This window comes from Euprymna scolopes, chromosome 46 (genome assembly GCF_053919585.1).
Source record: "Euprymna scolopes isolate OS-2025 chromosome 46, ASM5391958v1, whole genome shotgun sequence".
Classification (NCBI taxonomy): Eukaryota; Metazoa; Mollusca; class Cephalopoda; order Sepiida; family Sepiolidae; genus Euprymna; species Euprymna scolopes.
Window position 1 is genome coordinate 66,833,147 of NC_136527.1, and position 60,742 is coordinate 66,893,888.

The 60,742-nt window shown below is 32.2% G+C and overlaps 2 protein-coding genes across 2 annotated transcripts; both read left to right on the forward strand.

Moving 5' to 3' along the window:
• Window positions 1-22,256: 22,256 nt before the first annotated feature.
• On the forward strand, window positions 22,257-42,050 carry LOC145270978 (uncharacterized). Its single transcript, XM_080126514.1, has 2 exons — window positions 22,257-22,344; window positions 38,091-42,050. Exon 2 carries the CDS (start codon window positions 38,290-38,292, stop codon window positions 39,196-39,198), a length of 909 nt encoding a protein of 302 aa, XP_079982640.1. The 5' UTR covers window positions 22,257-22,344; window positions 38,091-38,289; the 3' UTR covers window positions 39,199-42,050.
• A 15,220-nt stretch (window positions 42,051-57,270) lies between these two features.
• LOC145270149 (uncharacterized) lies at window positions 57,271-58,970 on the forward strand. The gene is made up of 2 exons (XM_080125759.1): window positions 57,271-57,469; window positions 57,977-58,970. Exons 1-2 carry the CDS (start codon window positions 57,271-57,273, stop codon window positions 58,951-58,953), a joined length of 1,176 nt encoding a protein of 391 aa, XP_079981885.1. The 3' UTR covers window positions 58,954-58,970.
• The last annotated feature ends 1,772 nt before the right edge of the window (window positions 58,971-60,742 follow it).

Sequence of the window (60,742 nt, forward strand, 5' to 3'; positions counted from 1 at the left end):
CAACAACAATGATAGTTGTGATAGGCAACAGATTGGAACGACCGCATTTCTCATTCAGTGTAATATGTAAGCAATGAACTTTTGAATACAAGAATTTCTGCATTTTTCACAAGAATTTTTCCCTTTCTGTTTTTTTTTTTTTTATTGGAAATTGACATTTTCCAGACATTCCCCCACTATTTCTGTCACTCCAACCAACATATATTTTTAGATAACCGTTCCTTTATGTGAAACTGTATTTCTCTTGCACTTAGTTCATTTTGTATATCTACCTGTTTTAGAAATTCTTTGTCATGAGTGCTATTTTTTATACAAATACTGGAGATCTTTGTATTTGTTTCTATTCATATCGTACATAAGGCCTTCTTATGTTGTTATCCTCTCGGCTCTGTTAAGACTAGCATTATTAGAAACACTTATGTCTACTAGTGTTTCTACTTTCTCCCATATTACTATATTTTTCTCAATTGCTTTCATTTCTAGGTGTGTTGCTTATTTTTTAATCTCTCTCTAACATTAAACAGAACAAGATCATTTTAATCGTCCCTTTAAATATAACTAGTTTAACTTCTCTTACACTTTACATTGTATATTTACCTGTTAGTTTTTATTCTATCATGAATTACCACTAGCAGGATAAAATATATGTTGCTCTAAACCTTAGTTGGAGTATGGCTTTTCCCACAGTGAGTTCTAATGTGCTTCACTAAATTTGATTTAACAGAACAAGAATATTCACATGTTTTACAAGAATATGGCTTTTCCCCAGTGTGAGTTCTAATATGTGTCACTAAATTAGATTTTCTAGAACAAGAATATTTACACACTTCACAAGAATATGGCTTTTCCCCAGTGTGAGTTCTCATATGTGTAACTAATTTATATTTAACAGAACAACAATATCCGCATATTTCACAAGAATATGGCTTTTCCCCAGTGTGGGTTCTCATGTGATTAATTAAACTTGATTTGACAGAAAAGGAGAATTCACACACTTCACAAGAATATGGCTTATCGCCAGTGTGAGTTCTCATATGCGTAACTATATTCGCTTTAGTAGAAGAAGAATATTCACATATATCACAAGAATATGGCTTATTACCAGAGTGGGTTCTCATGTGCTCTACTAGAGTTGATTTGAAAGAAGAAGAATATCCACATTCTTTACAGGAATATGGCTTATCACCAGTGTGAGTTCTCATATGCGTAAATAGTGAAGATTTCTGTGTACAAGAATATCCACATATTTTACAAGAATATGGCTTTTCCCCAGTGTGAATTCGCATATGTGTGATTAAAGCACTCTTTTGAGTAGTTGAATATTCACATATTTTACAAGAATATGGCTTTTCTCCAGTGTGTGTTCTCATATGCTTAACTAAACTTGATTTCTGAGAACAAGAATATTCACATATGTTACAAGTATATGGCTTAACACCAGTGTGAGTACTCATATGTGAAACTAAATTTGATTTCTGAATTGAAGAATAATCACACACTTTACAAGAATATGGCTTTTCCCCAGAATGAGTTTTATAATGCCTTAATAGATTTGATTGAACAGAACAAGAATATCCACATTCGTTACAGGAATATGGCTTATCACCAGTGTGTGTTCTCATATGTGTAAATAGTGACGCCTTCTGAGTACAAGAATATCCACATATTTCACAAGAATATGGCTTCTCTCTATTGTGAGTTCTCATATGTGTAACTAAATTTGATTTCTGAGAACTAGAATATTCACATTTTTCACAAGAATATAACGTTTCTCCATCATGTGATGCCATGCTATTCACTAAATTTCATTTAAATAAATAAAAATATTGATGTACGCTTCTGGGATATTATTTTTAATCACCGTGAGCTTATGTTTTTAAAACAAGAATATTAATATATCCACCATGAGTTTTATATGCATTATGTTTTTAGCACAAGAATATCAATATATTACAAGAATGTGATTTTCATCCACTGTGTAGCATACGTTTCACTAAACTTGATTTCTTCAAACAAAGTTATCAAAAATGCTGCAAAGTATATCACATTTCATCCAGTCTTTCACTAGTGACAATAACCGCATGTCATGTAATTTTTTTTTTCATTTTAATTATAACTATATGGTTTGCAAGTCTGCAGCATTTATCTGGTTTGATTTCTGATAGGCTTTTGTCACACATATTACATCATGCAAAAATGTCCACACACGTCATAAGAATATTTTCGTTTCAAATCCTGATACTTTGCAGAAATGTAACATTTTCCAGTGTATTTAATTTAATGTAGATACATTTTATATAAATATTGTCTTCAAGATCTGACTTTTTCCACGATTTTGAACTTGAGATAAATTTTGTTTTTTTCACATAAAATGTGACTTTATTTATAGTAAATCCTAAAGAAATTAATGATCCATTCAAATTCAGCAAAAGAGTCCAGGTTGGAAAATCTGCAAATAAATAAATAAATAAATAAAATTGAATTTTGTAACTGTTTCCATCCCATTCTGTTTATTCTTGTCATTATTATTGCGTTATCAACCTTTTATTAATTCATTCTTAAATGTCGGATGAGATATATTATTAAAATAATTGTTTTATGCGACAGTAGACGATGAAGATGTTAATTATACCATAATCTAGTGTGAAGTCAACGTGACTATTTTTATTTTAATCATGGACAGAAATAAAAGAAACGTATAATATATATATATATATATATATATATATATATATATATATATATGTTTCATGATTTTCTTGGGGGTACAAAACTTTATTAAGGCAATGCAATCATGAAGGGAAGACGTATTTCTTCAGAATTCATTTTATATTAAAAAAAAGACCAAGGAGAAAAGGAAAATGGATAGCGACTAAAAATAAAGGAAGAAAAAAAAATCAAAGCGTGTCAGTTGACATGTTTCGCCCTCACTTATCAAAATTGGAATCGAGGGATTTATCTTTTAGTAATGTTTTCCTTAATAAGTGTGTATATATATGTGTATATATATGTGTGTGTATATATATGTGTATATATATGTGTGTGTATATATATATGTGTGTGTATATATATATATATATGTGTATATATATGTGTGTATATATATATATATGTGTGTGTGTGTATATATATATGTATACATATATATGTGTGTGTGTTATATATATGTATATATATATATATATATGTGTGCATATATATGTATATATATATATATATATATATATATATATATATATATCAATGTTTCTTGTCATTGCTTACAGTAATCACTGTGTAAGTGACAACTCTTGCCAACCAGGATATTTGATATGAACGACAAAGTCAACTTTTACTCTAAGCTACAATAAAAAGCACAGAAATTGAAAGAAACTAATTCTATAAAAATTGTTGACCTGATACTAAAATGTTGGCATGATCGCTAACCAACTTAACCACATCTGTCTTAATATTTTATGGTCATTCAGTGACCTTGACTGCCACAAGGCACCAAAACAATTGAACTTTCTGATAATGTTATGGTTCATACAAAGTTCCACTTCTGTGAACAACCAACCCATCTACAAAAGACTGTATTCCCAGTATGACTATTGAACTAGAATATAAAACAAAGAAAGTTCATGGTGTCAGTTTAACTAATACAAATACCCAACTCAAGAAACCACTCAATCAGTAAAATGGCTTCATAACATTTATTAGCATTCAATTGCTGATATGAAACGAATAGTGTCAGTTATAGATCCAATTAGGTTCCACATTATCAATCATACTCCAACCTCTGGGCTATCGTAAAAAATATTGCATCTTTGTGTTTTACAAGTATTTTAATTGGATGTGCTTAGACAAATTTCAAGCACTACTTTCTCCCATATTACTATCTATCTCTCAATATAAATAGGCCCAACTAACTCGACAAGCAGTAAAATTCCAACCCCATACTAGATATCCCTAGATACCAGAATTTATTCTACTTTAATAGTTTCTTCCCTTGCTCGACTTTGGAATTCCCTCCATGTTCCTTACTTCCCTGACTGTACTGACACGCAGAAGTTCAAGTGTAATGTTAACAGACATCTCACTGCTCAACTCCTTACATAGTGTAACTGTAGACGTGGTCTTAAACAGTAGCCCATTACAACTGGCTGACACTGCGGCTCGTTTGAAGTGTAAAACAGTAAAACAAATCATGCACGGGAATCATCAAAAAAACAATCTACACCACACAAGACCAGGAGCAGCCATACCACCACTGTAAACTGTTACAGATGCAGTCACAGGTATCATATACAGAGAGACTATCAGAGATTGGGAACCTATTGCTACTGATGCTGAAAGGTTGGACACTGGATGAAATGCTGTCCAAGAAATGAACAAATAAGTGAGGTATTAGCGCCAGCTTACTCCACTCCCAAAATGTAAAAGTGGCGCTCCCAGAGACCATAGTGTTCCTTGATAGAATGTGATCTTAATCAACAAAGGATGCTTGCAGAAAATAGTTTGTGTGAATCAACGTCAATCCTGAAAAAGCAGAATGATGGGCATCATGATGCTTGGAGGTATTGGATTATGTAGTGGACTTCCGGTCAGCACTCAAATTGTGGATAACTTGGCCAAGACTAATAATCCAATATGGCGCTACGAACAGGATAGACAGAGCTTCTCCCATTGTTGTGATTCCCAATTCTCTTAGCATGGCTCGATCCATTACTTGAAGGTTTTCTTTCCTCAGTTTTTCCTTCACAAAAGTTGCAGCGTAGCTCTTGGCAGAATCGGCAGCAATGCCTGCTTTGAGGAAATAGTCTTCCCAATCTTCTGTCTCGAATCCTCTTTCATGAGAGGTAACTATATATGGCACAATGGGAGATTGCATTGTGCACACATGGGCCAGTCTATTCTTTGGATTATGATTGGCTCAATCACCTGATTGAATATGCTCGTACATAAATACAAGCCCTCAGTCCAGCTCAATCTGGTGTCAGTCTTGTGCATAAGCTGGACCCTTGGTAAGTGTTGCTGTTATTATTATTATTATTGTTATTATTATTATTATTGTTGTTGTTGTTGTGTGTTATTGACTAACACAGTTCTTTTGATTATTCTACAGGAGGTACGTTCAATGCATGCTGTGGCAGAGGAGTGATAACTATTTTCACCAATGAAAGCAACATGCTAGTTGTGCATGGTAGACCACTCGGGTTTGATCTGTTCTTATGGATCAAAGAATTAGGAAGCATCAACGTTGGAACAATAGTTGCAATTTGGATCAGCAAGAGGAAAGTCCCAACATGTGCAGCTATCTCCATCAGTTAACCTGATACAACTGCTATATTTGACCATCAGAGACGGGTGTAGACTGTGGCATGGAAATAGCAGATTACTGTGTACCCGAAGGACTTCAAAATAGAGTCATTGAATACCTGATTAGAGAATGATCGGGAACTCCAAGCATGAATGGACAAGGGAAAGAGATACTTTCTGGTATGTCTTGTGTTTGAATTGAACGTGGTTCCTATTATTATGTAGGCCATCGTCAGCTGGGTGCTATCACAGGGTGAAGCTGTGGATCGTAAAACATCAGCCTACATTAACAATATCTTTGTTGATGTAGATGTACCTACGTATCAGATCCAGGTATATCGGAAGGCTGGGGAAAGACATATTCACTTTATGGCTGGCAGTCTCAATAGAGCACTCTGTCCTATGGTGAGAGAGAGAAAACCTGGTTCCACGATAAACTGTATTCTCCTTGTGCAGAAAACTTGTTGAGCACATCCAGGTATGTGCATGACTGCATGTGGCATGTGCAGTGATCAAGAGGAGAGCTACTTTGAAAACGAGCAGTTGGGATGACAACTTGACAGATTCCTTACTGCATATGGTGTGAGAGTGTGAATTCAGCAAAGCAGTATTATCCAGCTTGACTGTGCATGTACGACCAATAACTGAATGAATGGGCCGATGCCAGCATCTCATTGCTTGTGCCAATTTGCAACATGGTCAATCAATTCATGTGCATGCCACAGTGATGGTTCACTACTAGGGGAAAGATGGGGAAATCAAGCCTTTGATTGGTGCAGTACATATAGTTGAGCTAGATGTGGCCTGGATTGTACACAGCAGAAGAGTTTTCTCTGACATGAAAAAAGCAGAAGTCAAGTTGGCTATAAGAATGTCTATCTATAGATTCAGTGCCAGTCAACTGGGAGAAATGAGAATTAGAGGTGAACAGTGATTAGGAACAGATGGGGATGGACATTATTCACTTTTCCTGAATATTACAGGTTGTGGTCTGTCATGGTTTTCAGTGTGAAGGCAGTCAGCATGGCAGGATTAAGCAATCATGATTCATGATGAACTGGAAGTATTTATTCATGAACATTGCTCACCACAGGAACTACACAGCCTTCCACTGCTAGAAATTAAGGAAATTCCCCCCAAAATTGGACTGTAAATCTGAGATTTAGTTGTGCATATGTCCCAGCATGGTATGGCATAGCCAAGTGGTGCCGCTGTATTATGAAGTGAATTGTGGCTAGGATGTGCTGTTCCATACCAGAAGCTGTCTACTTGGATAATGTGACCCAAAGAACAGAGACTCTGCCACTACCAACCCCGCCCCTTAACCGCCCCCCTTCTCCAGGTAAACAGAATTTTTGTGAAATGCTAAACAGTATTGTACTCGGTAAATGTCAGCGCCTTATGGAAAAACAGTTAATTAAACTACAGAAGCACCTGTCAAACTACACAAGATCTATAACTGAATAGCCCCCAAAAATGAACGAAAAACATAAAAATATATTTTTGTAAACCGCTTGTGAAAACTTACTTTTCTTTTAGATCAGATATAAGCAGTAAAAACTGCATAACGTACACACACACACACACACACACACACACACACACACACACACACACACACACACAAATGAACCACATTTTTTATTTTGAAAACTTTCTTATTTCAAATGTCTGCTAAAGATTCCTCCGTGATGTGATAAGCCACTTCATTATAAGAAAACACGACTGAAGGTGATGAAATGGCACAAAATAATCCCAGGGTTCAGGGGTTCATACCATGCAAACAGTAAATTTTTGACAGGTTTGATTATCAGACCCGTTGTCAGCGACCTCAAATACCTCTAAAAACCACATTAGAGTGACCGGTGTTCTGTTGTAACATAAAGAAGCATTTATCTGAAATCATCATTTATTGGACTTATTTAGGTAAATGATGATGTAACAGGCACGAATTGTATCACGCTTTAATAATAAAGTTATTATTTAGAAAGCTATTCTTAATAATACAGGAGGGTGTTTTATAACTATTTTATACTTTCACAAAACAATTCAATAGTAAAAAAAAGAGATATAGTAAAACTTGAATCTAAATTGCAAATAGCAGTTAAAAATAGCGCAATAAAATAAGTGCATCAGCACTCGCTGTTATAACGACGATGCAATAAAAATGTGATAAATAGGAGATAAATTATTTGATGTTTTCTAAAAATTATTTTTTTTTACAGCTCGATGAGCCATTTCGAATTAAAATCTGTTAAATATTACGCATGTAAGCTGAAGAAGAAAAAAAAAACAATTTTGGGAGTTTTATTTTAAATTGGGAGATCCATACTATCGTAATCACTGTAATGTGCATCCAGGAGACAAGCGCCCACGTGTTTGTGTGGGTGTGTAAGAGAGACGGACGAAAAGGAAAGACTTACCTCGGGGCCGGCTCGGCGTCGCCGACCGAAAATAGAGAAAGAAAGATCAAGATGGCGGCCGCCGTCTTTTGTAAAGGATGATATCTCGCAAAGTCACATGAATTCTCGCAATATGCAAATTTAGCCGGCCTGCAACGGCCATAAAAGCGGGTGATTGAAAGACGTTGGGAGGGCGATGATTGACTTGGTCGGGAATCATGTTGCTGTTGCTTCTCGTGCCGTGTGGGTGTGAGCATATCTTACCGTCGTTGGGACCGTTCTAAGTAACCGATTGTTGGGTCCGTTCTGAGTAACCATTCGCATCCGTCTAGGTACCTTGCTAGTTGGATTCCATGCAGAACTGGTGTTTACTGGTTATTGAATTGCTTTACGTTGCTGCAACATTATACATCTACAGAGGGCGCAGTACTTTTAAAGGATTTTCCTTATACATCTACAGAGGGCGCAGTAATTTTATAGGACTTTCCTTATACATTTTCTACAATCACGTCTGTAGCAATGCGTAATGAAACACTTTTATTAAATTACAAAAAAGGTACTCATGCAGAGATATCCATGCTGAAATAATAACATTATTTAAAAAGCCATTCTTAACATGGGGAGGGGAGGGTGTTTTGTACCTATTCTGTACTTTAACCTTACAATTGAATAAAAAAACATATCATAAAACAGGTTTGCATTACTGTACACATAGATTCGAAAAAGTTATCAAAAAACTAATATATAACAAATAAATGTTATCAAAGGCAAGATAAGTTACTTTTCTACCTAACTGGATATGTTTTCAGTGTTTTTATCTAATGTAACATGTTTATTTAGCTCGAAAAACATACTGTGTTTACCGATGTATTGGAAAATTCAAAATGGCACTCGACTCTCTCTTTAACACGGTAAGTTGGGGAAAAGGTGCTATAAATATAAAACTAGACAAAATACTGTTAGAAACTCGCTCAATATATGTTACCGTGACATAGGTTGACATATATTCGGTTGGTTTTTAATAGTATTTTGTCTAGTTTATTATTTATAACACCTTTTCCCAAACTTACAGTGTTAAAGAGAAAGGCAGACGCCATTTTGAATTTTCCAATACATCGGTAAACACTGTATGTTTTTCGAGCTGAATAAACATGTTACATTAAATAAAAACACGAAAAATATATCCAGTTTGGAAGAAAAGTAACTTATCTTACCTTTGATAACATTTATTTGTTATATATTTGTTTTTTGTCAACTTTTTCGAATCTATGTGTACACTACAACCCCCATAAAACTTTAATTAGACGTGAAAATACGATTTATAAAATAGCGCGGATCACTCTCTGCATTAGCACAAAAAATGTTAATGTTTTAAAGTTAATGAATGCAATTTTCTTAATTGTAAAAAGAAAAAAAAACTTACCTTTCATTTCAGGAATTACGAAAAAAAATCAGGATGGATTCGTTTTTCTTTTGTGTTCAAACAGAAAATTTATTCTGTTTGTTAGGATTTATAAATTGATACAAATTCTGTTTCGTGTGTCCAATTCATTAAGAAATAAAATTTATGAAAATAAAAGAATCAAAATTAAAAAATGAGAACACGAATTTAACGTGAAATTATTTAAAGAGAGATCAAGTGATAAACAACAATGAATTAAGTCATCATAACACGGTGTAATCATTATTTCGTTCCTTATGTAAAAATGTCCGTTTATTAGTTAAGCGTGGAGAATTATTTTCCAATCAAGTTTTGATAATATTTGTCAATGCTGAAGGCTTGTTAGGATTTCTTTTATACATTTACCTTTTGTGTCTCCAATTCATAAAAAAAGTAAAAAAAAAAAAAAAAATATGGGTTCTTTTGCAGTTTAGATAAACTAAAATATGAGGAAAATACTGGGACTTCACCGTCTGTAAGAACGTAATTTGATTGGCTATTGAAATTAAAGTAAAATAATTTCTTTTTAAATTAAATTATTGCTAAAGAATTTTATTATTGTTTAATTAATTAGTAATTATTAATAATTTATTTATTATTATCAAAAATACAATTATTGTAAAAAAAAAAAAAGTATTTAAAAAAAAAAAAGAAAAAAAGAGCGGACGTACACGAGTGAGGCCGAGGCCCCCTAGCGAAATACGCATCGGCTTTATTTATGCAGGGAGCTTTTGTTAATTTGCAAAGAAAGGAAAGAATTTTGACGTGGGTGGCCTTGTTTTTTTTTTTGTTTTTTTTTTTAACTTTTATTTTGGCTCGAACTTTGCGCTTTTTAGATTATTTTAGTATTTTTTTTTTTATTTTTTTTTTTTGTCGGAGCTTATAGTTATGCGTGATTAACAGGAAAATTGGTGCAAGTCCAGATTAGCACTTACGGCGTACGAGATCACTAATAGAAATGAAACATGAAAAGCTAAAAAATATTAGATAATTTGGAAAAATTTTAGAGCATGTTCATGAAAAATATGGTAATTAAAAAAAATTCCAAATAAGCTTTGAAAAAAAAAAACGCGTTTTGAACAATTGAAATCTATTTTTATTTTTAAATAAAAAATGATTATTAAAACAAAAACAGTTGTTTTCTCTTTGATTAGGTTTCTTTTATTCAAGAAAATTAAAGGCACTCATGGAGGCACAAAACACCCTCCCGTCCCCATGTTAAGAATGGCTTTCTAAATAATATATTATTATTTCAAATTAATAAAAGCTCCCTGCATAAATAAAGCCGATGCGTATTTCGCTAGGGGGCCTCACTCGTGTACGTCCGCTCTTTTTTTCTTTTTTTTTTTTAAATACTTTTTTTTTTTACAATAATTGTATTTTTGATAATAATAAATAATAATAAGGGGAATCTATCACCATACTTTCCCTTAAACACGTCCGTTGGACTTTTATTAAGCAGAATACTTAATAGGTTTTTTTTTTTTTTAATGGAGAGTAGAAAACGCATTGTAGATGCGTTATCGGCAGCTCCTGTTACTCTCGCTTCTTCTTATTTGTCCCTCAGTCCTCACTTTTTAATGAGTGATTTTTCTGACAAAGGGAGAAGAAAAAGCTGTTTTCTAGGTTGGCAGTATTTTGCGCGAACAGTTGGCAGAGATGGCAGAAATTTTCTGTTTCTATGTCTATCCTTGTAGCCATGCCACTAGCAAGGGTGCTGGAGGTAAACGTTTTGTCTGGGCTGACGTTATCCGCCTGATAGTCAGGGACCCGAACCTTGGATTAACCACCAAGGAGGATGTCCTATCAGCAGGTGCAAAGTACTGGAGCTGCTGTATTGCCATTTGGTGAATGGATTCTGGACCATGCAGTAGCTTCTGGTTGTGCCTCTCGATGCCATACTAGTGGGTAATTGTTACGGCTTTACCTTATCATTAGCTACAAATAAATAAAAAAAAAATCTTCGTTTCTTTTTCTCTCTTAGTTTTCCCTCTCTGTCCTGCTCTAAGTAAATCTGACGACCTAGTCCACAAATTCCAAAAATTCATCATGACAAGTTTCAAGAAAAAATACACGATTCTCCAACTTCCAACGTAGACCCCTACTACCATGTCTCCTTCTCCAACATCATGGGTCTACGTTCTAACCTTCCAGAGGTTGAAACCCAATTACAGGAGACTAAACCAGACCTTTTATTTTTAAGCGAAACTATCATTGGACAGGCTATTTCCCTAGAAGAGTTCGCAATTAAAAGATACTCTAACTTAACTTCTAAATCTGACCCCCAAGATCGCCATGGGCATGGAATATGTGCCTATATTAGGGATAACTTTCCATGTGGTAGGGACATCTCCCGGGAAGATCCTAACTTACCCTATATGTGCTTCCGGGTTGCTTTAGCTCACACTACGGCATTTATATTTACTCTCTATCGCCCCCATAACAGCGGAGTTACTATCTTTCAAAGCATATCTAAGAAAATTGACCAAGTCTTATCTGCTTATCCTTCAGCTAACATTCACGTATGTGGTGACTTCAATGTTCAAAATGTTGAATGGTTGACCCACTCAAACAAGACCGATGATGAGGGAAGGTTCTGTCATGATTTCTCCATTGCCTATGACCTCACTCAGATTGTTCAGGAACCCACCCGTGTGCCCGACAATGATGGCCAGTATGCGAGCCTACTAGACCTTTTTCTCACAACTTGCCCTGAACTATGTTCAGTTTCTGTTCTGTCACTTCTTGGATCTTCCGACCACTCTGTTGTATCAATTAAGATAAAAATGAAATGTAATAAGTCCCCAGACGTACCTCTCCATCGTACAGTATATCGATACACTAAGGCTGACTGGGATAGCTTCCGTACATTTATATCTAATCTACCTCTGCATTCCATGTTTAAAAAGGATGTGTCCTCTATAGTATTAGACCTGACGGAATGGTAGGTATTGACCGTTTCATACCCTCGAAGAAGTTCCAGCAAAAACCTAACAGCCAGCCGTTCTAGGGATTTTTCATCTTCTATTATATTATAATAGAAGATGAAAAATCCCTAGAACGTATTGCGTACAACATCGGAGATGATGTGTATTTTGCTATGGGGACCTCACTCGTATGTCAGCCAAAAAAGTCATATGAAAGAAAAGCAATTTGATTGGTCATTGAAATTTTCACATTTTACTTTATTTTACAATTAGTCTGGGTACTCGGCGTTACCCAGGTGTTTGGAGGTGTGTGTTTAACCCCCCAAAATAAGTGATAGTAGGCAGGCAGGCTTGAACCCGTATTTCGAAGAAGGAAAAGAACGTGCATAAAAATGTGACATCATTGCTGTTGTGCTCAACGCCAAACTGAAAGTGGCGAAGGTTTAAATTAAGACTAGTACATTGAAAAGAGGCGATGACTTTCAAAAATTCGGCGAAAGAAGCGACCACTCCTTGGAGAAAAGTGCCCAGTTGACGGTGAAGAAATTAATATTTTTAGCCAATTTTTTCGGTATTTGTTCTCCGAAACGTCGAGCTTCAAAACAATACCGATTTTGTGAAAATCTGTTTCCTCTGTCAAAAGTTTTAGGCATACATACATACATACATACATACATACATTTAAACACACAGGTGAGATTTAGATTATAGAATAGCCTGGGTGCCCGGCGTTGCCCTGGTATTTGAGCAAAAAAACAAAAAGTGGAAGTAAGCAGGCAAGCTCGAAGGAGGAAAAGAATGTGAAAAAAACTGACATGTTTGCTGTTGCGTCCATCGCCAAACCGAAAGTAACATAGGTTTAAATTAAGGCTAGACAATCGAAAAGAGGTGATGACTTTCAAAACTATCGGCTAAAAAAGAGACCCCCCCTTTGTAGAAAAGTGCCCGGTTGAGGGTAAAGAAATTAATGTTTTTGGCCATTTTTTTTATATTTGTCGTTCAAAGGGATGATACAAATCTCGTAAAAATCTGTTGCCTATATCTGTTGATCTATACATACATACATACATACATACATACATACATACATACATGATGATTGCAACGTCTTGTCAGACGAGTGCCACTTCCTCATTTACTAAAAGTCCATGAGCCTGAAGATGACCCGTTTTTTTTTTTGTTTTTTTTCCTGCCAGCGAATTCATACGCTCAAACAGACATGACATTGAAGATGGTTCTTGGCACACACACACACACACACACACACACACACACACACACACACACACACACACACACACACACACACACACACACACACACATATATATATACATATACAAACATACATTAACATACATACCCATAAACATACACACACACGCACACATCCACCCATCCATCCATACATCCATACATACATACATAAATACATACACAATACATATAACACATACATAAAAACATATACAAACATATATACACACATGCACACATATACATACATATCAGTGGCGACTCTAGCCTATTATTGCTTGTCGTGCCCCCCCCCTGCCCTTTGTCGACTTTAGTTCCCAATCCGGGGTCCGTGGACCCAAATAAGTAATCATAGTTGCTATTGCGTGATTCTCCATTGCATAGCACAGATTGACTAACGTACCTTGCATGGTGTTTGTTTTTGTTTTTTTATGAACAATCAAGATACTATATAATTTGTGGTCTTGTTGATACAGTAGATAAGATATTTTTTCCCTTTCAAAAGTATAGAAGAAAAGAGATATTCATTACTATGAGTAGAAAAATATGTTTATTAGAATAAAGAAATTGATGACAATGACAACTAACCAGGTTAGCAATAGATACAAAGAATTCGTAAATAAAGCCCGTGGTAAAATTGAATGTAGTGAAGCGACTGAAATATTTCGGCAACTGAAGTAATGTTCTCCAAAAACGGCGATTAAATTTTCCCATAGAATAAAAGGTAATATTGATGAATAAAGTTGCGTTTAAATAGCTGTGAAATGATGGATGCAGCAAGAAAAGTTACATACAGGGTTTTTATGAAAAAAAATTACAAAGTATTTACGTATCACTACGGAATTCTACGAAGGTTTATTGGATTGACGGGTTTCTTAGTATTAATATAAAATGACTTAAAACCCGTATTTTTCGTAGATTTCTATGATTCAAAATTCACGAAAAAAAAATTCCTCAAAAAAATAAATTCACTCTTATTCAAAACCTGTTCTTTATTAATTAATGAAACAATAACTTCATCACTGATATTTATTTACAATCTGATATACACGCGTGGTTATGTTTACACAGAACTATTCGTGCTACTACATATTGCAACAGTAGTAGTAATCGTTCTTCATGTGTTTATGCGTATGTATGTGTCTAGAGATCTCTCTCCCCCCTCTCTCTCTCTCGGTCCCTCATCCTCTTCCTAAAACAGACATCAGCAGGCTCGATCGTGCTAAATATTTTAGGCACTATAAGTGGGCTTCACTTTGCGGGTGATTACAGAAAAATCTGGATTTCTCTAACATTATGATTATTACGAGTAAAGGTTTGGCTTGGCACGAATTACGGACGTTCAACGTCATAGCCGCTGTTATGGAGTTTTCAATGAATCTGGCGGTGGCCGGACAAAGACAACCCGTTCAAAACAGCATCCTTGTATTATTCCCAGATATATTTATGAATTTTTTGCTACTTAGTTATCGAAACTTGAATAGATATGTAATTTAATTGAGATCAGACTAAGTATGTTTGCGTGAAATTAATGGATGATTTTTTAATCCATTTTGAATAACATTAACTGAATTATTGGTCGTGCCGGGCACGAGTGGCACTAGTCCCATCTCCGCCCCTGATACATATGCATACACATATATACAAACATATATAAATACATACACACATATACATATTCACATGCATATACGTACACATGTATGCACATATACATACATACATACACACACATAAAGTTTCCTACATATACGTACACATACATATATATGCACTTATACGCATACATATATATGCATATATACATGTACATATATACACACACATATATATATATACGTATATACATACAAACACATAAACATATATACACAAAAAATGAATAAAAATGCGCAAACAGTTTGGCAGAGATGGCGGAAATTTTCTGTTTCTATGTCTATCCTTGTAGCCATGTCACTAGTAAGGGTGCTGAAGGTAAACGTTTATCTGGGCTGACGTTATCCGCCTGATAGTCAGGGACCCGAACCTTAGATTAACCACTGAGGAGGCTGTCCTATCAGCAGGTGCAAAGTACTGGGGCTGCTGTATTGCCATTTGGTGAATGGATTCTGGACCATGCAGTAGCTTTTGGTGCGGGCCTCTCGATGCCATATTAGTGGGTAATTGTTACGCCTTTACCTTATCATGTTCTACAAAAAAAAAGAAATTTTTCGTTTCTTTTTTCTCTTAGTTTTCCCTCTCTTTTTCCCGCTCTAAGTAAATCTGACGACCTAGTTCACAAATTCCAAAATTCCATCATGAAAAGTTTCAAGAAAAAGTACACGATTAAACCCCGTTTTCCAACTTCCAACGTAGGCCCCTACCACGATGTCTCCTTCTCCAACATCAGGGGTCTATGTTCTAACCTTCCAGAGGTTGAAACCCAATTACAGGAGACTAAACCAGACTTTTTGTTTTTAAGCGAACCTGGCATTGGACAGGCTATTTCCCTAGAAGAGTTCGTAATTAAAAGATACTCTAACTTAACTTCTAAATCTGACCCCCAAGATCGCCATGGGCATGGAATATGTGCCTATATTAAAGATGGCTTTCCATGTGGTAGGGACATCTCCAGAGAAGATCCTAACTTACCCTATATGTGCTTCTGGGTTTCATTAGCTCACACTACTGCATTTATATTTACTCTCTATTGCCCCCACAACAGCGAAGTTACTATCTTTAAAAGCACATCTGAGAAAATTGACCAAGTCCTTTCTGCTTATCCTTCAGCTAACGTATGTGGCGACTTCAATGTTCACAATGTGGAATGGTTGACCCACTCAAACAAGACCGATGATGAGGGGAGGTTCTATCATGATTTCTCCATTGCTTATGACCTCACTCAGATTGTTCACAAACCCACCCGTATGCCCGACAATGACGGCCAGTATGCGAGTCTCCTAGACCTTTTTCTCACAACTTGCCCTGAACTATGTTCAGTTTCTGTTCTGTCTCCTCTTTGATCTTCCGACCACTCTGTTGTATCAATTATGATAAAAATGAAATGTAATAACTCCCCAGACGTACCTCTCCATCGTACAGTATATCGATACACTAAGGCTGACTGGGATAGCTTCCGTACATTTATATCGGATCTACCTCTGCGTTCCATGTTTAAAAAGGATGTGCCCTCTATATTATCAGACCTGACGGAATGGTTAATTGTAGGTATAGACCGTGTCATACCCTCGAAAAAGTTCCAGCAAAAACCTAACAGTCAGCCATGGTTCTCTCAAGAATATGCTGCTGCCATTGCACACAGAAATCACTTTTTCTACTGCTTCCAATGTAATAAATGTATGGACACTAAGGCCGCTTTCAGGACTGCTAGCAACCATTGTAAGAAAGTAATAAAGAACGCAAGAGAGTTTTATGCTCAGTCCGTCAAGTACAAAGTAGCTGAGCAGCGACTTGGTTCCCATCAGTTTTGGCAAATAGCAAGCAGAATTCTGAACAGAAGCGTGTGCTCTATCCCAACTATCACCAATGGACCTGAGGTAATCTCGTCAGCATCAGACAAAGCCAAATTCTTTGCCAAGAACTTTGCAGCTAATTCTACTCTTTGTGACCAAGGCCGCCAACTCCCAATATTTCCTCCTGTATCAGAAAACACGCTATGTGATATACATGTACGTGATATTGCCAAGCTAATCAAAAACCTTGATTCCAGTAAAGGAACCGGCCCTGATGGTATTCAAATTATAGTACTAAAATAACTTCAACCAGAACTAGCGCCCATACTTACAAAACTGTTTAAACGTTGTCTTAAGGAGAATAGCTTCCCATCACCCTGGAAAATCTCATCAGTATGCCCTGTATTTAAGAATTCAGGTGACCGCTCATCCCGCTCTTAGTACAGGCCAATAAGTCTCCTGTGCGTCATGAGTAAGTCTCTAGAAGCTGTGTTGAATACAGAAGTAATCAACCATCTCAACAAAAATAACCTTCTTAGTGACACTCAATATGGTTTCCGTTCTGCTAGATCTACAACAGATGTGCTTACAGTTATATCTCATAGGATTAGCAAATCTCTCGACGGATGCAACCTTTCTAGGGCAATTGCTCTTGACATATCTAAAGCCTTTGATAGGGTATGGCATAAAGGTTTACTTACCAAGATCTCTAGCTATGGTATAGCTGAAAATGTCTTCTCAATTATTAAATCATTTCTTTCTGATAGGTTCATAAGAGTAATAGTTGAGGGGCAAAATTCAGAAGCTCACAGTATTAATACTGGAGTCCCTCATGGGTCCATCCTGGGCCCAACTCTTTTCCTGATCTACATTAATGATCTTCCAAATCACATCCTTACATCATTTGTAGGCACTTATGCTGATGACACTACCATTTATGGTAGCACATCTAAGACAGTAAACGACCAAGTTCTCTCCAATTCTCTCTCCTCTGATCTTGAGCACGTAGTACAATGGGGAAAGGAGTGGCTGGTTACTTTTAATGCATCTAAAACCAAGCTTCTATCTTTACATCATCAACATTCTGATCCACATCTGGCATCAACTGAAATGAATGGCTCTCATCTTCAGGAGGCCTCAAGTTTTGACAAGCTTCTGGGCTTGACCGTTACTCCTGATCTTAAATGGAACACATACATCAAATCTGTTGCCAAGGCTGCTGGAAAAATGGTAGGATCTTTCTATCAATCCAGTAGATATTTCACTACTGATGCAATTCTCTATCTATATAAGAGCCAGGTACGACCTAAGATGGAATACTGTTGCCACATCTGGGCAGGAGCTGCTAGAAAGGACTTGTCCTGCCTTGATAGAGTTCAAAATAGACTTCGTAGCCTCGTAGGAGATGTCCTTTTCTCTTCCCTGCAACCTCTATCTCACAGAAGAGATGTTGCGAGTTTGTCTCTGATGTATCGTTATTTTCATGGAAAGTGTTCGACTGAGCTTCAGATTATGGTGCCCCATCACCAAAATTTCACAAGAAACACTCGTCTAGCTGAAAACACTATCAATAATTTCCCCCACTCTTTATCTGTGCCTAAACCTAAACGTAGATTCCATGAACAAAGCTTCTCTCTTAGAACTGCACGCCTGTGGAATTGTCTTCCGTTTTCCTGCTTTCTACAATGTGGTTGTCTTCAAGTCTAACATAAACAAGTTCTTGATGAGCCATTCCATATAAGTTAACAAATTTACCGAATTTCTATTACTAATGATTACTATATTGTCCAATTTCTACTGTACACTCTTTAACACTTGTCCTCGAGTTGCATCTTGACCTTGATAATGTGGTGATGCCTGTGTAAGAAAAACAAAAAAACATACATATATACATTCATATACAAATAGATATACATACACATACATACACTAGTACAATTATTAATATACATACATGATCATTATGATGATTGCAACGTCTTGTCAGACGAGTGCCACTCCCTGAGACATTTAAAATCCATGAGCCCAAATGTCTGAGGGAGTATCTATACAAATATGATGTTACAGAGTCTTAGCTTTGTACGACAGCTAAGTCTTTCTCTCGGTTAAAAATGTTGAGATCCAGCAACAAGCAAGAGCAAGATAGCCAGCAACAAATTAAGCTGCAGACCAGCTTAATGCGGGTACTGGTCTTCCGCTTTATGGTTTTTTAAATCAGAGATTTGCTTCTCCTAGAAAGGTTGCCTTCAATACGGCTTACAGGAGCCCTCTCTACCCCAATACACACATACACACACACACAAATATACACGGTGCTAGTTGGCCATTGACCCAGAAAAAGAGTTCATTCGCCCTTTGGAAGGTCTTGTTTTTAATCCTTCAGGGAGACTAGCCGCCTTCCTCACCAAACAAGTCTGGTAGGGGAACCAGTTTAGTCGCCGGTGACCTTACCATGAGGCAGGTAGTACTGGGTTACATGGTACCAGTAGCATATGACATGACCTGACATATATACATAAATACATACATACATACATACATACATACATACACATATGCAGGCAATCTCCAAAAATACCGTTAGGGCTTACAACATGGCCGCCAGAAGAGTCACGTGATCCGGTTGATCCAAAACATGAATCGCCGTATTACGAAACCGGAAAACGCAAATTTAAAGCAAACTTTGACAAGCAAGCATAATAATTAAGTACAAAAACAGTTTTTCAATATCATAATAATAAATAATTTATTTAAAACGGTCATTTAATTTTTTGTTGATGAAATATACTTCCAAAATAAACTATTACAGTCGTTTAAAACATAATAGAAGTATTATTTTGTATTTTTTAAAAACAATGTTTGCAAAATGTCTACGCACGTTCGTAGACATTTTGCAAACATTGTTTTTAAAAAATAAAAAATAATACTTCTATTATGTTTTAAACGACTGTAATAGTTTATTTTGGAAGTATATTTCATAAAGAAAATTGACAACCCACTTTAAAAACAGAAATTACGAGTTTTATATATTTTATTCGCAGTTTTTTGTTGGGTGTGTCAAAAATTCCGCCTAAAATTCTGATACACCTAGTCGACCACTTGTTTGTTCTGAATAAAATACTTTTTATAAACACTGTTTTAACTAAAAACAACCTAAGATTGTTTCTCAAAGTTTGCCTATTTTTATAACAACATTATATCAACAAAAAATTAAATACAAACAAATTTTGATTGTTTGTCAAAGTTTGCCTTCAAGGCTGCGTTTTCCATTTGCACGATTCATGTTTTGGATCAACCGGATCACGTGACTCTTCTGGCGGCCATGTTGTAAGCCCTAACGGTATTTTTCGAGATTACACATATGCATATATAGAATGATGGCAGATCATTTATTACATACTCGTAATTTCTCTTTTAAAAGTGGGTTGTTTATTTTCTTTATGGGATATGCTTCCAAAATAAACTATTAAAGTTGTATAAAAAGTAAGAGAAATATTATTTTTCATTTTTTAAAAACAGTTATGAAATTAATTGAATTTTACAAGTTCAGTATTTTTCAATTTTTAAACTTTAAAAATCTATCGAAATTTTTCTTTTGGTTCAATTTTTACGATATTTTCAGGGTCAATATAAAATTTTATGCTCTTTCCAAATTTTAACAAAAAAACGTTTGTCTAACATATTATATTTGTTTAATATAATATGTTAGACAAACGTTTTTTTGTTAAAATTTTGCAATGTCTATTAAAAATTAAATAATTAATTTATGTACCAAAGTTTTATATATCACAAACTGAACATGAAAGATCAATAAATAAAATATTCTAATTTAAAACAACAAAAAAGAAGTGGTTTTTGCAAATTTACTAGTAAAGTCCAAAGTGTAAAACCTTTTTTTTTTTAACAACGTTGATTTTTTTTTTTTTTTTTTTTTTTTTTTTTTGTTTAAATGAAAGCTCATGTTATGCTTATATTGTCAAGTAAATACCGGACACTGACGGCAATTTTTTCTATTTCATTTAATGTTTTTTTTTTTTTTTAGATATTTAAAAAAAATCCAGTCGAGAAAGTAGAAATAAGATATAATGATCAAAACTCGTGTATTTCAATACGAGAATTAAAAAAAAATATTGGTCGGCTGGTTTTACGGGAAAAACGTTTAAGTGAATGTGTGTGCTTTTTTTTTTTTTTAATCTATGGCGGCACAAAACTACTAATTATGATTAACAGCACGCAATAAAAAAGAGACATTAATTATGTCCCTTTGACGAATCCGTATTTGATAAATTGCAATTTAGAGCAGCAGCGCTTTATGGTGAAAAACGCGTTACGAAAATGCGATTTTCTACAACCCTCGTTTTAAAAAATCCTTTTATTTAAAAAAAAAAAAATACATGGAATATAAAATATAAATATGAACAGATCTTATAAATGAAGAATTGAACCAGCCATTGCTTAGTTTTTTGGGGTTTTTTTTTTACAGGTAAGTGATTTTTTGGCATTTATATATACTTAATAAATTTTGATACCATTTAAAATTTGTTAAATTTCGTGAAATCTTTTTTTAAGAAAACCGATGAAAAATTATATTGTATTTTTTCGATTACACCTTTCATTATTTTAAAATTTGGTCTTTCCTCATTTTATTGAAAAAATACTTACAGTTTGAAATTACATTTTCATATTGATTATAATCTTCGAAACAGAGACAGTCTAATATAATCAGATGTTTATTCAAGTTTTCAATGGCGGCTTCTGATACTCCTCGTCCCCGTGAAGTAGAAGTACCAATTTTTCTAAATAAAATATTTGGTTTATAATTTGATAATACAAAAAGTGTTTTCTTTTTGTTTGTTTGTTTCATAATAACACAAGAAATGTTAAAAACTAAAGTATTTTTTTAATAAAAAATATTGCTTCGTTTTTCGTGTCTTCCGTTCAGTTTCGTTACATAATCAACCGTATCCACTTCTGGTGGCTTGATTTTTTTTCCGAGCAGTCTTGGACATTACTTAGAAATATAAAAATTTATTTTCTTCTGGGAGGTGGGAGATTCGTTTTAAAACTATATCTATCTCAGTATTTTCTTTAAATTTTGCTTGCTGCCCAACTCCCCACATAGTACCGCTGTAGCTTATGTCCCTGATAGTAGCCCCCTACATCAAAGTGGCAAATGTGCCTTGTTTGGGGTGAAAATGTAATTAAAAAAAATTTTTTTAATTGTTTTCTCCATCCAAACACACAGAAATTCATTTTTTTTTTATCCCCACTCATATTGAAAGTGTTTTCATTTTTTAATTAAAAAATTAGTTTTTTTTTATTGTTAAAAACATATTAATTCATTTTAGCAATAAAAATCATAATATTTAATTAACAATACGTCATGACAAAAAAACAAAAAAAAAACTTTAAATCATAATAAATGAAAATAATTATTTTAATTTTCTGCGAAATTGCTTTTCTGCTCGCCATTTTAAATGTCAACTTTAACGCCTCAAACTCGTCTTATTTTCATTAACACATTTTATTATTGTTTCTTTGTTGAAAGAAGATTGCCAATCAAAGAAGTAAGTATCATTTAGATTTAAAATACTTTTAAATGTTCTTTTTTACTAGTGAGGTGCGTCCAAACCATTACGTTTCCTTTTTGCTAATCAACATTCGGTAAAATCCATTGAAAGCGGTCGGTGGTTCTATGAGAAAATAAAGCTGTGTACGCATTATAAATGTTTCTTTTCTGTGTCTTACGTTATACATTAGTACATTAGGGGTCATTTCCAGTTAAAAGTTTATTTACTGCACTCATCTGGACTAGAGAAAATCATGATTTAAATGTGTATGTCTCATCTAAATAACTAACGATAATTCTCTGATATGGCCGACCAGACGGGTGATCAAAAAATCAGATCGAGACATACACATTTAAATCATGATTTTCTTTAGTCCAGATGAGTGCAGTAAATAAACTTTTAACTCGAAATGACCCCTAATGTACTAATGTATAACGTAAGACACAGAAAAGAAACATTTATAATGCGTACACAGCTTTATTTTCTCATAGAACCACCGACCGCTTTCAATGAATTTTACCCAACATTCTATGTTTGCATATAAACGAAGAATGATAATACAGAATTCCGTGCAATCCCACATACTTTTTTTTTCAATCATAAAGTTTAACTCATTCTTATCTGCAATAACTTAAACCGGAAGTCGACCTACAATGTGGTTCGCGTATCCGTTCATAAAAGTTCCAACTTGTTCTTTACAGTATTGACTTTAAATATATTCACGTTTATTTACTTGTATATATTGTATAGAAATATAAAAGATAATTTTATTGCGTTTATTGCCCCCCCCCCAAAAAAGGAGGGTTGGCCTGTAAATTCACCCTTATCTGTTCGTCCCTTCGTCTGTCTGCACTTTTTTTCAATAACTACGCGTTGGAATTTTTAAAAATTTGCACAAACATTAAACATAGGTACGTGCAAAATGAATGTATAAACATTTTGACCCCTTCCTTTACTTAAATATTCCCTAAAAATCAGGAAATTAATCAATTTTAATGAAATTTTCAGTATTTATCAAATAATGATCGTGGAATATAATGAATTAATTATTTTTATTTAAATCTAAGTGTTTTTTTTTTTTTACACTTATCAAGGCCGATAGGCCACTCAATTGTAAGGGCTAAAGAGTGTAGAGTAGTCAAAAGGACAATATAGTAATCGATAGTAATGGAAGTTCGGTAAATTTGTTAACTTAAGTGGAACGGCTCATCAGAAACTTGGTAAAGGTATTATTTTGTTTAAACAAAAATACCTTTACTAAAGTTATGGTTTTCAGTAGTAAATAAAAAACGCAAGACTTTATTTTTGCTTTTTTTGTGTAAAAAAAAAAAGCAGTGTAATATGTAACATTAAAAAAATTTTACAGGAACATTATGAAAAAAAAATTTTTACAGGAACATTACGAAAAAAACAATTTTACTGGAACATTACGAAAAAAAAATGCTATAAAATAAAAAAGTAGATGCTATGAAATCAAAAAGAAATTGCTATCAATAAAAAAGAAAATGCTATGAAATAAAAAAGAACATGCTATAAAATAAAAAGAACATGCTATAAAAAAATCATGCTATCAAATAAAAAAGAACATCCTATAAAATAAAAAAAGCATTCTATAAAATAAAAAGAACATTCTATGAAATAAAAAAGAACATGCTATAAAATAAAAATGTCCATGCTATAAAATAAAAAAGAACTTACTATAAAATAAAAAAGAACATGCTATGAAATAAAAGAGAACATACTATGAAATAAAAAGAACATGCTATAAAATAAAAATGTCCATGCTGTAAAATAAAAATGTCCATGCTATAAAATAAAAATGTCCATGCTATAAAATAAAAAATGTCAATGCTATAAAATAAAAAAGTCCATGCTATAAAATAAAAAAGTCCATGCTATAAAATAAAAAGAACATGCTATAAAATAAAAAAAAACATGCTATGAAATAAAAAGAACATTCTATAAAATAAAAAGTACATGCTATAAAATAAAAAAGAACATGCTATAGAATAAAAAATAACATGCCATAAAATAAAAAAGAACATGCTATAAATAAAGAAAACATGCTATGAAATAAAAAAGAACATTCTATAAAATAAAAAAGTACATGGTAAAAAATAAAAAGTACATGCTATAAAATAAAAAAAGACCATGCTATAAAATAAAAAAGAACATGCTATAAATAAAAAAGTCCATGCTACAAATAAAAAAGTACTTGCTATGAAATAGAAATAACATTCTATAAAATAAAATGTACATGCTAAAAAATAAAAAGTACATGCTAAAAAATAAAAAAAACATGCTATAAAATAAAAAAGCATGCTATGAAATAAAATGAACATTCTATAAAATAAAAAAGAACATGCTATGACTAAAAAAGAACATGCTATAAAATAAAAAATAATGCTATAAAATAAAATACGTGCTATAAAATAAAAACATACTATAAAATAAATAAATACATGCTATAAAATAAACAAATACATGCTATAAAATAAAAAAAAATATATGCTATACTATAAAATAAAAAAACATACTATGAAATAAAAAAATACATGGTATAATAAAAAAATACATGGTATAAAATAAAAATACATGGTATAAAATAAAAAATACATGCTATAAATAAAAAAATACATGGTATAAAATAAAAAAATACATGGTATAAAATAAAAAATACATGCTATAAATAAAAAAGTACTATAAAATAAAAAATACATACTATGAAATAAAAAATACTTGCCATAAAATAAAAAAAATACATGCTATAAAATAAAAAAGTACATGTTATAAATTAAAAAATACATGCTATAAAATAAAAAATGCTATAAAATAAAAAATACATGGTATAAAATAAAATGTACATGCTATAAAATAAAAAAAACATACTATAAAAGAAAAAAATACATGCTATAAAATAAAAAATATATGCTATGAAATAAAAAAATACTATAAAATAAAATAAAAAACATACTATAAAATAAAAAATACATGCTATAAATAAATAATACATGCTATAAAAATACATGCTATAAAATAAAAAATAAATGCTATAAAATAAAGAAAAACATACTATAAAATAAATAAATACATGTTATAAAATAAAAAAAATACATGCTATGAAATAAAATAAAACATGTTATAAAATAAAAAATACATGCTATAAATAAAAAATGCTATAAAATAAAAAAAACATACTATAAAAGAAAAAATTACAATCTATAAAATAAAGAAATACATGCTATAAAATAAAAAAACATACTATAAAATAAAAAAATATGCTATAAAATAAAAATATATGGTATGAAATAAAAAATACTATAAAATAAAAAACATACTATACAATAAAAATACATGCTATAAAAAATAATACATACTATAAAATAAAAAATACATGCTATAAAATAAAAAATACATACTATAAAATAAAAAATACATGCTATAAAATAAAGAAAAAACATACTATAAAATAAAAAAATACATGCTATAAAATAAAAAAATTACATGCTATAAAATAAAAAAATTACATGCTATGAAATAAAAAAATACATTCTATAAATCAAAAAGAATACTATAAAATAAAAAAACATACTATAAAGTAAAAAAAATATGTGCTATAAAATAAAAAAACAATCTATACAATAAAAAATACATGCTATAAATAAAAAAATGCTATAAAATTAAAAAATAAATACTATAAAAGAAAAAAATACAATCGATAAAATAAAAAATATATGCTATGAAATAAAAAATACATGCCATAAAATAAAAAAATACTATGAATGAAAAAAATACATGCCATAAAATAAAAATACTATGAATGAAAAAAATACATGCTATAAAATAAAAAAATACTTGCTATAAAATAAAAAACAGGCTATAAAATAAAAAATACATGCTATAAATAAAAATACTATAAAAACATACTATAAAATAAAAAAATACATGCTATTAAATAAAAAAATACATGCTATAAATAAAAAAACATACTATAAAAGAAAATATACATTCTATATAATAAAAAATACATGCTATAAAATAAAAAATACATGCTATAAAATAAAAAAGTCCATGCTATAAAAAAGATCATGCTATAAAAAAATATGAATAAAAAAATACACGCTATGAAATAAAAAAGAACATACTAACAAATAAAAAAGTACATGCTATAAAGTAAAAAGAACATGCTATAAAATAAAAAAGAACATGTTATAAAATAAGAAATAGCATGCCATGAAATAAAAAAGTACATACTATAAATAAAGAACAACATGCTATGAAATAAAAAGAACATGATATAAAATGAAAAAAGAACATGCTATGAATAAAATGTCCATGCTATAAAATAAAAAAAGTCCATGCTATAAAATACAAAAGAACATGTGATGAAATAAAAAAGAACATACTATAAAATAAAAAAGGGCATGCTATATATAAAAAGAAAATGCTATAAAATAAAATAAATCATGCTATGAAATAAAAAAGAACATCCTATAAAATAAAAAAGAACATGCTATAAAATAAAAAAGGCATCCTATAAAATAAAAAAGAACATGCTATAAAATAAAAAAGACCATGCTATGAAATAAAAAAGAACATTCTATAAAATAAAAAAGGTCATTCTATGAAATAAAAAAGGACATTCTATGAAATAAAAAAGTACATGTTATAAAATAAAAAAGAACTTACTATAAAATAAAAAAGAACATGCTATAAAATAAGAGAACATGCTATGAAATAAAAAGAACATGCTATGAAATAAAAAAGAACATGCTATAAAAAATCATGTTATGAAATAAAAAAGAACATCCTATAAAATAAAAAAGGCATTCTATAAAATAAAAAAGAACATTCTATAGAATAAAAAATATGCCATAAAATAAAAAAAGTACATACTATAAATAAAGAAAACATGCTATGAAATAAAAAAGAACATTCTATAAAATAAAAAAGTACATGTTAAAAAAATAAAAAGTACATGCTATAAAATAAAAAAGACCATGGTATAAAATAAAAAAGACCATGCTATAAAATAAAAAAGAACATGCTATAAATAAAAAAGTACATGCTATAAAATAAAAAAGAACATGCTATAAATAAAAAAGTACATGCTATAAAATAAAAAAAGACCATGCTATAAAATAAAAAAGAACATGCTACAGATAAAAAAGTACTTGCTATGAAATAGAAATAACATTCTATAAAATAAAATGTACATGCTAAAAAATAAAAAGTACATGCTATGAAATAAAAAAAACATGCTATAAAATAAAAAGAACATGCTATGAAATAAAAAAGTACATTCTATAAATAAAGAAGTGCATGCAATAAATAAAAAGGTACATGCTATAAAATAAAAAAGAACGTGCTATAAAATAAAAAGAACATGCTATAAATAAAAAAGTGCACGCTATAAAATAAAAAAGTATATGCTCTAAAATACAAAAGAACCATGCTATAAAATAAAAAATACATGCTATAACATAAAAAAGTACATGCTATTAAATAAAAAAGTACATGCTATTAAATAAAAAAGAACATGCTATAAAATAAAAAAGAACATGCTATTAAATAAAAGGTACATGCTATAAAATAAAACGTATATGCTATAACATAAAAAGTACATGCTATAACATAAAAAGTACATGCTATAACATAAAAAAGTACATGCTATTAAATAAAAAAGTACATGCTATTAAATAAAAAAGAACATGCTATAAAATGAAAAAGAACATGCTATAAAATAAAAAAGAACATGCTATAAAATAAAAGGTACATGCTATAAAATAAAAAAGAACATGCTATAAAATGAAAAGAACATGCTATAAATAAAAAAGTGCATGCTATAAAATAAAAAACATGCTTTAAAATAAAAAAAGACTATGCTATGAAATAAAAAAAAATATATCAATAAAAATAAATAAGCATTTTCTGTAAATTTAATGAAGAATCAAATAATAAGATCGAAAGAAAAAAGGATTGTTCAAAAGTTAAAAAATGTAGGATTGGATGCAACTTTGAAGATTTTCATTTAAATTGAAACCAAATGGCCCATCTAACACATTATAGGGTACAGTTCGTTTCAGTGAATTATTGATTTATGACGACAAAACTTATGTATGTTGTAAGATGAGAGGAAGACTGTCTTCTCAATGTGTAAATTAAATTATTAAATTTGCTGGTGGCAGTGGGAAAGGTTTGAAGCAGAAAAAGTAAAAGATTAAGTATATGAATTAAAAGAAAAATTTAAGATGAAAGACAAGACGTTTTAACATTGATCAATCATCGAGAGCAGCGCTACCAGTAAGAATCTCAGGAAGAAAAGGAACATGTATACGATTGAAAGCTGATAGCCGAGTCTTAAAATTAAACATAACAATATGTTTTTTACCAATTTATAACTGAACTCCGATCAACTTCTAAACCAGCTGCATATTTCAATCGATCCAAAAAAATGGAGGAGAAACAATAGCAGAATAGAGGGTGGTGCCTTCAGTGTAAATGTTAATTTTTGTAACCGTCATTTATATAAAGACAAAAAAAAACAGTGTTGGAACAAGAATAGACCCCCTGCCGAACACTGGCATTGATGGAAAAAGAAAATGAAGAGTTAATCATTAGCATTGATCAGAACGAAAAAATCTAATGTTAATAACTTTACCATAAATATCATAATCTTGAAGTTTGTGAAGAAAACCAGGATGACATACTTTGTCGAATGCTTTCTAAATGTCTAACCCAATGTCTCTACCCCTTCCTAAATCATTAATAATTTATTAATTGCTACAGAATCTAGAAGTTGACTACGTTTTGAAAGAAAATTCGGAAGAAAAGCATCAGAGTTAGGAGAGAATTGTCAGCAAAGACAGCAAAGAGATCAACTACGTCCTTGGAAATTGAAATGACTTAAAAAAAAAAACATTAAAAACAGGAATTACATGCTTGCCACTATTAATAACATTATTATAGATCCTTCAAAAACGACAAGGGCCAACCTTTTGATATAAAATTATCACGAGTACTTTGAGAATATGTAGACAACCTCAAATGTTGCTTTCTTGCCGACATTACTAGCTCTTCTATAGGTTTGTCTTAGAACCATCACAACGATGCTGATTGAAATAATGATTATGATAGGCAAGGGTAAAAGCACAAACAGATGAAGACCACAGAGGAGAATAAGGTTTGCTTTGAAACTGATGATGAAAAATGAAGGTGTCAATTCCGAACAAACCCCAGTCAATAATCACTTTAGCAGCAGCATTAGAAAACATACCAGAAATAGGACCCAATACAATGTCATATAGGGAGCTGTGAAACACATCCCAATCAGCTTCACTGGAGTTAAACGTCTTAATATGGAAGGGACGATCAATTGAAGTCATAACAGAAAAATCAATCTCAGCATCAACAACAGCATGATAATAAGAATTAAATGAACAAGAAGTGCAAAATGATTTAAGAACAGAAAAGAAAAAAACTCAAACAAAGATTGTTAATGAAGTTCATTATCATGAAAGTATTTAGGGAAGGTGATAATTTGAGACAAATCATGAGACGGAGAAATGATAAGGCAGGTTTCATCAGCAAGGCCTGTGTGATCAAAGTGAGAGAGTCAATCAGAATGGTGAGCATTAAATCACTGAAAACAGATGACAGATGAAATTGCATTATTATTAGTGTTGCATATAATATCAACAAGAGAGTAGTCACTGTCAGAAGGAGAACGGAATAGAAAAAAAAAACAAAGTGGATTGCAGCAAATACCTCATACAGATTAAACAAAATTCATGAGAGTCAAGACTGAGGACACATACACTGGAAAGATGATTACAAAAAAACTAGCAAGACCATACAAATGTGTGAACGAGTCTAAACTGACAGGAGAAACAAATAACATCTTTATGTTGATCATTACGATCAATAGAAGAATCTACATTAATCTCAGTAAAGGCTAAAATGTGAGGATATCTGTGAAAAAGAAAAGATTGAATACCAGAAAACTTTTACCTGAAACTTTTGATTTTACCATAAAATAGAAATGATTTTGTTGTGTGAATCTGTAGAAAAAAATCAAATAAAAGAGAAAAGATAGAATGATTTCAAAACAAATAAAACCTTAAAGAGACTCCACTAATCATATTTGATCACACGAACTTCAAACATTCTAAAAGTATAAACCCTTCGTAAGACTAATAGAAAAGAAACGGGTTACTAGGCTGGTTGACAAAATGTCTACACTGAAATCATCATGTCGCTAACCATATACCATTGTCTTTATAGTGACAGTACAACTCTTGAACAAACAGTAAGATGGCGTTGCCCCACCATCTTTTTTAAATTACATTTTCACCCCAAACAAGGCACATTGCTACTTTGATGTACGGAGGTACTATTAGGGACCTAAGTTGCAAGGGTGCTATGTAGGGAGTTTAGCAGCAAGATGTCTGTTCACATTACACTTGAATTAATTTGCAGATGCAGATTATTAACAGCAAAAACAGAATTTAAATTTGTCTCAAAAAGACAAAAAATGTGAGAATATCTGTACAAAAGAAAAGACTGAAAACCAGAAAACTTTAAGCTGAAACCTTTGATTTTACTACAATAGTAGTGTTATTGTCGTGTAAATCTGATTTTACTATAATATTAGTGTTATTGTGTGTATAAATCTTATTTTACTATAATATTAGTGTTATTGTGGTATAAATCTTATTTTACTATAATATTAGTGTTAGTGTGTGTATAAATCTGATTTTACTATAATATTAGTGTTATTGTGGTATAAATCTGATTTTACTATAATAGTAGTGTTATTGTGTGTATAAATCTTATTTTACTATAATATTAGTGTTATTGTGATATAAATCTTATTTTACTATAATATTAGTGTTATTGTGTGTATAAATCTTATTTTACTATAATATTAGTGTTATTGTGTGTATAAATCTTATTTTACTATAATATTAGTGTTATTGTGGTATAAATCTGATTTTACTATAATATTAGTGTTATTGTGGTATAAATCTGATTTTACTATAATATTAGTGTTATTGTGGTATAAATCTGATTTTACTATAATAGTAGTGTTATTGTGGTATAAATCTGATTTTACTATAATAGTAGTGTTATTGTGGTATAAATCTGATTTTAATATAATAGTAGTGTTATAGTGGTATGAATCTGATTTTACTATAATAGTAGTGTTAGTGTGGTATAAATCTGATTTTACTATAATAGTAGTGTTATTGTGGTATAAATCTGATTTTAATATAATAGTAGTGTTATAGTGGTATAAATCTGATTTTACTTTAATAGTAGTGTTATTGATGTATAAATCTGATTTTAATATAATAGTAGTGTTATAGTGGTATAAATCTAATTTTACTATAATAGTAGTGTTATTGTGGTATAAATCTGATTTTACTATAATATTAGTGTTATTGTGGTATAAATCTGATTTTACTATAATAGTAGTGTTATTGTGGTATAAATCTGATTTTACTATAATATTAGTGTTATTGTGGTATAAATCTGATTTTACTATAAAAGTAGTTTTATTGTGGTATAAATCTGATTTTAATATAATAGTCGTGTTATAGTGGTATAAATCTGATTTTACTATAATATTAGTGTTATTGTGGTATAAATATGATTTTACTATAATAGTAATGTTATTGTGGTATAAATCTGATTTTACTATAATATTAGTGTTATTGTGGTATAAATCTAATTTTACTATAATATTAGTGTTATTGTGGTATAAATCTAATTTTACTATAATAGTAGTTTTATTCTGGTATAAATCTGATTTTACTATAATATTAGTGTTATTGTGGTATAAATCTGATTTTACTATAATAGTCGTGATATTGTGGTATAAATCTGATTTTAATATAATAGTAGTGTTATAGTGGTATAAATCTGATTTTACTATAATATTAGTGTTATTGTGGTATAAATCTAATTTTACTAAATTAGTAATGTTATTGTGGTATAAATCTGATTTTACTATTATATTAGTGTTATTGTTGTATAAATCTGATTTTACTATAATAGTAGTGATATTGTGGTATAAATCTGATTTTTCTATAATAGTAGTGTTATTGTGGTATAAATCTGATTTTACTATAATATTAGTGTTATTGTGGTATAAATCTGATTTTAATATAATAGTAGTGTTATAGTTGTATAAATCTGATTTTACTATAATAGTAGTGTTATTGTGGTATAAATCTGATTTTACTATAATATTAGTGTTATTGTGGTATAAATCTGATTTTACTATAATAGTAGTCTTATTGTGGTATAAATCTGACTTTACTATAATAGTAGTCTTATTGTGGTATAAATATGATTTTACTATAATAATAATGTTATTGTGGTATAAATCTGATTTTACTATAATATTAGTGATATTTTGATATAAATCTGATTTTACTATAATATTAGTGTTATTGTGGTATAAATCTGATTTTAATATAATAGTAGTGTTATAATGGTATAAATCTGATTTTAATATAATAGTAGTGTTATAGTGGTATAAATCTGATTTTACTATAATATTAGTGTTATTGTGGTATAAATCTGATTTTACTATAATATTAGTGTTATTGTTGCATAAATCTGATTTTACTATAATAGTGTTATTGTGGTATAAATCTGATTTTACTATAATAGTAGTCTTATTGTGGTATAAATCTGATTTTACTATAATAGTAATGTTATTGTGGTATAAATCTGATTTTACTATAATAATAGTGTTATTGTGGTATAAATCTGATTTTACTATAATATTAGTGATATATTGATATAAATCTGATTTTACTATAATATTAGTGTTATTGTGGTATAAATCTTATTTTAATATAATAGTAGTGTTATAATGGTATAAATCTGATTTTAATATAATAGTAGTGTTATAATGGTATAAATCTGATTTTAATATAATAGTAGTGTTATAATGGTATAAATCTGATTTTACTATAATAGTAGTGTTATAGTGGTATAAATCTGATTTTACTATAATATTAGTGTTATTGTGGTATAAATCTGATTTTACTATAATATTAGTGTTATTGTTGCATAAATCTGATTTTACTATAATAGTAGTGTTATTGTGGTATAAATCTGATTTTACTATAATAGTAGTGTTATTGTGGTATAAATCTGATTTTACTATAATAATAGTGTTATGGTGGTATAAATCTGATTTTACTATAATATTAGTGATATTTTGATATAAATCTGATTTTACTATAATATTAGTGTTATTGTGGTATAAATCTGATTTTAATATAATAGTAGTGTTATTGTTGCATAAATCTGATTTTACTATAATAGTAGTGTTATTGTGGTATAAATCTGATTTTACTATAATAGTAGTGTTATTGTGGTATAAATCTGATTTTACTATAATATTAGTGATATTTTGATATAAATCTGATTTTACTATAATAGTAGTGTTATTGTTGCATAAATCTGATTTTACTATAATAGTAGTGTTATTGTGGTATAAATCTGATTTTACTATAATAGTAGTGTTATTGTGGTATAAATCTGATTTTACTATAATAGTAGTCTTATTGTGGTATAAATCTGATTTTACTATAATAGTAATGTTATTGTGGTATAAATCTGATTTTACTATAATAATAGTGTTATTGTGGTATAAATCTGATTTTACTATAATATTAGTGATATTTTGATATAAATCTGATTTTACTATAATATTAGTGTTATTGTGGCATAAATCTTATTTTAATATAATAGTAGTGTTATAATGGTATAAATCTGATTTTAATATAATAGTAGTGTTATAATGGTATAAATCTGATTTTAATATAATAGTAGTGTTATAATGGTATAAATCTGATTTTACTATAATAGTAGTGTTATAGTGGTATAAATCTGATTTTACTATAATATTAGTGTTATTGTGGTATAAATCTGATTTTACTATAATATTAGTGTTATTGTTGCATAAATCTGATTTTACTATAATAGTAGTGTTATTGTGGTATAAATCTGATTTTACTATAATAGTAGTGTTATTGTGGTATAAATCTGATTTTACTATAATAATAGTGTTATGGTGGTATAAATCTGATTTTACTATAATATTAGTGATATTTTGATATAAATCTGATTTTACTATAATATTAGTGTTATTGTGGTATAAATCTGATTTTAATATAATAGTAGTGTTATTGTTGCATAAATCTGATTTTACTATAATAGTAGTGTTATTGTGGTATAAATCTGATTTTACTATAATAGTAGTGTTATTGTGGTATAAATCTGATTTTACTATAATATTAGTGATATTTTGATATAAATCTGATTTTACTATAATAGTAGTGTTATTGTTGCATAAATCTGATTTTACTATAATAGTAGTGTTATTGTGGTATAAATCTGATTTTACTATAATAGTAGTGTTATTGTGGCGTAAATATGTAGAAAGATGATAAAATAAATAAAAGAGAAAACTTGAATGACTTGATCGTCTGGACTTGAAAATAATAAAGGTAGAGAAGCACAAAATAAACTACACAATGCAGATGAATAGAGCCAGATGAAATAATAAAAGAGAAAGATATGATGTAAACACAAAGAGAAACTATATAAGAATGTCAGAAAATAACTTTAAAAAGTTGAGGCAATAGGAATTTGGTTTTATAATAAAATCCTTCAAGGATTATAACTGAAATGAGATTTACTAGGTGTGTCAGAAAATTCGTGAAAAATAGTGAATAATTCCACCCCATCTTTCCAAGCTTATAACTCCTCGAAAAATGTAATTCAAGCCCTAATTTTTTTTCAATTAAAGGAGCAAGGACCAAGGTTTCATTAAACAAAAAAACAAAAACAAAAAACAACGTGTTTTTTTTTTAAATGTTTTAAACTTCGAACTTTACAGGTACATTTCTAAAAAACACTACTTTTTTGTTTTAAATTTGAATATATTATTTATTGACCTTTTCTCTTCTATTTGTGATATATAAGACTTTGGTGAGTAAACTAATTATTTACATCTTAATAAACACTTGAAAATGGGGGGAGCGTGAATTATAAAAAAAACATTTGTCTAAAATATTATATTCAGTTTATTGGAAAGAGCATAAAATTTCACATTGACCCTGAAAATATCGTAAAAATAGAATCAATAGAAAAATTTTGATAGATTTTTAAAGTTTAAAAATTGAAAAATATTGAGTTCGTAAAATTCATTTCTGTTTTTTAAAAAATAAAAAAATATTTCTATTACTTTTAAAACAACTTTAAAAGTTTATTTAGGAAGTATAATCCATAAAGAAAATAAACAACCCACTTTTAAAAGAGAAATTACGAGTTTTTTATATTTTATTCGCAGTTTCGTGTTAGGGGTGTCAAAAACTCCTACAAAAATTCTGATACACCTAGAGCTTGACATCATCAAAATGTTCAAGATTTGAAAAATATGCTATTAAATTTTTGAAAAAATGATGTTAAAGGTTGCATCATCGTTTTGTAAAGATCAGATTAATATACGCTTATCGATTGATAATTAGTGGTCACACGCATCTGTATTGTTTATTTGAATGGTAATCGGCAACTTTCTTGATTTTTTTCAGCTTTAAAATGTGAATCTATCAAATAATATCTGGATTATTATTTTAACTTAAAAATATGAATGTATCAAATATTAATACTGTAATATCAGACAAGTTTATCTTGTCAAATAATTAGAAATATATGCAATTGAATAGAATGCTCTAAATTTACATTGTTGTTCGAGGAAGTTTTCAAAAGTGTGAACTATCATTGGATTGACTAAGAATTCTTAGTAAAGAATATCAGATGTTAGTATCGATAATTTTGCAGGTCAGTTCTTTTGAAAAGTTCTTGAAACCGGGTATCACAGGGAATTTATTACTACTGTCAGGAAATCAATATTCACTAAGGCATTTTTCAAAGAGTTTGTAGAGTACAGCGATGATTTCAGCAGCTCATTTATTTAATATTATAGTGGAGACAAGATCTGATCCACATGCTTTGAAGGTGTCGAAGTTTTAATGGGCTCCAGGATATGAGGACAAGAAACGATCAGATAATTTATTGCATTTGTGGAAAGTTAGGGATAAAGTTATTTGCAGAATCGAAGGAAGAGTTTAGGCTGGTCAGGAAATTCAGCATTACTGTGGAAGTTCCTTGATTGTGGTTGAATGATGGGCGATTGTAAATTGCTCATTATTTTCCACAAACTTTTCCAGAAAATAGAATTCCTAACTTCTGTGATGTAATGTGATTACTATGTATAATAGTAAATTAATGACTGAACACCGGGTTGATAATTAATATTTTTTTAAATGCATATGTAATCTTCATATATTCCTCTGTCGATCATCCCAATTTATGGTGTATTTTGACATAGAAACCTTTGAACCTGCGACAACACTTACTGCTTTAAATAATATCTTTCTGAGAGTAAGCATTTGCCATCCCACGGACATTTCCCAGGTATTCTGCAATTACAGTTTCTCTCTATAACTCGTTTCTCTGATACTGACTTATTATTATTCATTATTTTGCTTATTTGTCTGTTATTAGAGCTTATTATTGTGTTGGCTAAGTTGGCAGAGGTGGAATAAGATAGTTTTACTGAGTTCCTATTAATTATTTTGCTTTATTTATTCTCAGGTGAGAAACAATTTGCTTGTACTTATGTATGTAATCTCTTAGTCTCAGAAGTTTTATTTTTAGTTTCAGAAAGCTCTGTAAATTACAATAGTTTTTTGATGCTTTATATTTTTGCTTATTTTCAGCTGACTTACAGTTGCTATGCAGTATCGAATGTCAAAGTTTTAGGAAAAGTGAGAGTTGCTAGGAAATTTCCACTGAAGTATGGGTTAGGTTAAGCGTTGCATGATTCCCAATAAGCGCATTGTTAATTATTTGTTGTTTTTAGTAATAACCCTTCTTAGGTGGTCGATTATTTAATGCTATGTCAACCATTCTAGTAAGGTGATCAGTGTTTTTCAAATGAGACATTGTAATCTGCTACACAAGATTCGAACCGTGTTGTTATAAATAAGTAAAGAAATTAGGCCAGAAAAGTGGATAATCGATTTACACATGCTTTATTATTATTATTATTACACTCTTGAATAACTCTCATACAACTACTATTACCAGATGTTCCAAAGGTGTTTCTAAATTTTGTTGTTTATAATGTAGTCTCGAAAGAAGGTTGTTAACTCTGATCAAGATAAAATAAATTATCATAATATCTTGGATAATGTAATTTAATAATATGAATTGTTATTCAAGTTAATTTCAGAAAGCTATAATATTAAGCATGTTTCAATTCCTATGATACTGTTGAAATTGGAAAATTTTATATCATAATCTATTTTTATTTTCTGTTCGTTTTACATATGCTCCAATTAGAAAATGCATGCTTAAAGGTTTAAATGGATTACGATTTCTAAATGAAGCAGGACAATGAAAACCATTCAAGATTGAAATGCTCGAAATGCTGTTAATGTGAAAGGTTAATAATTAATTTTTAAAAAATACATACTGATGTAATCTTAATATATTCCTCTGTCGATCTCCATAATTTATGGTGTATTTCCAAATAGAAACCTTTGAACATGCGACAACACGTACTGATGTAAATAATATAATTGAACACGAAGGAGAAACAATTTGCTTTTATATATGTAATCTCTTAGTTTCATAGACGTCTTATTTTTTAGTTTCAGAGAAACAGACATTCTGCTAAAATTCCGAAGTTAAATTTGGAAGTGGAGACATTTTCTTGCGACATTTGTGGGAGAGGATTTTCACAGGAATATACATAAAAACAACATATGCGAATACACACTGAATAGAAGCAATATACTTGTGAAATATGCAGTAAATCGTTTTTGGCAAAAGAAATTTTTAAAAAGAAATATGGAAACAGACACTTGGGAAAAAACATATTCTTGTGTAATATGTGCTAAGTCTTTTTCAAAGAGTGGGAATTTAACTAACCATATTCGAAGTCATACTGGAGAAAAGCCATATTCTTGTGATGTGTGTGGAAAATCATTTTCGCAGAAATCGAGCTTACATACACATTTAAGAATACACACTGGAGACAAACCGTATTCTTGTAATGTGTGTGAGACGTCATTTTCAACGAATTCGGGCTTAAATGTACACTTAAGAATACACACTGGAAAAAAGCCATATTCTTGTGATATATGTGGTAAATCATATACAACTAAAGAGAATCTAACTTTACATATTCGAAGTCATACTGGAGAAAAGCCATATTCTTGTGATGTGTGCGGGACGTCATTTTCATTAAAATCGAGCTTAAATACACACATAAGAATACACACCGGAGAAAAGCCATATTCTTGTGATGTGTGTGGGACGTCATTTTCAACGAATTCGAGCTTAAATTCACACATAAGAACACACACTGAAGAAAAGTCGTATTCTTGTGTTATATGTTGTAAATCATATAAAACTAAAAAGAATCTAGCTAGGCATATTCGAAGTCATTCTGGAGAAAAGTCATATTCTTGTGATGTGTGTGGAATTTCCTTTACACGGATGACAAGCATGAAAAGACATATGAGGACACATACTGGAGAGAAGCCATATTCTTGTGAAGTATGTGGCAAATCATTTTCTGAAAATGGGAAATTAACCAAACATATGTTGAGCCATACTGGAGATAAACCATATGATTGTGAGGTGTGTGCGAATTCCTTTACACAGAAATCATCGTTGAATAGACACATGAAAATGCATACTGAAGCCACTCATGACGAACGCCTTCAAAAAGATGAGTGGTCTAAGCAACAATAATAAATGCAGGTTCTGTAGCACTAAGGTTGAGAGTGTGGGCCACCTGATTTCTAGTTGAAAAGTCCTACTTGGAGATGATTGTTATACAGATCGCCATAACGGAGTTTGCAAATACCTTCACTGGAAGATATGTAAGAAACTCAACATTCAGTGTAGTAAAAAATCCTGGGAACATATACCCGAACGAACAGTTGGGAATGACAACTACACCATTCACTATGACTACATAATCCCTACTGCTCATATCTAGAAAACGCAGCTGTTAAACCAGATATAGTGATTTGGGACAGAGCAAACAAAAACGCGACCGTAATAGAGGTCAGTGTACCCAATGATACATGGCTTAACAGAGCTGAGAGGGAAAAGATAACAAAGTATCAGGGACTTATGTATGATATAAAACGGAACTGGAAATTAAAAGACGTTTCAATTATACCAGTCATCATTGGAGCAACTGGGCTTATGAAAAAGAACTTTAAAAAGTACATAGCAAGCATACCCGGTGAACCAAGTGCAAGTGAAATACAAACGATTGCACTGAAAGGGACGGCTAGAATCCTGAAAAAATCTCTTGGTTGGACTCACTAAAATAGGGGTAAATGTCAGACATCCGGTTGGATGTCCCATCCCCTAGAAGAAAAAAGTTTAAGAAAAATGAAAAAAAAAGAGAGAAGCCACTTAATGTTGAATTGCCAAAACCTGTTGGCAAATGGCCTTTACACTGCCTGCCACACTAAAGTATTTAAATACATCCATTGGAAGATCTGTGGAGATGCAGTTCAAATAACTGACAAGCAGTTGGGAATATGAACCACCACCAATAACATCAAATGGAAAGGTGAGCAAGTTCTATGACAAAGAATTGCAGGTGGGCAGATTTATAAAAGACAAGGCCATCAAGTCAGTGTTAGTTTCGAATGGTGGCCCCTTGATCTCGTAAAAATTTACTCAAGTGGAATAAAAAAAGGAGAAGCCTTGTAAGGTGTGTAGTAAATCATTTTGGGAAAAAGGGCAATTAAATAAATATCGAAACACATACAGAAGATAACTGAAATTTTTAGGATGTCTTTTACACCTTTGTCAACTTTAAATACACATAGTAACGAACATAGAAAAACGAAATTATATTCTTATAAAATATGCAGTAAATAATTTTCGAAGAAATTAAATTTAAATTAACATAGCAAAACTCATACTGATGTGATTTGGGACAGAGCAAACAAAAAAACGACCGTAATAGAGGTCAGTGTACCCAATGATACAGGGCTTAACAGAGCTGAGAGGGAAAAGATAACAAAGTATCAAGGACATGTATGATATGAAACGAAATTGGAAACTAAAAGATGTTTCAATTATACCAGTCATCATAGAAGCAACTGGGATTATGAAAAAGAACTTTAAAAAGTACATAGCAAGCATACCCGGTGAACTAAGTGCAAGTGAAATACAAACGATTGCACTGAAAGGGACGGCTAGAATCCTGAAAAGATCTCTTGGTTGGACTCACTAAAATAGGGGCAAATGTCAGACATCTGGTTGATGAAGAAGAAAAAGTTTAAGAAAAATGAAAAAAAAAAAAAAAATTTTAGGATTTCTGTTACACTTTTGTCAACTTTAAATACACATAGTAACGAACATACAAAAACGAAATTATATTCTTATAAAATATGCAGAAAATAATTTTCGACTCCCGTCAGTCTATCTGTACAATGATTTGTAAGAAAATCTTGGCATGATAATAATTCTCCTTAGAAATACACCTTGGCTAAATATTCACAAAGTGGCGTTTATTATTTGAAACCTACATAACAACGTTTATGCATGAGTACATGGTATTGATTTTAATACGAATAAAAATCCTATTCGAGATACTCAAGCAGATCATATGAATGTTGATCTAAATAAGTAAGGAATATTTTTAAATAAAAAAATGTAATTGATAAAAAAATCTATTTTTGATTGAATTACCTCAACTAAAATTATAAAAGAAGAGAAACGATATTCTTATGAAGTCTTTTACACTCGCAGTTTAACCGCGCATAGTGCACACCAGGACACTTTAACCTTAATATTGTGACCCCTAATCAAGCACACAACATTGGCAACGTATGAATTAGAAAAAAGAACCCACAATGATCTTCTTTGGATAAGCAACTAACCTTCTTTAAAATAGTAAATAGTGGCTCTACAAAGAGTTTCCAACTACAACAAAAAACCTCGCCTTGAGAAAAGTGTATTTTTCAAAACGTCGTGAGCAGAAAAAATACAACGCTTTCTATTGCTAAAAGAATTAATTTAATTCATTTCTAAAGTTCAATGACATTTTTATTGCATCAGAATTTTTTCTTTATCCAAAAGTCTTAACTTTTGTATTGTTTTTTTTTTTTAAAGTGAACAGTTTTTTGTTTTAATCACACAAAGAAAAAAGGAAAAAAGAATATTTTTTTTTCTGGTGAGCTGACAAAACTTTTCGCTTGTGCAAATATAATTATTTTGCCTTTTTGCAAAAAGCCATATTCGGTTTACAGTATATATTTGTTAAAAAAATATTTTTTACTGTGGCTCAAAATTCTTTATACTCTGGTCGATAACTGCATGATTTTGTTTTCTCGCTAAAACAGAAAAGGAGAAAAATATATATGGGCTCTATGAAGGATTGAAACTGCATTCATTCCATTACGAGAATTCAATGCAACAACACAGATACACAATTGGGTTTCTGCTTTCACTTTTTTGTTATTCAAACTTTTTCTGGATGCAAAACGCTTCATATTTTTTTTCAAGAGAGTTAAAATAAATTCTCAAGTGTTTTTAGTTGTCTGTGGAAAATTGAACTTTTCTTTCTTTATATATTCAAGCCGAACCCCAGCCTGGTCAAACAATAGCGAATCCCTTTGATCTCGACCATCTGGAACGGGCACATCGATTTCTCGATGCGTATCTGCAGATAGGCTCTTCGCAGGTCCAGGATTGCCGTGTACCTGCTGCCATTCCCTCAGTTTATGTGTGCAGACGTCAGCCTCCGCCGTGTGTGGGTTGACGTGTTCATTGAGTTTCCGGTAATCCATGATGGGTCGGACCTTTTGTTCATTCTCTTGCCATCAGGGGGATCAGCCCCCTTGGTGGCCTGAGCTCATCCACTGAGTACAGATCCAGCCAGCCATTATCCATCCAAACCTGGAGTACTGCCCTGAGTCATGCGGGAGGAGGATACTCTGTCAGCCAATTTCACAAGGACACTAGTGGTTGGTCTCCAAACCACTTCCAGGACGTGGTCCATGTCATATTTTGCGTGGAAGTCGGCTTCATCAAAAGTAATTGCCGCGCAGACCTGTTCCTCGCGTTGATAAAACCTCACATCACTGGCGCCGTCCATGGTGATTCCACCAAACTGTGTGATAGTGTCCATTCCAAGGAGAACGTCATATCCAAGAAGCTCCCTGTCGACCATCAACGCCATCACAGCCACTGCTTATATGGGGGTCATCGCCAATGCTTATATGGACACTGCTCACTACACAACACACCAGCGAGCCTCCACCAACAGTTAATACTGGGACCTGTTTCGTCCATGTGGTGCAACATTTCTTATGTATGAGAGTTTGGGTGCATCCGATGTCAACCAGCACTGAGCGCCTACACCCATCAACTCGCACTGTCACTACAGGAGGTGCTTTGGGTGGGGTGCTGTTTCCTGGACAATTCCGTGCCACGTGGTCTGGCTTGTCGCATCGGTGACAGCGTCCTTATTTCCGTGGTCAGTAGTCCGGGGTGTGCTTTATGCTGCTTCTGCAGTCTCTGGCGATGTGGTTGGGGCTGCCACATTTGTTGCACCATGGGATCTCTAGGCGATTCCAGTGTGCAACAGTGTGCATTCCAGTGTGCAACAGCTTCCGAGACTTTAGGATGTTTCGGGCTCTAGCCAACAACTCCACCAACCCAAGCTCATTGAGCTTCAACAACGCCTGCAACAGCTGACTGGCATCATCCGGGAGCCCAAACAAAAAGTCACATGCCAATTAGGTCACTTGCACCACCGAATGGAACAGCAAGCTTCTTTAGGTCGGCCAGGTAGACGTCCATCGTCTCCCTTGACCCCAGCTGACGTTCAGAGAATTGCTTCCAGGCAACAAAAGGGTCTGCACCAAATGCTTCATACAACGCTTGTTTTATCTGCTCAATTGTCGCCTCATCCCCGAACTGCTGGTACATGACATAAGCCCCCTTAATGAGCCTCAATGGGATGATCATAGCTGGATCCTTAATTTTGCACAACCAGCAAACGCACTCGGCCTTCTCAAGCCATTCAACCACCGAAGGACCAGCTGGGGACCCATCAAACTCTGGTCGAATCTGTCCATGGTAAAAATGTATGCCAAGATAGCTTGTTGCAAAGAAAAAAAGCACAAAAAACTTCAGCTCACTGCAGCAGCGTCTTTCGTCGGTACTTTCCGTAGGCTCGTTTTCACATCTGTCCCTATCTGCTCCAGTGGCCTGTTTTTATAAAAGACAATCCTCCAAATTTGCATATGTGCGCGAGAGCACACAAGATTCTGCGATACTGCATTGTCATATAACGCCGCAGGCGCCATCTTGGACCCTTTTCAGCATCATAACACTGCGTCGGCAAAGCATACACCGTTTAAGAGGTAAGCCTGTGTTCTCATAATTTTCGCCACTGATTTTTATTCAAGGCTTAGTGTCAATCTAGGACGCTGAACTCAGGTGTCGGGCACTAAACAGATTGGGAAAAGAACCAAACATAACCCTTCAACAATTGGCTGAATTATCTTGGAGAAGCAAGACTTCAAAAATATAATATATAAAAATTATAGCACACATTAGAAAGGTACGAATCAAACAAGAAATATTACTCTTCAAACAGTCAAGCAAAAACAAAACATGACTCTCGGGAAAAAATCTCAAAACAAATCTGCGTTACCCATGGTAAGGATCTGGAGAACTCCACTGACAGAAGGATGGTTTATACCGGTCCCAGAAATGTGATCGATGCAGATGCAGTGGACACAAAGACTCACATTGCAGAGCAAAACGACCCCACAAGAGTTCGGTAAAAACAACGAGAACTCAAGCAGAGGACGAAAATGTAACGGAAGTACGTGACAGTAAAAATGGGGGACAAGAATGTTAGACTTCAAGTATACTGTTTACATATGTAAAGTTTAAATATATAAAATAATATTTGTACAAACTTTTATATTTAAATACGTTTTAATATATAAAAAATATTTGTACAAACTTTTACGTTTTAATATATAAATTAATATCTGTACAAACTAAATTAAATACGTTTTAATATATAAAAATATATCCGTACAAACTTTTACGATTAAATACGTTTTAAAAAAATATTTGTACAAAATTTTACGATTAAATGTGTTTTAATATATAAAAATATTTGTACAAACTTTTACGATTAAATACATTTTAATATATAAAAAATATATCTGTACAAACTTTTACATTTTAATATATAAAAAAAATATCTGTACAAACTTTTGCGATTACATACGTTTTAATATATAAAAAAATATTTGTACAAACTTTTACATTTAAATATATAAAAAATATTTGTACAAACTTTTACGTTTTAATATATAAAAAATATTTGTACAAACGTTTACGTTTTAATATATAAAAAAATATTTGTACAAACTTTTACGTTTTAATATATAAAAAAAATATTTGTACAAACTTTTACGTTTTAATATATAAAAAATATTTGTACAAACTTTTACGTTTTAATATATAAAAAAATATTTGTACAAACTTTTACGTTTTAATATATAAAAAATATTCGTACAAACTTTTACGTTTTAATATATAAAAAAATATCTGTACAAACTTTTACGTTTTAATATATAAAAAAAATATCTGTACAAACTTTTACGTTTAAATACGTTTTAATATATGAAAAATATCTGTACATGTTAACAACTTGAAAAATAAAATATTTAATATGCATGTAAATGTTATATTAAAAGAGTATGTTCGGAAAAAAAATGATAAAGTTTGGGTCATCAGCCGAAGATGTGAATTGAAAAGTAAAAACAAGTTAATTTTATGTCAGTTTAAAATATCATTACATCATAAGTTGGTTTCACTCCAATAGTTTCTTCCCCAGAACCGCAAGACTCTGGAATTCCATTCCAGGTCCCTGCTTCCCCAACAGTACTGACGTGCAGAAGTTCAAGTGTAACGTGAACCGACACCTTGCTGCCCAAATCCCTACATAGTACCCCAGTAGTTGTTGCCCCTGATAGTAGCCCCCTACACCAAAGTGGTAATTTGCCTTGTTTGGGGTGAAAATGTAATAAAAAAAAACAAAAAAAAACATGAATATACGATAAGAATTAACAATTAAAGTATTAATAAAATAGAAAAAGAAAACATTTAACGTTGATACTACAAGTGTAGATGAATGGTCAGTAATAAAACCGTTGATTGGAAATCATCTTCTAATCTTGTGACGTCCTTCCTGTATGTGTTTCTTTGACAACAGACCATCTTGAATTAATCTGAAAATATGAACGTGTTTACAAATATTATTTCACTATCCTTAACTTTTGTTCATTTTTTTTAAAATTAGATATTAAAATGTACTACTTTGTAAAAAGTAACGATATTCTTAATAATTATTTTAATAATTATCTTTCGTTCATTTTTAAAATTAAATATTTAATAAAATGTATTACTTTGTAAAAGGTTTTAAATTAAATATTTATTAAAATGTATTAATTTGTAAAAAGTAACAATATTTTGTATAATTATTTAGCTTTCTTTCATGTTTTAAAATTAAATATTTATTAAAATGTATTTGTAAAAAATAACGATATTCTGCTTAATTACTTTAATAATTTTATTTGATAAACTAAAACAGTCAATATTTAAAAATTAGTGATTTTTTTCTGAAAACACAACTTTTGAATAAAATATTTTGAAATAAATTAGCATAGTAATTCTTATGAAGATCTGCATATTTTTTTTAAAAGAAGCATTTTTTAATGAAAATATTTGAAATAATGTGTGATTTCCAAATTAACCTTGTTATTATTTTTTAATATAACCGCTTGGAAATAAATTCAGGCAATAATTATTTTGAAAACGTGTGATATTTTTGACAAAGCAATATATTTTTCAATAAAACCGTTTTGATATAAATTAATTGAAAATACGGGATATTTCTAAAAAAAAAGTACAGATTCTTAATAAAAATTTTAATAAGTAAAAATGTGTAATTTTTAAAAAATTAAATGTAATTAAAGGATATGTTTCATACGTGACTTGCATAAATCGGATCAGAACATTCAAAAATAAAAATAAACAATGAAGTGTAATTCAATGTGCTGTTTTGCCCAACATACTATTATGCAGAAGTGTCACACTTGTTATTGACAATCGTCAATAAAGTATAACAAAGTTGTGCAATGAAAAGAAAGTTTTTAATTGAGTTAATGAAATAATTTATTAAACAAAATAAAACAATTAAAAATATTTGTTTCACTATAATGCAGAAGTGTAACACTTCTTATCGGCAATCGTCATGATTGATAAAAAATTGATTGATAACAAATTTGTGTAATGAAATGAAAGTCTTTTTTAGTTAAAGAAATAATTTATTAAACAAAATAAAACAATTAATTAAAAATATTTGTTTCACTATAATGCAGAAGTGTCACACTTGTTATTGGCAATCGTCATGATTAATAAAAACGAACGAAAAGCTTGTGTAATGAAAAGAAAATCTTTTATTGAGTTATAGAAATGATTTATTATACAAAATAAAACAATTAAAAAATATTTGTTTCACTATAATGCAGAAGTGTCGCACTTGTTATTGGCTATCGTCATGATTAATAAAAAAATAATAACAAATTTGTGTAATGAAAAGAAAGTCTTTTATTGAGTTATAGAAATAATTTATTTAAAAAATAAAACAATTAAAAAATATTTGTTTCACTATACTGCAGGAGTATAACACTTGTCATGGTTAATAAAAAAGAATAACAAATTTGTGTAATGAAAAGAAAGTCTTTTATTGAGCTAAAGAAATAATTTATTAAAAAAATAAAACAATTACTTAAAAAATATTTATTTCACATTTCTTATAAACATTTTAATTTGAATTGTTTATAAGTAAATAAAACAGAATACATCTTTTCCGTGAACAAAATTCTCATTTACATTTTGAAGCAAAAATACCAATGCGATTCAGCATGTCATCATCTAGGAAATACATTAAAGAACATTTGGTTTACTTAAAGTTTTATTTAATGTTTATCTTGTTTTGTAAAATTTGAGATTGTCAAAACATTAAAAAATCACAAAAAATCAGGAAATTAACCAATTTTTATGAAATTTGTAGTATTTATCAAATAATGATAATGGGATATAATAAACCATTTATTTTCATTTGACTCTTAGTAGAAATTTAGTATTTTGTTTCAACAAAAACACCTTTACTAAAATGAATGACTATATATTTGAAATTTTAATGAAAATAGAGCATGGTAAATTCTAAAAATAAAAATAAAAATTACAGGAACATTACGAAAAAATGTTTACAGGAACATTACAAACAAATTTTTTACAGGAACTTTACGAAAAATTTTTTACAGAAACATTACGAAAAAACATCCTAAAATCCGTATTCATGAATTCGATATAATTCGAAGAAAAATTAATTTCTCGAACTACTGATATTATTGAAACGATAAGTAAAGATGAAAGACGAGTAAACAGGAATGACTTTCGTAAATGTTTTATCAACTTAAAAGTATACACGGGTTTTCGAGAAATCAATATGGCGGAATTCTTAATTCCGGCCAAGGGGAATAACTACGATCCTTTATTTCCGAGTCAAGAGTCAAAGCAATTTATTCTAACATTTTCCCCTTCAACAATAATTAAGTATGGAATTACAGAAGTTAAATTTAGTCTGTTCAGTACTAGGTTAAAAAGTCCTTATATTTACTTGGAAATCGCCGCATTCTGGACGATCTCCGCACTGACTCACAGGGATTTTGGTCCTCAGCATCCACATCTTGGGGGGCATGAATATTTTCAGGATCAGGTAAGGGATTCTTCTCCTTCACGTAGGTATTGTTTTTGTAAGTTGGCGGTTCTTTAGGGCTTCAGGGCTTGCAGAATTGTTTTCATTGTGTTGGTCTTCTTGATTTGACGAGTTAAGAGCCAGGTCTCGCACATTGACAGTAGTTTCCGCATCAGAGGGTAGTCGTACATGAGCATAGTAGGGGTTTATGTCTAATAGGGTAGCAGGGGTTACTGGAGGGTCGAGCTTACTAGACTTAGTATGGTTTCTGACATATACTGGGCCTGCTTTCGCCCAAGTGGGAACAGAAGTTCCGGAGGAAGATCTACGACTATATTTGAACATTCTGTCATGAGGAGTCGTATTAGTGGCAGTGCATAGTAACGACCTAATTGAATGGAGAGTATTTGGTAGTATATCTTCCTAATGGGGCAGTTTCATGTTGCTAGAGTGAAAGGTCGTTTGGATGGCCTTCCATAAAGTTCCATTGAGTTTCTCAACTTGCCCATTACCCTCAGGGTGGTATCTACTTGTTTTAGAGGTGGCAATACCTGTGTCACGTAAGTAATCTGATTTCTCCTACAAGGAAGTCGGCAACCCGGTCAGTGTGTATCATATCGGGCATATCAAAAACTGAAAATGGTTTAGGCAGTGGATCATGGTTTTGCTAGTAATATCCTTACGGGGGAAGGCAAAGGGAAAGCGAGTATATTCATCAATTATGGTAAGTATTTGTTACCATGCACAGAAGTAAAGCGCCTTTAAAATCGATGTTTAATCACTGGAAAGGTAGTATAGCCTGTATGAGTGTTCCTTTTTTACAACTGGCAAATTTAGGTTTCAGATACTAACAGGAGCAGCACGAGTCTGTTATATTTTTAATTTGTTCTAAAGAGAAAGGAAGGTTTCTTGTCCTGATGAAGTGGCTGAGTCGCGTGACACCAGGATAGCACAGTGTAACATGCAAGTCACGGAGGTCTTGCAAAGTGTGCGTTAATGCAGAGATGCGAGAAAATGTGTCAGCAGCTGTATTTTCCGGTCCTAGACGGTAAACAATACTGAATTTGAATTGTGACAGTTCGATCCGCCAACAACATATCTTATCATTATTAATTTTAGATTTCCTCTTATTATCTAACATAAATGCTCTTTAGATCTGTAATAACTTTGAAATGTCCCCCGAGTAGGAAATGTCGTCACTTTCGGAGAGCTTCCACAATCGCAGCAGCTTCTTTTTTGACAGCATCATGTCTAATCTCATTTGAGTTTAGTGTCCGAGAAAAGAATGCAAAAATCTACCCTGTTGGTTTAAAGTAGCAGCAATGCAGTAATTACTGGCATCAGTTTCTACTACAAATTCTTTATCCGGGTCAACAGTTATAAGGGTAGCATTTCTTAAGTTGGTCTTCAGCGTCTGAAAAGAATTTTGAATAGATGAGAACAATGGAAACTCCTTGTTTTGGTTGAGAGGCAGTATCTTATCAGAAAAGTTTCGAATGAATTTACTATAGTAAGAGAACATACCAATTATTCGTTTTTGAGTCCGGAAATTTAGAGGCGGTTGCATTTCAAGGAGTGGTTTTAGCCTCAGGTAATCAGGAGCAATTTGATTGTTCTGGATTGTGTAACCAAGAAGTGTGATAGAAGTAGCAGAAATGATGTCAGAATTGAAATTGATTTTACTTACCGGGGGTGGGTCGGAGGAAAGAAAAGACACTGAACTGCTGTTTTGCCATTACGGAGAAACTGGGTGTCTATTTCTTACTAAGTTAAATAGACATTCTAATCTCGTTGGAAATCACGTTGGAATTCTCGCCACTGAGAGTTAGGATGTATAAAAGGAGTTGTCTCACTACGCGTTAGTGATTAGTTAAGAAGCTAGTTACCTAGCTTGCTAGTCGGTTGGCGTCTCTTAGACTGATTACCGCGTTGCGCGTTACTGTTATTCGGCAAACATTATCAGTTAATTGTTAGGAAAGGAAAGACTGCTTGTAAGCAACGTCACCATTTCATTGCAAGCCCTTACTTCCTTTTCTTACCCCCCTCTTCTTGTTGGTGAAATAATCCCGACAATGATGCTCTTACTTTGGTTGAGCGTGATGTTGTATCTTTTCGCTACATTATAAAACCTTTGAAGGTTATAGTCATGCTCTTTTTTATCCTTTCCGCATATTGTGGCACACAAAAGTGTCTGTTAATTTTTCTCTTTCTACAATGCCATCGATGCATCTTTGAAAGGCACTTACTCCGTTAGTGACGCCAAAAGGGATACGAGTAAATTGGTAAAGTTTTCCATTTACTTCAAATGCTGTGTATTTCCGATCGGCGTGACTAATTTGAATTTGATGGTAAGCAGACTTCAGGTCGAGTGTTGTAAAAAGGTTGTATCGGGCTATGTCATCAATCATTTTATTAATGTTCGGCATGGGATAGGCATCTAGTTCTGTAAATCTATTTATGCTGTCGCTGTAGTCAACCACCATTCTTTTTTATTTTTAATTCTCGTTAGAGGTCACTAAAACTTTGGCTCGCCAAGGAGATATAGAGCGCAGTTTCTTCTCTAATAAATATGTTGTCAGTGAATGAGTGACGACAAGATTTGGTGGCAATAGGGGTCGTCCGTGTAGAAAGATGAGAGAAAAGGGGAGGAGGAGAAATTTTGATACATGGAAAACTGTTACTCTTACCCATCGCTCCAATAACAAGTTCTTCCCTGGGACCGTCGAATTTTAGGGTCACAATTTTATATTGTTTTAGGAGATTTTTTCCGATAATCATATCAAGGAACAGATCCTTAATTACTTCCACTGTCATGGCGTGGTGGTTTTTACTGTTTAGGGAGATGTCAACAATAGTTTCGCCGATGATTTTGGCAACCTCTCTCCCACAGAAGAGACGTTGCGAGCCTATCCTTGTTTTATCGCTATTTCCATGGCAGGTGCTCGTCTGAACTTCAATCTCTGGTCTCCCCTCGCCAATCTTTCACGAAAAACACCCGTCTAGTCGAATCCACTGTGAAAAATTTCCCCCACTCTTTATCTGTGCCTAAATCAAAACGTGGATTCCATGAACAAAGCATCTTTCTTAGAACTGTACGCCTGTGGAACTCTGTTCCGTCTGCCTGCTTCCCACCTGACTACAACTTGGATGTGTTCAAGTCAAACGTTAACAAATTCCTAATGAACCGCCCCCTTAAGTGAACACTTCATCAAATCTCCACACTAACGTAATGTACTTGCAATAACCCTTATCCCTGAGTGGCTTCCGGGCCTTGATAAGTGGTGACCACTGTGTAAAAAAAAAATGATGATTAGGGTCCGCCAATGCTACGGTTTTCTGCTTGGGAATAATAAAAAGTTTCAACTTTCTTGCTGTATTTTTGCTGATAAACGTCCCCACGCTGCCAGAGTCTACCATGTTGTTCACGACTTGCCCATTCAGTCAGGAGAGATTGGGTTAGGTGGGGGCTCGTATAACACAGCAGCAGTAGAGGAGGAAGATTTACATACCTTTGCCTAATGGGCATTTTTCCTACATTTCCTACACTCGGCGATACAGCGATACACTCAGGACACATCGCTCGTGAATGTCCTGTGTTCACACAGAAGAAACAAATTCCTTTTTGTATGGTATTTCCTTTTATAGCGGCTAAGGGAGTGTCTTCTGGTTTAATTATGGTAGCGGCTATATTTGGGTAGCTATCAAAGCTTACCGTATGCTTCTCTGCTTGTTCTAGAGACCTAGCCATTGTAAAGGTCTCTTGTAGAGTTGAGGATGGTTTTTCGAGTAGGCGCTGACGAATAGACGAGGAGGAGATGCCGCTAATGAAAGCGTCACGGATATATTGCTTTTTGTTCTCTTCAGCGCTTACTGCTTGAAATTCGCAAGATTTAGCAAGTACTTCCAGTTGTTGTATGAAATCGTCGATAGTTTGTGTCGGTTTCTGTTTATTCGTCAGAAGTTGATGTCGGTTAAATATAGCGTTTGCCGGTTTTATGTAAACAGCATCTAGCGTTTCTATGGCGCCATTGTAATCTGTAACATCGCTTATTATTTCGAATATTGTCGCTGAGACTGAATTAATCAAGGCGAAGAGATTTTGTGCATTATTTTCTATTTCCCCATTGTTTAAAGTGCGTAAGTAATACTCGAACGTCAATTTTCAGTGTTTATAGATTTTTTTCAGAATTCGGAGTTGTTGGTTCTCTGCGTTGAATCTGTTTGGCTACAGTAGTTTGCCCTTTTTTGGGGTTTTTTCTGTTGTTTGTTTGCTTACTTTTTTTTTTTAACAGGAATGTCTTTCATAAAGGTTTCATCAACTTAAAAGTATACACGTGTTTTCGAGAATCAATATGGCAGAATCCTTAATTCTGGCCACGGGGAATAACTAAAATCCTTTATTTCCGGAAGAGTCAAAGCAATTTATTCTAAGAATTATCATTGAATTAAGTATTTTAATATTTTCACACACAAAAAATTATGATTGCAAAAAAGTATTTCTACTATTTTAAATTACATGTTTGCATCATAATCTTGTAAAATAAAATAAAAATAAATGTAAAAAATTATACAAATGTTCACAATGGAATGTACGGATGTACGGCTTGGGGAAAAAGGAAAACCAACACTCTGTAATCCCCTTTAAGTACTTGACGTAATTTTCAGACAGCCTTTTGACTTTCTGGCATTTTGGCTCAGGGAAGGGGGTTATTTAGTTAAGGGTGATATTTCCGACCTTTTTTTTTTTTTTTTTCGAGTTCTAAAAGTCCAAGTAAGGAAATCTAAGTGAGTCAGTTTGATAATTGGTATCTTGCATAATTCTATAACATCACGTTCTCCCATCATCTTGAATATTGAACTTTATGTAACACCTAGGTATGGACAAAAATGGGCGGATAGATAGAGAGGGACCTAGTTTTGAAAGCTGGTTTATCATAATTTTTTTGTAGGTTTCCGACTACTTTTTGATTGTATTTGAAAGATTAAGGACTAAATTTAATTTCCAAAAGGGGAAAAATATATTTATACACGGGAAAAATAAGTTATGAAAAATGTTTTCATGGCGAGCTAACCAATTCAGCTAAATTTTGAAGTTAAATACATTCATTGTAAAAATCCTTTAAAAGATAAATATTAGATTTCTGTGTCTATTTCAAAGATAATTAGTAAAGCAAAGCCCTAACATATTGAATTAAATAAAAAAATACCTTGTTTGTGCAAAAACTAATTTAATTAGCCCTAAAAAAGCAAGTAATTTTACCGTTCGCCCAAAACGCAACAAACTAAAATTTTGTAAACACGATTATATGGAGGTCCACAATTTCAGCCACTCGAAAATGAAGTCATGATAGTAAAAAGTGGTAGGGGTGTCAGATTTTTTCCCCCCAGACCTGCATCCGTACATTCCTATTCTGAACGTTTGTATCAATTTTTATCATTTTTTAATTTAATTATTTTTTATGTTCCTGTTTCTAAATTAATTTTTTTTTAAATTATTATTCGAGATTATATAAAAATTATGTTACGCCAGAAGTTTCACATTCTTGCGAGCAAGAATCTTGCATATAAAAATTATGTGAAATCTGTAATTAAAAAAAAAAGTAGAAATATTTTTGCTATTGTAATTTTTTTGCGTAAAAATATTAAATAAACAATGCTTAATTCAATGGTAATATCGGTAGTTCGAGAAATTCATGTTTCTTCGAGTTATATCGAATTTATTAATACGGACTTTAAGGGTGTTTTTCGTAATGTTCCTGCATTTTTTTATGGTTACAAATTCCGATGCTTTATTTATATATAAAAAAAGCAAAAATAAATTCTTGCGTTTTTTATTCATAACTGAAAACCATAGCATTAGTAAAGGTATTTTTGTTTAAGCAAAATAATACATTTTCACTAAGATTTAATAATAAAAAAAAATTTCGTTCATTATATTTCGCGATCATTATTTGATAAATACTGAAAATTTCATTAAAATTGGCTAATTTCCTGATTTTTGGTGATTTTTTTAAGTAAAGGGAGGGATCAAAATGAGTATACATTTTGAGAATCGGCATTCATTTTGCCCGTACCTAGTAACATCCTTCCAAGTGTTAAGTGTCTGTTCCCACCATCACAAGTAACGTATATCCCCATTGTATTAAAACAACTTTATTTTACGCCTCTCCTCTCAACTATATCAGCATTCTATTAATAATATGACTTAATAAGAATTGTCATTCTTTGTAGGAATGTAGGATAATAGACATTTCAAAATGCGGGAGGGGGTGAATTAAAAAAAAGGTTGTCTAGAATATTATGTTCGGTTTATTGGAAAGAGCATTAAATTTCACATTGACCCTGAAAATATCGTAAAAATTTAACCAATAGAAACATTTTGATAGATTTTTAAATTGAAAAATTGAAAAAAAAAAATTAACTCGTACAATTCAATTGATTAAAAAAAATGGCTGAATGAACGCGTGTCGGCACTTTGTAAACACTGTTGTTGTTTTTTAATAAAACATATTTCTATTATTTTTTAAAGAACTCTAATAGTTTATTTTGAAAATATATTCCATAAAGAAAATAAACAACCCTCTTTTAAGAGAAATTACGAGGTTTTTTTTATATATTTTATTCGCAGTTTCGTGTTAGGGGTGTCTAAAATTCGCCAAGAATTCTTATACACCTCGTCCTGCACTCACACCTTTACCTCCTGGAGGTTGAAAAGTCATTTCTTTCGTTAGCAAATTTCGGTGTTTGTTCAAATAGTCGACAAATACATTTTTTGGGTTTGTATTACTGTACACATAGATTCGAAAAGTTGTCAAAAAACAAATATATAACAAATAAATCTTATCAAAGGCAAGATAAGTTACTTTTCTACCTAATTGGATATTTTTTTTAATGTTTTTATCTAATGTAACATGTTAATTCAGCTCGAAAAGCCTACAGTGCTTGCCGATGTATTGGAAAATTAAAAATGGCGAGCGACACTCTCTTTGACACGGTAAGTTTGAGAAAAGGAATTTAAAAAAAAATAGACAAAATACTGTTAGAAACTCGCGCAATTTATGTTACCGTGACATAGGCTGACATATATTCGGTGGGTTTTTAACAGTATTTTGTATAGTTTTTTTGGATCAAATAAAGAATAGATACCCCGTAGCAGACGACGCACCCTGGCGGTGCCAGGCGCACATTTCAACTAACACCGGTGATTCGACCTTGACATTGGCACAAGCACATGGCGTCGGTTGTTTTTAAACACGTCAAATAGCAAACATGCTCGAATATTAACCAGCATTTTTTTTAAATATATTTACAAAACCTTTGAAGATTTAAAAGAAAAAGTATATATTTACAAAACATTTTATTTTTTAAATAAGTAACAAAACGAACGTATTTAAATAAAAGATATTTAAATAAACGGGTGTCTCTTTCTGTTTTGGATTTTTGCGACCAAGATTGATTTCTATGTACTGTGTTTTGGGGGGTTTGTGTGCGTTTTTAAGACAATTCAATATTTATTCTTTAAGACATTAACTTCAGCGACAATTAATATATTTTCAAAATAATATTTTTAAATATTACATTTTTACGAATATTCGCGAGCAAGATTTTTTTAAAAATAAAAGATATTTCAATAAATGGGTGTCTTTCTGAGTGCGTGTTTAATATATTTACAGAACTTTTTAATAACTATTTTATTCTTTTTATCAAACAAAAATAGAACTTTTATAATGGCATATATATTATGGACTGTTTCGAAATTTTAAAAAGTGGCAGGATGGTACGACCACCATCCAAAATGAACTTGTGAACATTTTCTAGAGAAGTATAGCAAGCAATTCATGGGGCAGAATAATCCCCTGCTTCGCTGTAGCTATTCAGGCAGTCTACCCTGAATTAGCCCTTACCTTTTATCATATATTGAATATGCTCAATATCATAATCTTCATATTGGTAAAGGGGGGATGTAACGATGTTATCGTTTCGTTTCGTTACAATCCTAGTTTTGTAACAACGTTATCATTTCGTTTCATGACAATCCTTGTTTTGTAACAACCACGCATGCATACTGGAAATAAAGTCCTCCATGTTTTATATTTAAAACTAACAACACGCGTCTTTTCGTTCTCTCTATTAACCAACCACACAACACGAGTTAACACGGCGTGACATGGTGACAGCGGCGAGATAAAGGGAAAAATAAAATAAAACAACGATAAAAGTAAGACATATTTTTTTCTCTTTTCTTTTCAAACCAAAACTTCGTAAAACACGCACACACACGCTCGTTGAAGCTTGATATGGCTAATATATCGATACCAGTTCCCATTCTCGACTGAGACTCGCCTAACACTGCAGAGTCATTCAAGATATTCCAACAACGTTTGGAACTTTATTTCACAGCGAAGGGAACTAAAGAAGAAGAGAAAGTGCCTATCATTCTACTCGCAACTGGCGAGGAAGGAATTCGTAGATACAACAGTTGGTCTATGTCAAACGAAGACCGGAGAGACGCCAACAAAATTTTCAACGCATTTCTGGAGCAGCTGGAACCGGCAACCAACCCCCATATATGTAGGCTCGAACTCAGTAGATACCAACAAAAACCTACCGAGACGACAGACATATTTCTAAACAGGTGTCGCTTACAGGCGAAGAAATGCGATTTCACAGCCCATGAAATGAACGAACGTTTAGTAGAAATACTGATAGCCAACACGCCCATACTGGACTTACAAAAAGAACTGTTGAACAAGCCGAAGGGCTACACAATAGAAGAGGCTGTGAAATTAGCACGCACATATGAGGCTTCAGCCGTGTATATAAACAAAATACACCAACTACATGGCCTGTCACAGATAGACACCATAAATCGCGGTGGTCGCGAACGCCAGGAAGGCAACAGAAATACCAGCAACTTGTGTAAAGATTGTGGACGGGACCACCGTTTTGGCAAGGAGCATTGCCATGCCAAGAACGACATATGCAGCTCTTGCGGGAAAATGGGCCATTGGGCCAAATTGTGCTTCTCAGCGAGACTAAGACCCAGGAAACAAGAAAAACCCTTGCACAAAAGCCGCAGCCAGCCAAGGCACAGACAACATGGAACAGGCCGAAAAGTCGACAGCGTTGCTGAACATGACCGAGCCACAAAAAAATTACATGCGGCGATGGAGCACCTCACATTCAGCACTATTAACAGTGAACATCCACTGCACAAACAAAAAACAACACAGAATGAAGCGTTTGTCAATATCAACGTTATATTGACAGACCACCCAGGTACGCACAGCCTCAAACTGAAGGTAGACACGGGTGCACAGGCAAACACACTACCTTTACGCATATTCCGCAGTATGTGCCCCTCCGCCATAAACGAAGACGGAAACCCAATACCTGGATCACTAAACCCAACGAAATGCGTACTGACAGCATACAACAACACTGAAATAAAATGCCATGGCACCACAAACATCAGGTGCAAATACAAGGACTCTTCATGGCTCAACACTCAATTTTATGTGGTCAACACTCCAGGACCAGTTATACTGGGCCTGCCAACATCTGTAGCCCTCAACATTGTGACAATGAACTGTGCCATATCCGTTCAGCAACAACCTATCAACAGCATAGATGATCTGATGCGTTTATACCCCGACAGATTCGACCGCATTGGTGAGTTCAAGAAAACGTAACCACCACATGAAGAGAAACTTGAAGTGCGGAGACAAGAAGAAGAACGACAACGGCTTGAAGAAGAACGGATCCGGGCTGAAGAAATTCAGAAACAAGAAGAATTACAGCAGCAGGAAGAGTTAAGGCGTCAAGAAGAATTACGTCGCCAGGAAGAATTACGACAACAGGAAGAGTTACGAAGACAAGAAGAATTACGGAGGCAAGAATTACGGAAACAGCAAGAACAGCAGCGGAAACAGCAGCAGGAGCAAGAAGCCCGTCAGCAGCAGCAAGAAGCTTTGAGTAAAGTCAAACAACAGCAGAAAGAACAATTGGCAAAAGTACAACTTCCTGCTGGTGCCAATTGGGCCAAGACCAATTCTGCTGCTGCCCACGCCGTGTCACTTGCTGAAATCCAACAGGAAGAAGAGTGTCGACGTAAAGCTGAGGCCCAACAATTACTTCTCCAACAACAGCAACAGCAACAACAACAAGCAACCAATTCATCTGCACAGCAGGCGAAGATATGGGCCAACAATAAAGTAACTGTGTCGAAATCAGCTGCAAAATCGTTGCTTGAAATCCAACAGGAACAGGCAAAACAATTGGAAGAGGAGAAGAAAAAGAAAAAAAATAACAACGCCCAACCTCAACAACCAGCACCGAAAGTCTCTATGCCATTGTCGACTGCCGCATGGGGTCGTACTTCTCCTGTGTTATCAACCTCTCCTACCTCCGGCTGGAGCTGTGAGTCATCTCCCTGGCAAGTGCAGGCAAGCAGCAAATCAAATGCCAGTTCAACATGGGAAGTTCAAAAGAATAATAAAAAGCAGTCAGTCTCATCTCCTACCAAAAATAGCAACGCAACGATTGATACAAACAGTTTTCTCAGTCTGACTGCAACAACGTCTCAAAACACAAAAACAAAATCATCCAAAAACAAACATAATACGGATGGTGTGCTAAAATTGTTTCAGTCATCCAATTCAAATGATGATTTTATCCATTGATTCGAATCTCTGCTTAAGAACCTCAAAGTTAACCTTGATGTTCCAACCTTTGTGGCCTTTCTTCAAGAAGTCGATTCTCAGAAAGAGATTATTGACTACGTACATTCTTACCTGGGAGAGAGCAAAGTTGTTGCTGAATTCACCCGCCAATTTTTAGAAAAACGAACTACACTAAAGAAAAGTGGTCAACAAACGAAACCAACCAGCAACAAGAAAACAACCACCAAGATCAGGATCAAATATATGATGCTTTTAAACAAAGGCAACACAAGCAAAAGAAATATTTTGACCAGCATGCGCTCAAGGAAGACCTACCACCTTTATATCCTGGCCAGAGGGTAAGAGCACAAAACCCTACACACGGAAACTTGGACTTAGCAACCGTAGCTTCTCAAGCAGATGGTCCCCGATCATATCTCCTACAAACTGCAAACGGATATATGATACGGAGAAACCGGCAGCATATTAGGAGTGCTCCACTGCTCTAATAAGACCAACACCACCACAAACGCCAAAGCATGTAACATTTGCAGAACCACCTGCATGTACAACTCACTCTCCACAAAGAGACTCCCAACAATACACTCGCAGTGGCAGGATGGTACGACCACCATCCAAAATGAACTTGTGAACATTTTCTAGAGAAGTATAGCAAGCAATTCATGGGGCAGAATAATCCCCTGCTTCGCTGTAGCTATTCAGGCAGTCTACCCTGAATTAGCCCTTATCTTTTATCATATATTGAATATGCTCAATATCATAATCTTCATATTGGTAAAGGGGGGATGTAACGATGTTATCGTTTCGTTTCGTTACAATCCTAGTTTTGTAACAACGTTATCATTTCGTTTCATGACAATCCTTGTTTTGTAACAACCACGCATGCATACTGGAAATAAAGTCCTCCATGTTTTATATTTAAAACTAACAACACGCGTCTTTTCGTTCTCTCTATTAATCAACCACACAACACGAGCTAACACAGCGTGACAGTTTTATTTAAAAAAAAAAAAAACGAGGTGTTTTTTTTTCAATTAAATTATAAACTTTATTTGAACTTTCAACAAACTTTTATAGACATAAAAATAGACTTTATAGATATTTTATAATTTTTTAAAAATATATTTAACGAAAAGTTTTTTTTATCATTTCATTGGTGAATAAAATTTCAAAGTAATAAATGGTGAAAAAAATATCTCGAAAAGAAAAAACACCTCGTCTTTTTTTTTTGTTTTAAATAAAACTTTAATTTTAAAATTTCGATGTTTGAAAAACAGTCCATATTCCATAATATATATTTCATTATAAAAGTTCTATTTTTTGTTTGATAAAAAGAATAAAACAGTTAATAAACAGTTAAATAATAAAAAAAAAACAACAGTCCATTAAGTTCAAATAAAGACTGTTTGAATAAAACTTATTAAAAAAAGGTTCATTCTATACGGTTTTGGCCATTTTTTTGTACGTTTTTAATACAATTCAATATTTATTTACAGTGCGATGTATGTCAGTGGTCAGTGAAGGAGAAATCCTTTTAGGCCGAGGCAATTTTTTATGCATAATAAAATCACAAGTATAAACAATCGAGATAAAAAATATATTATTTTATTCACATATCTTTTTATAACTTTTATTTTTGTAAAGATGAAATGTAGTATCACAAGATAGAAATCGTTTTATAATTTTTATTTTTATTTAAAAAAAAACGCACTCAGAAAGACGCCCATTTATTTAAAAAAAATATATATATTGCTTGCGAATATATGTAAAAATTTAATATTTCAAAATA

Bases quoted from the DNA above. Each gene is read 5' to 3' on its own strand.
- LOC145270978 (XM_080126514.1), top strand. From the start codon at position 38,290: ATGGAAACAGACACTTGGGAAAAAACATATTCTTGTGTAATATGTGCT.
- LOC145270149 (XM_080125759.1), top strand. From the start codon at position 57,271: ATGGGCCATTGGGCCAAATTGTGCTTCTCAGCGAGACTAAGACCCAGG. The intron at 57,470-57,976 runs GTGAACATCCAC...CACCACATGAAG, and splicing joins CACATTCAGCACTATTAACA to AGAAACTTGAAGTGCGGAGA.